At 46.0% G+C, this 61,910-nt stretch overlaps 2 protein-coding genes and 1 long non-coding RNA gene across 6 annotated transcripts in view; 2 read left to right on the top strand and 1 right to left on the bottom strand.

Annotated features, from left to right (window-relative positions):
• The first annotated feature begins 10,731 nt into the window (after positions 1 to 10,731).
• On the top strand, positions 10,732 to 45,318 carry VDAC1 (voltage dependent anion channel 1). 4 transcript variants are annotated; one of them, XM_032157912.2, is made up of 9 exons: positions 10,732 to 10,829; positions 22,667 to 22,739; positions 23,328 to 23,377; positions 24,530 to 24,682; positions 24,777 to 24,829; positions 35,056 to 35,283; positions 41,195 to 41,345; positions 43,379 to 43,436; positions 44,369 to 45,318. In XM_032157912.2, exons 2-9 carry the CDS (start codon positions 22,673 to 22,675, stop codon positions 44,458 to 44,460), a joined length of 852 nt encoding a protein of 283 aa, XP_032013803.1. In that variant the 5' UTR covers positions 10,732 to 10,829; positions 22,667 to 22,672; the 3' UTR covers positions 44,461 to 45,318. The 4 variants fall into 4 exon arrangements, with proteins under 4 accessions (XP_032013803.1, XP_032013804.1, XP_032013802.1 ...); XM_032157913.2 differs by having other exon boundaries at positions 10,733 to 10,829; positions 22,670 to 22,739; XM_032157911.2 differs by lacking the exon at positions 10,732 to 10,829 and adding an exon at positions 10,950 to 11,064 and having other exon boundaries at positions 22,670 to 22,739.
• A 1,669-nt stretch (positions 45,319 to 46,987) lies between these two features.
• LOC131383858 (uncharacterized) lies at positions 46,988 to 48,645 on the bottom strand. The gene is made up of 2 exons (XR_009214252.1): positions 48,399 to 48,645; positions 46,988 to 47,452 (listed from the first exon to the last, which is right to left on the bottom strand). It is a non-coding gene; the product is annotated as an uncharacterized LOC131383858 (long non-coding RNA).
• The window catches only part of CUNH5orf15 (chromosome unknown C5orf15 homolog), a 13,670-nt gene continuing 327 nt past the window's right edge, over positions 48,568 to 61,910 (top strand). Inside the window, exons 1-3 of the mRNA XM_032157908.2 lie at positions 48,568 to 48,745; positions 57,752 to 58,278; positions 60,752 to 61,910. The exon at positions 60,752 to 61,910 is cut by the window's right edge and continues 327 nt beyond it. Of these exons, the coding sequence (XP_032013799.1) occupies positions 48,607 to 48,745; positions 57,752 to 58,278; positions 60,752 to 60,883 (798 nt within the window). The 5' untranslated portion in view covers positions 48,568 to 48,606 and the 3' untranslated portion in view covers positions 60,884 to 61,910. The remainder of the gene's footprint in view (positions 48,746 to 57,751; positions 58,279 to 60,751) is intronic.

Genomic DNA, 61,910 nt, shown 5'->3' with positions numbered 1-61,910 from the left:
GGCACGGTGGCTCACGCCTGTAATCCCAGCACTTTGGGAGGCCGAGGTGTGTGGATCATGAGGTCAGGAGATCGAGACCATCCTGACTAACATGGTGAAACCCCGTCTCTACTAAAAATATAAAAATTAGCCAGGCGTGGTGGCATGCACCTGTAGTCCCAGCTATTCAGGAGGCTGAGGCAGGAGAATCGCTTGAACCCGGGAGGCGGAGGTTGCAATGAGCTGAGATCACGCCATTGCACTCCAGCCTGGGTGACAGAGCGAGACTCCATCTCAAAAAAAAGCGATTCAGAAAAGAAAAAAAAAAAAATCGTTCAAGCGATTCTCCTGCCTCAGCCTCCCGAATAGCTGGGATTACAGGTGCTCCTTACAACCTTGCCATTTGTCTTAGTTCATCCAGGCTGCTATAATAAAATGCCATAGACTGGGTAGCTTATAAATAACAAAGTTATTTCTCACAGTTCTGGAGGCTGGAAGTTCAAGATCAACGTACCAGAAGATTCAGTGTGTGTTGTGGGCTTGCTCTCTGGTTCATAGATGGCACTTTATTTTTCTTTTTTCAATTTTTCTTTTAGATTCAGGGGTTACATGTGCAGATTTGTTACAAGGGTATATTGCATGGTGCTGAGGTTTGGGGTATGATTGAACCTGTCATCCAGGTATCAAGCATAGTACCCAACAGGTAGTTTTTCAACCCTTGCCCCCCTCTCTCCCTCTCTCCCCTCTCTTGTAGTCCACAGTGTCTATTGTTCCCATATTTATGTCCATGTGTATCCAATGTTTAGCTCCCACTTATGAGTGAGAACATGCGGTATTTGGTTTTCTATTCCTGCATTAATTCACTTAGAATAATGGCCTCCAGCTGCATCCATGTTGCTACAAAGGACGTGATTTCATTTTTTTTTATGACTGTGTTGTATTCCGTCATATATATGTACCACATTCTCTTTATTCCATCCACCACTGATGGGCACCTAGGTTGACTCCATGTCTCTGCTATTGTGAATCACGCTGTGACAAACCTACATGTGCATGTGTCTTTTTGGTAGAATGATTTAGTTTCTATTTTTGAGATGAAGTCTCACTCTGTTGCTCAAGCTGGAGTGCAGTGGCATGATCTCGGCTCGCTGCAACCTCCACCTCCCGAGTTCAAGCGATTCTCCTGTCTCAGCCTCCCGAGCAGCTGAGACTACAGGCTTGCACCACCATGCCTGGCTAATTTTTGTATTTTTAGTAGAGACTGGGTTTCACTATGTTGGCTAGGCTGGTCTTGAACTCCTGACCTCGTGATCCGCCTGCCTCAGCCTCCCAAAGTGTTGGGATTAGAGGCGTGAGCCACCACGCCCAGCCATGACTTATTTTCCTTTGGGTGGAATGGTAGTTCTATTTTTAGTTCTTTGAGAAATATCCAAACTGTTCTCCACACTGGCTGAACTAATTTACATTCCCACCAGCAGTGTATAAGCATCCTTTCTCTGCAGTCTCTCCAACATCTATTTTTTAACTTTTTAATAATACCCATTCTGACTGGTGTGAGATGGTACTCATTGTGGTTTTGATTTGCATTTATCTGATGATTAGTGATGATAAACAGTTTTTCATGTTTGTTGACCACTTGTATGTCTTTTTTTTTTTTTTTTTTTTTTTTGAGACGGAATCTCACTCTGTCATCCAGGCTGGAGTGTGGTGGCACGACCTCGACTCACTGCAACCTCCACCCCCCGGATTCAAGTGATGCTCCTGCCTCAGCTTCCTGAGTAGCTGGGATTAAAAGCGCGCGCCACCATGCCCGGCTAATTTTTGTATTTTTAGTAGAGTCGGGTTTCACCATGTTGGCCAGGTTGGTCTCAAACTCCTGACCTTAGGTAATCCGCCCACCTTGGCCTCCCAAAGTGCTGGGATTACAGGCATGAGCCACCATGACTGGCCGTATGTCCTCTTTTGAGAAGTGCGTGTTCATGTCCTCTGCCCACTTTTTTTGGGGGGGTGGGATGGGGGACGGAGTCTCACTTTGTCACCCAGGCTGGAGTGCAGTGGCACGATCTCAGCTCACTGCAACCTCCACCTGCCAGATTCAAGTGATTCTCCTGCCTCAGCCTCCCGAGTAGCTGGGATTACAGGCGTGGGCCACCACGCCCGGCCGTTTGTAAATATTTTCTCCCATTCTGCAGGTGGTCTGTTTACTTTGTTGACAGTTTCTTTTGCTGTGCAGAAGCTCTCAAGTTTAATTAGGTCCCACTTGTCAATTTTTTTTTTTTTTTTGAGACACTGTCTCACTCTGTCACCAAGGCTGGAGTGCAGTGGTGCGATCATAGCTGACTGCAGCCTCGACCTCCTGGACTCAAGTGATCCTCTCACCTCAGTTTCCTGAGTAGCTGAGACTACAGGTGTGCGCCATCATGCCAGGCTAATTTTTGTATTCTTTGTACAGGCGGGTTTTTGCCATGTTGTCCAGGCTGATTTTTGTTTTGCTGTAACTACTTTGGAGGACTTAGTCATTTATAAATTCTTTGCCATGGTTGATGCCCAGGAGGGTATTTCCTAGATTTTCTTCTAGGATTTTAATTGTTTGAAGTCTTACATTTAAGTCTTTAATTCGTCTTGAGTTAATTTTTGTATATGGTGATAGGCAGGGGTCCAGTTTCATTCTTCTGTATATGGATAGCCAGTTATTCCAGTACCATTTATTAAATAGGGAGTCCTTTCCCCATTGCTTATTTTTGTCCAACTTGTTGAAGATTAGTTGGTTGTAGGAGGGTGGCTTTATTTCTGTGTTCTCTGTTCTGTTCCACTGGTCTATGTGTCTGTTTTTGTACCAGTACTATGCTGTTTGGGTTATTGTAGCCTTTTAGTATAGCTGGAAGTCAGGTAATGTGATGCCTCCAATTCTGTTATTTTTGCTTAGGATCCTTTGGTTATTCTGGCTCTTTTTTTTTGTTTAATATAAATTTTATAGTAGTTTTTTTTTCTAATTCTGTGAAAAATGATGTTGTTAGTTTGTTAGGAACAGGATTAAATCTGCAGATTGCTTTTGGCAGTATGGACATTTTAATGATATCGATTCTTCCAATGCATGAGCATGGAGTGTTTTTCCATTTGCTTGTATCACATAGATGATACTTTCTAACTGTGTCTTTACATGGTGGAAAGAGTGAACGAGCTCTCAGGCCTCTGCCCTAATGATAATTACATTTCAAAAGCTCTGCCTCCTAATACCATCATCTTGGGACTTAGGATTTCAACATATCAATTTTGGGAGATAAACATTCATACTATAGACCCATTCTAATAAATCATTTCTAGAACTGTCTTTTAGAGGTTGTATATTAGTTTCCTATTGCTGTTGTAACACTTCCTATTGTGTTGTAACTGTGAACCACAGACTCAGTGGTTTAAACAACTCAGATTTATCATTTTACAGTTCTAGAGGTCAGAAGTCTGAAATCAGTCTCTCTGGGCTAAAATTAAGGGGGCATCAGGGCTACCTCCTTCTGGAGGCCTCGGGAGGAGAATCTGTTTCCTTGTCTTTTTCAGCTTCTATAGGTTGCATGCATTCCTTGGCTCATGGCTCCTTCCTACATCTTCAGAGCTAGCGGTGTAGCATCTCCAATCTCTCTCTCTCTCTCTGTCTCTCTTTCTTTCTTCTTTCTATTTCTTTTCTTTCTCTCTTTCTTTCTTTCTCTCTCTGTCTCTCTCCCCACCCCTGCCCCACTCTGCTTCTGTCATTAAATCACTTTCTCTCACTCTGACCCTCTTGTCTTCCTCTTATAAGAACTGTAGGCCGGGCATGGTGGCTCATGCCTGTAATCCCAGCACTTTGGGAGGCTGAGGTGGGTGGATCATCTGAGGTCAGGAGTTTGAGACCAGCCTGGCCAACATGGTGAAACCTCGTCTCTACTAAAAATACAAAAATTAGCTGGGCCTGGTGGCGGGCACCTGTAGTCCCAGCTACTTGGGAGGCTGAGGCAGGAGAATTGCTGGAACCCGGGAGGCAGGAGTTGCAGTGAGCTGAGATCATGCCACTGCACTCCAGCCAGGGTGACAGAGTGAGACTCTATCTAAAATAAAATAAAAAAAAGGAACTTGTGATGACATTCTTGTGATTACATTGGGTCCACTTGGATGATCTAGGACAATCCCCCCATGTCAAGATCCGTAACATCTGTATGATCTCACTTAAATGTACAATCTAAAATAATCACACTCATAGAAGCAGAGAGTACAATGGTAATTTTCAGGGCTGGAGGGAAGGGAAAATGGAGAGGTGATGATCAGATGGTATAAGGTTTAGTTACGCCAGATAAATAAATTCTGGAGATCTATGCATCTGACAAAAGGTCTAATATCCAGAATCTATAAGGAACTTAAACAGTTCAACAAGCAAAAAAACAAATAACCCCATTAAAAAGAGGGCAGAGGGGGCCGGGCGCAGTGGCTCACACCTGTAATCCCAGCACTTTGGGAGGCTGAGGCAGGCAGATTGCCTGAGCTCAGAAGTTCGAGACCAGCCTGGGCAACATGGCAAAACCCCGTCTCTACTAAAAACAAAGAAAAAAATGTGGACAGAGGACATGAACAGGTGCTTCTCAAAAGAAGACATACAAGTGGCCAAGAAACATATTAAAAAATTCATCATCACTAATCATTATCTACTATACATCACAGTGCCTACAGCTAACAATACTGCACTGTATACTTAGATTTGCCAAGAAGATAGATCTTAAGTGCTCCTACAAAAAAAAAGGGAATGCGGGTGGGGGAGGAAACTTTGGGAGGTGTTGGGTATGTTTATATGCTTTATGGTGATGATGGTTTCATGGAAATATACTTATCTCCAAACTCATCTACATATATATATTAAATATGTACAGCTTTTTATATGCAATCCTATCTCAATGAAGTAGTTTTTGTTTTGTTTTGTTTGTTTGTTTTTTACATTCACAGGTTCCAGTGAGTAGGACGTGGATATCCTCGGAGGGCCATTGTTGTACTTACCACAGTTTGCCTCCACAGTTTTTAATGTTGCGGCTGCAGTAATACTGAACATAGATTGCCTTCCATTAACATTGTAACAGAAATATTTCCCCACACGAAATTTGTTGTTGTTGTTGTTTTTTTGAGACAAAGTCTCGCTCTTGTCCCCCAGGCTGGAGTGCAATGGTGTGATCTCGGCTCACTGCAACCTCTGCCTCTCAGGTTCAAGCCATTGTCCTGCCTCAGCCTCCTAAGTAGCTGGGATTACAGGCGCTACCACTACGCCTGGCTAATTTTTGTATTTTTAGTAGAGACAGGGTTTCATCATGTTGACCAGGCTGGTCTCAAACTCCTGATCTCAGGTGATCTGCCCGCCTCAGCCTCCCAAAGTGCTGGGATTACAGGTGTGAGCCACTGTGACCGGACCCCCACAGGAAGTTTTTGTAACCATATTTCCTCAAGGTTGTGAGTGATTCAATATGCCCAAGCTGGAAACCAGGTTGTGTTCCGTCCTGGGCTGCTGTCCATTTTCCTGCAGCAGGCATTCCCCGTACTTACAATGATGGTCTTAGCGTGGGTTCCCAGCAGCAGGTCAAGGGGGGTGGAATAGGATTATGATTCTGATCGCATATAGCCTAATTGCTTTTCAGAAGGACTGTATCACTTCACACATCTCCTGATGAACCTCATATAATTTTCCTAAAGCTGAAAAAAGTTCGCTCTTTTTATAATCAAGGTATTATGTCCTCATTAAAGCATATTTGGAGGCCGGGCATGGTGGCTCATGCCTGTAATCCCAGAACTTTGGGAGGCCGAGGCAGGTTGATTACTTGAGGTTAGGAGTTTGAGACCAGCCCGGCCAACGTGGCAAAACCACGTCTCTACTAAAAATACAAAAATCAGCCAGACGTGGTGGCACGTACCTGTAGTCACAGCTACTTGGGAGGCTGAGGCACGAGAATAGCTTAACTCGGGAGGTGGAGGTTGCAGTGACCCGAGATGGTGCCACTGAACTCCAGCCTGGGTGACAGAGGGAGACTCTGTCTCAAAAAACAAAACAAAACAAACCAAACAAACAAAAGAATATTTGGGAAATGTAAAAAGAGCCAAAGGAAAAAATCACTTATAGTCTCATAAACAGAAACACAACTTAATAATTGTGTTTCAATTTATAAGAATTGATCAATTCTGGCTGGGTGCGGTGGCTCACACCTGTAATCCCAGCACTTTGGGAGGCTGAGGCCGGCAGATCACAAGGTCAGGAGTTCGAGACCAGCCTGGCCAACATGGTGAAACCCCATCTCTACTAAAAATACAAAAATTAGCTGGGCGTGGTGTCATGTACCTGTAATCCCAGCTACTTGGGAGGCTGAAGCAGGAGAATTGCTTGAACCAGGACCTGGGAGGCGGAGGTTGCAGTGAGCCAAGATCATGCCACTGCACTCCAGCCTGGGCTACAGAGCAAGACTCCATCAAAAAAAAAAAAAAAAAAAAAAAGAATTGATAAATTCCCATAAATACTTCATTAATACTTAATACATTTCTTTCCAATATTTGTCTCTCTGTGTATATATATACAAAGTTCTTAAAAATCATAGCTATGATGTTGAAACTTCTTGGAATTGTTTTAGATTAGATCTAGGACATCTCATGTTTTGGGATATGCAGGAGAACATTATCAATTGTGTTTACCTTGGGATGGTTTCTGTCCTGTTTCCCCAGGAGATTACTGCTGTCACTCAGAACCTGGAGGCCTGGCTGGGTCCTTCCCTGGATGCTGAGTGTCAGGGCACAGTGTGGGGAGTGTGGCCTGAACTCCTTGACCACAAACACGCCATCTTGATTCTTCCTACCCAGACTCTAGTCTGAGGAGTTCACTGGAAAATGGTTGGAAGGTTAGGTTTTATGACAATGCAACTTTATAATCCAATTAATTGATGCTGGTTACAAGCAGAATATTTTTCTCTTTAAAAATTAATTTACATAAGTTACTACCATTTCTGCCTTCATGAACTTCATCTTCAAGCTCTGGTACTTGGCATAGACAATGCTAAGAAACCACATAGAAATCCAGGGACATCTGGCTCTGAAAAGACAAGAGCTGGGAGTGTTTCAACCTATGTTCTTGAAAGGGGGTGGAATAGGTTTATGATTCTGATCATAAATTGGCTGCTTTCCAGTTTGATACACATCTACAGTAGAAGCCCTAAGGCTGTAAGTTAGAGATAAGAAAAAAACCCAAAACTCCCTAAAATGAAATAGTCTTACATTGGTAATCCATTCCAATATTAACAATGAAAGAAAAATCTCATTTTCCCTGGCTGTTTTACATTGTTCTGCTTGAATGGAGGAGAGGAACTGAGTTAGCATCTGGAAGAAAACAATCCAAACTTTACTAGGCAAAACAGGAATCCGTTGGCTCAGGCAGCTGGTAAGTATAGGGTGTAGGCTCCAGCATGGCTAGATTCAGGACCTCATCTCTGCCTTTCTCTTATGGGCTGACTTCATTTTCAGGGAGTCTTTATGTCTGTAGCCCCAGAAATTCTCATCTGGTCTCATTGGTCCATCCCTGCGGGGCGGGGATCGGGGCGGAGGGGGGGGGGGGGGGAGGCGGGGGGGGGGGGGGGGGGGGGCGGGGGCAGGAGAGGTATACAGGGCCCTAATTGGTCAGACTGGGCCATGTGGCCATGTGGCCACTCCCAGGAAGGCTTTGGAGTCAGGGATGGAGTCAGCTCCATGAAAGCTTGCTGACTGAAAGGAGAGGGAAACAGGGTCATTCCCCCAGAGAAAAACTGAAGTTTGGATTGTCCTGTCCCCACAGACCTCCTTTCTCCACCCACCAAGATTTGACTGTCTTCGCCAGGGACTTGCTCTAGCCGGGTCAAGCTCAAGTGGGGTTATTGAAGTGGCACAGGGAAACCCACGCATGGCAAGAACAGGGGGGCACTCAAGGAACAGGGGCCCAGAACCACCCTCTGCAGCGGCTGCTCCATTCTCTCTTCTGTGAAACGCCCTCGTTAGCTTCCCAACGCCGACAGGGATGCCAGACCCAGGTCTACCCAAGGGCCTTGAAAGCTCCCGCATTTTCCCCTCTGCCATACTCATCTCTGGGTTTCTCAGTTCAGATTTGCAAGAGAGGATCTCATTGACCTGGCTTGGGTCAGGGGCCCAACCCCGACCCAATCAGCTGTGGCAGATGGAATGGAGGTGGGGCTCAGGGGGTTTCCCTCTCCCTCAGGGTTGTGGTGGGTCAATGGATTCTAGTGATTATGGGACCTGCAGATCTCAGCTGATTTTCTTTTTAAAAAAATTACTAATACTATTTCTTGAGACAGGAACTTGCTCTGTGGTCCAGGCTAGAGTGGTGGGATGTTAGCTCACTGCAGCCTCGAACTCCTGGCCTCAAGCCATCCTACCTCCTTGGCCTCCCGAACAGTTGGGATTACCCGCATGTGCCTCCGAGCCTGGTCCAGTTACTGAGTGCCTACTCTCTTTTTTTTTTTTTTTTGAGGCGGAGTTTCGCTCTTGTTGCCCAGACTGGAGTGTGATGGTGAGATCTTAGCTCACCGCAACCTCCACCTCCCGGGTTCAAGCAATTCTCCTGCCTTAGCTGCACGAGTAGCTGGGATTACAGGCATGTGCCACCACGCCCAGCTAATTTTTGTATTTTTAGTAGAGACGGGGTTTCTCCATGTTGGTAAGGCTGGTCTCGAACTCCCTACCTCAGGTGATCCGCCCACCTTGGCCTCCCAAAGTGCTGGGATTACAGGAGTGAGCCACCGCACGGGGCCGAGTGCCTACTCTTTATGTGTCTCATTTTAAACTTACACCAACGCTCTGAAGCTGAGGCTCTTAGAGGCCAGCCTTCTTGCCTGGGTCAGGCAACCACTAAGTGAGTGGTTAATCCGAAACTAGCACCTAGGGGAGCTGGCGAAGGGGCCCAGGGTAGCAGAGGCCATGAAGATCTCTTTCCAGGTTGTTCTTGTTTTTTTGTTTTTTTTGGGGGGGGGGGGAGTCTCACTCTGTCACTCAGGTTGGAGTACAGTGGCTCGATCTCAGCTGACTCCAGCCTCCTCCTTCCAAGTTTAAGCGATTCTTGTGCCTCAGCCTCCTGAGTAGCTGGGACTACAGGCGCGCGCCACCACGCCCAGATAATTTTTGTATTTTTAGTAGAGACAGGGTTTTGCCATGTTGCCCGGGCTGGTCTCGAAGTCCTGGCCTCAAGTGATCTGCCTGTCTCGGCCTCTCAAAGTACTAGGATTACAGGCATGAGCCACTGCGCCCGGCCCAGATTGGTTCTTTAAAGCGGAGTTGAGAGGTGGCGCTGGAGGGGAGGAAGCCCTTCGACATTTGCTCCCAGCCTCAAAACTGGGCTGCACTGGCATCTGTTCCTAGCCCTGTGAGGTTCCTGGAGCCCTGCCTTGTCCCGCCCGGCCTCCCTGAGTTCTTGTCCTCTCCCTGCCCACCAGTCTCAGTGTGCGGGGTGGGGACCACCAGGCTGGGAAGCCCAGAGTCCCCAGGCAACTCGTGGGCCTGGGAGGGTCATAGAATCCGTCCTACACTCCCCAGGATCTTGAAGGGGGCTCTTCCTTACATTCCCAGTCACCCCTCCCCCAGCCCCTACATAGCACCCTGTCTGCACCCCACTCCCACTCTGTATCAGCTGCCCTCTTCCTCAGCACCCTATCCCACTGGAGCACCTTTTCTAACTCGAGTCGCCACTTTCACATTTAATCTGCCGCCTCTTTCCAGCAGCCAGTCCTGATTGCCTCTTCCGCAGCCCCAGTTGCCCACTGCTTTAGCTAGTGTGGCAGCTGGCTGTGAGAGGTGTCCTAATTCTGTAACCCGGCACCTCCTCCACAGGGACCTAGACGCCTCAAGCCTTCCAGGACGTTTGTTGATCAAAGGCGAAGGGTGTGCAGAATCTTCGTCCATCTACGAATTAATTCTCGAAACGTGCTTCGAGTGGGCCTCGCGCGGAACACAGGGGACACTCAGTGGTGAACGAGACCACTCGCTTAGGCCTAGCAGCGAGAAGGTGACCGTTCACTCGACACACACTAACTGGGTCCCGCAGGACAGGCCCCGGCTGGTCGCGGAGGTTCCCCGGGGCGCCCTCAGCCGACCGGCCGGCCATAACCGGCGTGATCTCCTCGCGCCGAGAGACCCAGAAGGGACCTCGCAAAACCCAATTCACGTTTTGTTTAATTTTATCTTTTTACCTCTCAAATGCATGGAAATTGGCTGCTAGTAGCTTTGCTACAGGAGAAAATCGCTAATCTGTATCGCAAAATCGGCGCACAGGGGTTTTCTCTGCGATTGTCTAGACGCCGCGCAGGCGGGTCTGAGGCGCCAGACACATTGTATCCGGAGCGCGGAGCTCAGGAGCAACAGTCGCCGCCTCTACTCTGTATCTGCGCCGCCCCAGGAGCCCAGTGTCCGCACTGGGCCTGGGACTGCCCTCGGGGGATGGGGCCCACGCGGGCTTTGATGGGGGGCCGGGGGCCACTTCGTCCACCCAGGCGAGGCTCGGGTCCAGCGCCGGCCACATCAACTCCCGGGGGATCTAGCAGCGCGGAGGCCGAGCAGGAGGCCCAGGAGCCCCGCGCGTCTTCCATTAGCGCAGGGACCCCCGGGCCACAGCTCAGAGAATCGGAAGGCCTCCTCCCCCTTCCTGAGAGCTGCCACTGGGGCCGAGGTTTCCAGCAAGAACCCGCGTGTCCCTGCGCACGCACACACGGTGCACACGTCAGTCCGGCGCCTCCCCGTGCCCCGGCTCACGCAGGTTCTCCCGCTCGCCCGCAACACGCCCGCAGGCTCTTGTGTCTGCTGCCGGGGCCGCCGGGCCCAGAAGGGTAAGAACGCAGCTCGCCAGCGGCCTGGGGACCCCGGCCCGGCCTGGACTCTGTCCCGGGCGGGGCCTGGGGGCGGAGCGCCCCGGGCCGGGCGCGCGGGAGGGGAGGCGGGTCCGCGCCGCCGCCGTCCGCGCCGCCCCGCCCTTGGCCCCGCCGCTCGCTGGGCTCCGCTCCCTGCCTCCGCGTTGCAGCCCCCGCCGTAGCCGCCTCCGAACCCGCCGCCACATCCTCTGAGGTAGGCGCAGCGGAAAAGGACCCCGGCTCCCTTGCGCCCTGGACGGCGGGGGCCAGACCCCTGGGGAGCTGAGAGGGAGGTGCTGAGGCGCGGGCGAGGGGCCCGGGCAGCCCGGCCCCGGGGAGGGATCGCGAGCGGCCGGCGCGGGCCTGGCTGGTCAGCGGGCGGGCAGAGAAGGCCGCGCAGGCGGGCGCCGAACGGGTCCGGGCTGGGGAGCGCGAGGCCGAGGGTCCAGAGACGCCTGCGGCTGGTGGCGAGAGGCGGCCCGGGCTTGCTGGCGGAAGGGCAAGGGCAGCCGCGTGGAGGCCCGGCGGGCCGCGCGTCTAGGTGACCTTCCCCGGCGGCGCCCTCTGGCCCTGGATCCCACCAGCGTGCATCCGGCGGGGACCCACTCGCCGCCCACGCTTGCCGGGCCAGGCCAGCGGGAGGGTGCCGGCCACGCTGCCGCCTCGGGGTGAGCTCACGTGACGACCGTGGCCCCGCGTCCCCAGGCCCACGCGCCCTGGCCGGCCCACGCCCGCAGAAGCTGGCGCCCGGCACCGCCCGCCTGTGCCAGAGCCTTCTAGAGCGGAACGCGCCGGCCGAGAGTCGACTTAGGCGGTAGAGGCCGGAGCTCGGGCCTGGGCTGAAGGTTTGGCCTCGGAAAAGGAGGCCCCACGGGGAGGGATGTGGCCTTCTTGGTCTTAGGAGTGATTACTGGTTTGGTCGTTCATTCATTCGCCAAATGCGGCGGTGCATTCCGGAAACTGTTTCGGAGCCTGACTTTGGATTAGAGGCCCACAGTCCTAGTGGTTTGTACAAGGTCACACAGCTGGGAAGACCCCAAACCTTCGTTTTCGCATCTGTAGGATGGGAGCAATGATACCTCTCCTTCGTTGAGTTTTGGGGAATAATAAAATGAATTAACATGAAACCTTTAGAACAGTGCTGGTATGGAGAAGGGCTAAGTAGAAACCCTGACACCCTTGGGGCTTTTTGGGTGAGTCCAGCCCATCCCCCGCAGACCATTTTGCTACACGTGGCGTTGTGGAAAGGGTTCAATAAATGTAGCTCCTGTTTTTAAATATTCTTGCACTATTATTGACAAGCATTTGTATACCAGGTATGGAGTAACTTTCAGGTTAATTTATGAAAAATCTTGTAAGTTTACAAATGGACATTGTCAAGCTCGAGCAGTAAGTTTGCATGTGGAGATCTTGAATGCAGGAGCAGATCCTGGTTTAGAGGCCCGTTCCGCCTGGGGTCCTTGTCCCCTTGACTAGCCTCCCCTCTCCTGGGGAGATAGGGGAAAGGGCTCCTCTGTTGCCTAAACTCCACTGAGGCAGGAGAAGGCCAGAGCAGACTATCAGGGGCCAGCCTTCATTCTGCCCACCCCAGCTGTGGACCGACTCAGCTCCTAAGGGTCAGACTGAGGCATTGAGGCCCTGTGCTACTTTGTCTTCAGTGCCTGGGGTGGTGCTGCCTGGCACACAGTAGGTGCTTGAGAAGGGTCTGTGGGGGTTAATGCACTCTTGTATCAGAATCCACCCACCTTTATTACAGAGTTTTACTATTCCAGTACATGGCACATGGTAGGTGCTTATTAGATATTTGTGGAATTATTGAAAGGGCATATGAAGGGCTGCAGACCCAGACCACAGTCCTTTGATCCTGGACTTTTTTTTTTTTTTTTGAGACAGTCTTGCTCTGTTGCCAGGTCTGGAGTGCGGTGGCACCATATTGGCTCATGGCAGCTTCTATCTCCTGGGTTCAGGCAATCCTCCCACCTCAGCCTCGCAGAGTATCTGGGATCCCAGGCACACACCACTACGCCTGGCTAATTTTTGTATTTTTAGTAGAGTCAGGGTTTCACCATGTTTGCCAGGCTGATCTCAAACTCCTGGCCTCAAGCAATCCACCCTCCTCAGCCTCCCAAAGTGCTGGGATTACAGGCGTGAGCCACCATGCCCGGTCCTGGACATCCTTTTGAGGGACACAGACATCTCACTTGTGGAAAATAGCCTCACCTAGCAGAGAGTCACAAATATTTAAAGAACTGTAGCAGTATATATAGTCTCTTGAAATAAGTGCTTTAAACACATCGTCTTCATTCTCTGGTTTTCCAAGTCCCAAGGGAAACTTGTTGAACTGGTGTTTCTGGGCTTGCAGGGAGGCTGACATGGGTGACTGGGATTCTACAGAAGGTATTGGGCCTGTTACCCCTTCCCTCATGGTGGGTGGATGGACAGTTTGTGCTGGGGTTGTCCTGAGTAGGGTGCCTGCCTGTGGGTAGTGGAGACTACTCATTGTTGATTATTTAGTTTTATTTCTGCTATTCTAGAGTGGGGCTGTAGGCAGGGGTTATTTGTAGCTCAGAAAGTGGGGGACCATACAGGGATGAGGTGCCTGTGGGCCCCTGGCCTTGCTGAACACTAGGCAGGTGTGGACAGTGAACTCCATGCTGGGGTGGTGAAGGGCATCTACCCTCCACCCTTACCAGGAAGATGCTCCTGAAGCACTGAAGTCCACTTCGCCCTTGATGGAATTTCCCGTGGTGCAGTGTCTTCGGTGGTAGTGACTGGGAGAGACGCATGTGTGGTTGAGGACCAGCCGAAGCCTGGAGGCAGCCCCTCCCGGTGCTCCGAGATTCTGTAGTCTGCGGCTTTGGGTTTTCCATGGAGTCCTGTGGTAGCCGCTGAGAAAAGGTGACCAGTGGGCTCCTCAGCTGGGTCTGGGCACATTTCTCCATTTTACCATGTACTCAGGGGGTTAGGGATGAGTGGGACTTTAAGTTCTTTACTCAGAACTGTGCTGGAAAGAGCACTGGAGAGTAGCTTGGGCCCACAACACAGGTCTGATGAGCCATAGGGTCGGTCTCATACAGGTCAAGTCACTTTCTTGTGCCTCAGTTTCTCTCTCTCTTTTTTTTTTTTTTTTTTTAAGATGGCGTCTCGCTCTGTCACCCAGGCTGGAGTGCAGTGGTGCAATCTCAGCTCCCTGCAATTTCTACCTCTCGGGTTCAAGCAATTCTCTGCCTCACCCTCTCGAGTAGCTGAGATTACAGGCGCCCGCCACCATGCCCGGCTAATTTTTTTGTATTTTTTAGTAGAGATGGGGTTTCACCATCTTGGCCAGGTTGGTCTTGAACTCCTGACCTCATGATCCACCCACCTCGGCCTCCTAAAGTGCAGGGATTACAGGTGTGAGCCACTGAGCCCGGCCCAGTTTCTCTGCTATAAAAGTATGATTGTCCTCATTACAGTGATTGCTGATTGAGGGCTTGCTCAACACCCTTCTAGGGGCTCAACGAATGTTCTGTGATGTTGAGTTCACCACCCTACACCCTGGGAGAGAGGTAGTGTGTTTCCATTTCACAGGTCAGCAGCCTTGAGCACAGAGAGGTGAGGTAACCACTCTGAGGTAACACAGCCTGGCAGGAGTGGAGTTGGAATTCAAGGCCTGGTCTGAATGGTGGTGCTCTCACATTGCAGTTGCACTCCAAGGGACCCTTGCAAGGTGCTAACAGATGTGAATGCCTTTTGGAAAGTCAAAATTGGTGTTCAGATGGGAGACATTATTTTTCCACACCAATCAGAGTGAACTCATGCATGGCTGCGTGTGGGCCAACTGGCAGTGGACAATGGAGTCACCTCTATTTCTTGCAAGGACAGTGGTGCTGAGTGTCTATTATAAGGGTCCGTTTTCCCTGGGATCTGGTGGGAGGCATTCTTCCAGGACGTGGTCAGCTAAACAATGCCTCATTGTGGACATGAAGAACTCTGGACTCTGTGGTTCAGGGTGACCTTTTGAACATGCTCAGCATCCATTACTATAATAAATATACAAAATGAAAACTTGTGGTAAAATACTGTGTGTGTTCCCTGCTTACCAAGCGCCAGCCACTGTACCAAGTGTTGTATGTTAACGAGCTAATTCATTCTTCACAGTGATGCCAATCCAGGCTCTCTTTCTCCGTATTAGAGCTGAAGAAAAAGGAGTAGAGAGGTTGCGACTTGCCCAAAGTCACATACCTAGAAAGTGGTGGGGTGGGTTAGAACTCAGGTCTATTTGATTACCAAGGCTTCCTGCCTAAGCACGGTCTGTCTCAACCCCACCTGGTCAAGCCAAGCAGTGAGGCTCCAGGGAGCTTGAGGTGCCTGAGGTCAGGCAGGAGCCCCAGGTATGCCTGGGATCCAGACCATAGTGTACTGGCTGCCAGCCCAGGCCATCTCCCCTTGATAGGTGGGTGGGCAGGCTGCCCTGAGTCAGCAACCTTCTCTTGAGCCCAGGAGCTCAGCACGGAACTCAGCTGTGCTGGTGGTGGCCCAGCTGCCAGGGTGTTTCAAAATAGAAGCTACCCCTGGAAAGCTCTACTGCCCATTGTGAGACTGTTGTGGAAGGATGGAGGGAGAGAACAGCTGCATTGGGTACACAGACCTGCTACCAGAGCACAGAGCCATCAGCCTTTGCCAGCATCCTGGAGCTCGAACCAGGAACTGTTCCCCTGGGTTGTTTCTTCCTGGCAAGAAAGAGAAAGTGCTGGAGTGTATATGTGTGCATGCGTGCGTGTGTGTGAGCGAGCTGCTGATTGTGTTCGCCCCCATGTTGGCTTTTAGAGCTAGGGTTGCCTTCTGCTGGGGAAGGTGCTTTTCCTGGTCCTCAGGGCTAGGAAGAGGTGCTGTTGCTGTGATCCCTGGCTGGTCTGATAGCCCTCCTATAGGCTGGCCTAGTTCTGCCCTGACAAACCACCTAGAATGGTGTTGGTGAAACAGCGGGGCCAGAGACTTTTCCATAGTACTCTCTTCCTTGGCAGAATCATAAGATGATGGCAATGATGGTGATGATGATTGTGATTGCTCTGTTGATTAGCGTCTTTGCAGGGATCTGGTGCACATGTACACTTGGTAATCCAAGAGAGTTTAATGGAGACATCATTTGCAAAGCTGTGGACAGGGTGTCAGGTCTGGTCTGTTAACACCCTGAGGCCTACAAGAGAGGGCGCTTCTTGGCAAGAGCTGTGGCCTTGGGTAGAGGAAGGTAGTCATTGCCCATCTGAATGACTGAGTCAGTCATTCAGTCTCCCATGGAGGGAGACTTGGGGTGAGTACCCCGACTTCATTCTTCCCTAAACTCCCATCTTCTGCAAGTACCTCACGTTGAAAGGCTAAGCCCAATCATAAGCCCATGGATAGCAGTCCGTAATGATCAGTTCTGGGGGCACAGAGCAGGGTGGAAGGGAGGAGAATGGATCTGGAGGGGCAGACAGAGTATCCAGTGTAGTGGATTATGGTTACTACTGCCATTTGTTGAACACTTACTCCATGCCAGATACTTCTGCCGTTCTGCCTGTTTCATTTATTCCTTATAACAACTTCCTTAGGCCTAAGGCTTTTCCTCCCAGCTGTTTTTAGCTGAGTCTTGGAGACCCATGGCTACCCTGCTCTCTGTATCAACCATCGCGGTAGTTGTTGGCTCTCCAGGGGTGCAAAGCTCGTCTGTCTGAATCCTCCTATTATTACTATTTATTTCTTTTTATTTTTTATTTAAAAGAGACAGGGTCTCACTATATTGCCCAGGCTGGTCTCGAACTCCTGCATTCGGGCGATCCTCCTGCCTCAGCCTCCCAAAGTGCTGGGATTAGAGGCGTGAGCCGCCATGCCTGGCACATGCCTGAATCCTTTTGAGGGAGCCTCTGCAGAGAAAAGAGCATATTTCTACCAGGTGGGGGCCTGGTAGGTGCTTAGTGCAGGGACCGCCCTGAGCTGCTGCTGCTTCTCAGTGGCACCTGGGGGCAGCCCTGCCTGTTAGGCACAGGCTGAGAGGTAGGGCAGGAGGAGTTCCATCTCCTCTGGCAGGCTCTTCCTGAACAAGCGCCTCCGGTGATTCTTGTGCACCCTGAAGTTAGGGAGCTCTGCCCTGCTCATGATTCCTGGCAGGGTGGCCAAGCCACTAGTGGTCACCTGGGAGTGAAATGTGCCCCGACGTACCTTGCCTGATAACTCTTCCATCTCAGTGTAGTTTAAATCTGTTCTCGCAATCTGTATGGACACTCTAGGTATCCTTCTGGCATTGCTACTGCAGCAGCCTTGGAACGTGATTTGGGACACAACACAGCTCAATTTCAGGCACAGTGGTTGGCTTTTAAAGTGCTTTTTTTTTTTGAGGGGGAGTCTCGCTCTGTCACCCAGGCTGGAGTGCAGTGGCACGATCTCGGCTCACTGCAGCCTTTGCCTTCGGGTTCAAGTGATTCTCATGCCTCAGCCTCCTAAGTAACTGAGATTACAGGCACTTACCACCACACCTGGCTAATTTTGGTGTTAAAATTCTTTATCCTTAAACAAATTATCAGTATACACAAACAACTTAAATAATGAAGCAGAACAAAAAATGAAAATTCGATTTGAAGTCCATTCCTTCCCTAAACCTCCTTCTCCAGAAGCATATCTAAGCCAGTCCCAATTTGCAGATTGGCTTGTATCTTTCCACATGCTTTCCCATCCATTCACGAACACAGAAAGATGTGTAGAAAGGTTTTCCTCCGATTACATGGAATTACAAATTTTCTGACTTTTTTCATTTAACTGTATCATAGCTAGCTAGCTTTCTTTCTTTTTTTTTTTTGTTTCGAGACGGAATTTTGCTCTTGTTGCCCAGGCTGGATTGCAGTGGCATGATCTCAGCTCACCGCAACCTCCACCTCCCAGGTTGAAGCAATTCTCCTGCCTCAGCCTTCAGAGTAGCTGGGGTTACAAGGCATGTGCCACCACGCCTGGCTACTTTTTTTTTGTATTTTTAGTAGAGATGGGGTTTTTCCATGTTGGTCAGGCTGGTCTCGAACTCTTGACCTCAGGTGATCCGCCCACCTCAGCCTCCCAAAGTGCTGGGATTACAGGCATGAGCCACTGTGCCTGGCTATCATAGCTTCATAGCTAGCTTTCTATGCCACCACATACATCCGCCTTCTTCTTCTTCTTCTTCTTTTTTTTTTTTTTTTTTGTGAGACAGTCTCGCTCTGTCATCCAGGCTGGAGTGCAGTGGCATGATCTTGGCTCACTGCAACCTCTGCCTCCTGGTTTAAGCTTGTGCCTCAGCCTCTCAAGTAGCTGGCATTACAGGCGTGCACCATCACGCCTGGCTGATTATAGAGACGGGGTTTTGCCATGTTGGCCAGGCTGACTGAAGTCCTGCTCAATGACTGCCCACCACCTCCAAATCTGGATTACAGGATATGGTACTCCTTAGTTTGCAAGTATAGTACCTTAATTTTTATTCATTCATTTTCCTTTTGATGGACTTTTAGGTTGTTTCTGGGTTTTGTGTTACAAATACTGCTGCAGTGAGCATCCTCATGTACACATCTTTGAGTAGTGCCTTGGTTGCTACAGTGGAGCAGGTTCCTAGAAGTGGAATTGCCACTAGGGTTAATGCTGGGTTAATTGCTCTCCATAAAGAGTGTACCCGTAGTACTCCCCCTTGGCGTGAATGAGAGTGACTGTTTTCCACACACTCACTGACACTGGATATTATTTACGTTTTTGCCAGTCTGCTGGTTAAGTGAGCTTCTGAAACACAGATGTGGTAGTCACTCAACAGTGGCTCTTGGTGGCCCTTAGAATAAAATCCATGCATGGTATTGAGGTCAGAAGCAACCAGTGCTTCTGATGGCGCTTGGTCTCCTCAGCCTGAGTTCAGCTCTCCTTAGGCCGAGGTGGGAGCAGGCAGGGAGTGGAGGTCATTGCTAGTTGAGGGTCTCCCCAACTCCCCAACTCTTGGTGATGCTGAAACAGTGACCCTGCAGAGGGAGCTCTTACTTCCTGGTTGCATTGTAATGAGTTCCTATTGTCAGATTCCAAGTTTCTACTTTTTTCCCCACTGCTAAATAATACTTTGATGCTCATTGCTCATTCACTCATCAAACACATTTACATTGAATGCCTATTATGTGCCAGGGCTTAGCATCTTTATATACATAACTTTTTCCATATTTTGGATAAATTTATGCATGACAGGCTCTGGGGTGCTTTGAGTTCAAAGGTGTGATTTGGGGGTAGGTGTATGGGGTAGGGTGGGGTGGGGGCATGGTGAGCACAGCAGCTGTCATTGCCATGCAGCTGATGAGCCAAGAAGGATGTGTACCCCCAAGACAGAGGTTACGTAAGTATTATGCAGACTGTGCTGGGTGATAGATACACTATCCTTCTCCTCTGAGCTTCCAGTATGGGCCGGATTTTCATTCCTCAGCTGGAATGGGGCTTGCATAATTTGTTCAAGGTCAGCCAAGGAAAGATTGGGTAGGTAGACTGGCAGGCTGTGGAGGGGAACCAGGGACTCCTGTATCCTGGTGTGACTTGCTGGTCCTTCTCAAAGTCTTCAGTGACTGCAGGCAGGTCTGCTCAGCCTGGCCCTGCCCATCCCTCTGTTTCCTACCAACCAGTGGGAACAAAGCCCCCAGGCTCTGCCCTGAAGCCATCACTCAGGCAGAGAGGCCTGTGGTTCTGTCTCCCCTAGGACGCCGTCTGACTTCTGTCTGTCCAGGGCTAGCTGCTTTGCCGATGCCAGACTGCCCTGCTTCATGCGCAGCCTCTAGAGGCTCAGCTTGTGAAGGCCCCTTGGGGGTGGATGCTGCAGAGACAGCTGTGTGTCAGCTGTGTGTCAGTAGCTAACTGTACAGACTCCGATTTGGAGCAGATCTGGGTGGAAGGAGTGACTGGGAGGGGTGGGGGCCAGGGTTCAGCCTTCAAGTCAGTGCCCTGGCAGGGTGTTAAGTGAAAGCAGGTTGCTGACTTTTCTTTCCTCCAGTCCTCGCCTTAGAAAACTAATGCAGATTATTATTTCTATCATAAAATTGTCTCTGAAATGGGTTCGAGAGCTGTGTAAAAATGGGCATTTTGAGGGTGCTGTCTGTAGCTGTAAGAAAGCTGAACTTCTCAGGGAGCGGCAGAGCTGTCTTGGGCCTTCCTTAGTTCCGTCAGATCAGTGCAGCAGGGGATGGGCCAAAGTGCACAAAAAGCAGGAGGGGAAGCTACCACTACCTGGCAGTTGGGGGCCTTTAATGAAAGGGTGAGTCATCCTTTTGCTGTCTTCGGTGGTGTCACTTCAGGCCCAGGAGTGGACTTGACTCCATTCAGCCAGTGGTTTCCGTGCGTCTTCCTTGCCAGGTGCTGTGCTGGGGAGAATGCTTACCTGGGGGCCCAGAACGGGGGAGATTATGCTTCATTGTCGGTGTTCAAGGAGATGGGGAAGAGAGCAAGACACAGATGAGAAAGCCAGCATCCAGTATGTTTACAGTGAGGCGTTGGATAAGGATGTTGTGCTGCTGGTACCAACTACATGCTTGTGTTGTGGGACCCCACAGCCCCAAAAGAGCTTGGCCGTGTCGGAGCTCCTAGAGGCCCCAGGAGGAGTCCGGTCTGCTCTTCTGAGCTCTACTGTCTGAGACCCTTGTTCTTGGGTGGTAATCTCCTTAGTGGCCTTGTACTTTAGGCTGATGTTTGCTGTGGGTGGGGTGTTTTTTGACAGGTGGCTGTGCTTGTTGGGTTTTGGGGATTAGCGATGAGAGAGGGCATTTGGGGAACATTTAATGGATGAGTGCTCTGCCTTTATCCTGAGCGGGGACCAGTCCAGATGTGAAGGCTGCTGTGTCTGGGAGGCGTCTCTTCTGTGGGGTCAGGGGAGAGTCGTGGGGAAGGCTCTGGCTCCTAAGGTCCAGGGAGGTCTTAGCTGACCCACAGATATTACCACTGGACTGCTTCTCCTCCTGCCTCCCTAGCCCCCACCCCTGGCTGAGTTTGTGGCCCCCCTGGGAGGGATAGCACTGAAGAGGGGTGCTTGGTTCACTGATGGTTTGTTAACCCTGTCGGGTGGAGAATGTTCTGGGCACTTTACTGTTATGTTCTGTGTCTGCCTGGGGTTACATTGCCTCAGCTTTCAATCCAGAGTTGTTCTCCTAGGAAGGGGTCAGGTAACGGGTATTTCTTGAGGATCTGGTGAGTGGTTTCCTGGTCTATCCTGGAGGGATGCACCTACAGGGTTAGTTTGGGAGGGAGGAACAAGTGGGGAGAGGGGAGCCCCCAGACTTGAAAGAGCCAGTGGCGACAGTGTAAAATGAACCTTCCCCCTCATCTCTCTACCCTGATACTAATGTGGGCTGACCTGTCCGTGGTTTCAGCCTGATCATGTCCAAGAAATAACACAGCAGCGACAAAAATAGGACAGAGTAAACAGCTCGCTGCTCTTCTGTCTGTGTTCTGACACAAAAGTGAGCTGGGATAAAATTAACAAAGCATCTGGAAAAAGTAAAGTAGGACCTGGATCACAACTTCACAATTTAAAATTGTAGAAGTTTATACTGTTTCTTTTACAACATGCTCAATGAGTCTGTGGTCTCCTGCAATGCCTTTGAAGTTAAAGCTTTGGCCAAGAATGCAGCTTCCATTTGTGATATTGTTCCCCTGGGATCACTTGAACCACTTTTTAGTGGGCTCCCTCCCACTCACCAGGAGCATGTCATACATGTGTTTATTTGTGTGAATATATATACATGTAACTTCAGATGGTATATATGCAGATGAATTTTGATAATTTAGGCATACTGTATTTTAAAACGAATGGAATGGTCCTTCTGGTTGAGACTAATTGATTCTGGGGATGGAGAAGGTGCAGGAGATGAGGCTTTCTCATGCATGACCCCCTCTCCTCCTGGGCAGAGCACACCATGTACAGTCCCAGATTAGGATATTAATCCTGTGTACACAGCATATACAGCATGCCAAAGCAAAGCCTTCCAGGAATGCAGTGTGGTCCTTAGGGCAAAGACTATTTGAGTTACTCTCCTTCCTTGAACACCAGGTGCTTAATAAATGTTTGTTGATTGACTTAGTGATATGTAGCAATCCCAAGTAGTCCTCTGATGGTTGGTTTTAAAAATAAAGTTACACTGGAGCTCAATAAATGTTTGTTTAAATTAATGTATTTGGAGGATGTATTTGGGTTTTTTCCATGTGAAGAGCTGCCAAACTGGTTAGGTTTTACTGTATTCTCTATGAGAAATATGAAGTGGGTTCCCATAAAGTCCAAAAGTTTTGTGAAAAGTTGGGCCCATCCTGGCATATAGTAGGTACTCCATAAATATTTGTTGAATGAATGAAATCAGAGCCACATGGAAAATGATGTTCCCATGAAAAGCTCTGATTTCTATTCGGTGCATTTAATGTCCTAGTAGCTGACATTTTGTAAGATGATATGTTTTATTGGCAACAGTCCTATAATTCAGTAAAGTCACTGGCTCATGGGAATGTGTCTTTGACAGTTTATTCATTAAGCAAATATTTCCTGACTCCTACTCTGTTCTGGGCCTGGGCTCAGTCCTGGCGATGCTGAGGAGGAGAGGTCTAAATTGTTGATCCTCTGTCAACAAAGACTCATTGAGTGTCTCAAGCTCTGGCCACAAAATGAAGGACAAGACAGCAAGGGCTTCTTGGCCCATCTGGGAGGATAAGCTAGTTGGAAGTCTTAGTGCTAGGTGATTTTTATTGGTTGCTAATTACATCTAATAATTGTTATTGATGGAAAGCGAATTTCCCTAATTACCAATGCATTTATTCTGGTGATTCTTTTATCATAGCAGAAGATGGCTGTGCCACCCACGTATGCCGATCTTGGCAAATCTGCCAGGGATGTCTTCACCAAGGGCTATGGTGAGTGTTGCAGAGAGGGGGTGCCTTTCAGCTCACAGAATGTGTTGGCATGTTTGAGACTTTACCGATAACTGTTTAGGAGACCCGGGTAGGTCAGCTGTTCTGAACTTTCACGTGAGGGAAAAAAGAAGCTTTCATTTGTGTGGCAATTGAAGCAACTTTGGTTGTGCACCCAGTTGGACAGGCTCCTGCATTGGTGCTGTCAAGTGGGTATTCTTGTTTTCTCTTCCAAGTGTGGAGCAGTCCTGTGGAAGCTGGTGCAGTGGAGCACGGCTTCTATATTTAGCCTGTGCTTAGGCACATGCCCACGAGGCCCAATGACTGTGTCTCTGCCAGCTGTCAGGCGTCTTCTTATCAGACCCTGCTGGGAGTGCAGGTGGGACCCAGGTGGGGGTGCCCCTTCTGTCTGCTGCTGTTCCATGGCAGCTGAGCTCCCCCCACAAGCAGCAGCAGAGACTGGGTGCCCTCAGCCCTTGTGGCAGGAGTGTGCTTCTTTTAAAAAAGCATTTCGAAGCAACCGTGAGGGGGGCAGAGGTGCTGTTCTCTAGTTAGTTATTTAACCTATTGACAGTTGTCTTCTTTCTTTAGGATTTGGCTTAATAAAGCTTGATTTGAAAACAAAATCTGAGAATGGATTGGTAAGTTGTCCAACCCACATGGAACATGAGTATTCATTTATTTTTATTTTATTTTATTTTATTTATTTATTTTTGAGATGGAGTTTCGCTCTTGTCGCCCAGGCTGGAGTGCAATGGCGTGACCTCAGCTCACCGCAACCTCCACCTCCTGGGTTCAAGCGGTTCTCCTGCCTCAGCCTACCGAGTAGCTGGGATTACAGGCGCCTGCCAGCATACTCGGCTAATTTTGTATTTTTAGTAGAGATGGGGTTTCTCCGTGTTGGTCAGGCTGGTCTTGAACTCCTGACTTCAAGTGATCCGCCTACCTTGGCCTCCCAAAGTGCTGGAATTACAGGCATGAGCCACCGCACCTGGCTTATTTTTATTTTTAAAAAAGATTTTAGATTCAGGGTGTACATGTGCAGGTTTGTTACATGGATGTATTGTGTAATGGTGAGGTTTGGGCTTCTAGTGTACCCATTACCCAAATAGTGACCATTATATGGAACGTGGGAATTTGTTGTAGATTAACAAATAACTGTCCTGACCTGGCCGGCAAAGCCAAAAGAAGGTACTTTTTTTTTTTTTTTTTTTATTCTGGCAGTTTGTGGTTTTCACATTCATTCCATTTTCTACATGATGAGTGGTCCAGGGGAACCATGCCAGTAGGCCCCCAGTTCAACAGCGGGTAATACTCAGAGGAGAATGGGGCAGGTCTCAGTTTTAGTTTTCCTTGTGCTTCTTATTTTCAAATTCACCTGCGTTCAACCACATAAGTGTTTTTAAAGTAATCTTAGTAGTCCCTTTTAAATTGTGTGTGCAGTAATTATTGGAAGGAAGAAGTTTTGGGTTTGAATTACTGCTGTGTCAGCTTTAGCTCAGTGCTTTTCTCTGAGCCAGGATGGAAGGGAGATGCTTTCCTGTCCAGACTGAAGAGTTACAGGGAGGAAGGAAGCTGTCTGCTGACAACAAATTCCCCATAAGATTTCTTTACATAGCAGGCTCCTTTACTCCCATCTGTACTTCAAATATCTATTTGAATTATAGAGTTAGCCTTGGCCCTCCCCCATTCAGGGTCTTGCCTCTTGCAGAAAGGCAAGTATAGTGTTTAGGAGTGAAGTGAAGCCAAGTAAGTGCTATGGTGCAGGCTGTGACTCTCTCTCTCCTTTGAAGGAATTTACAAGCTCAGGCTCAGCCAACACTGAGACCACCAAAGTGACGGGCAGTCTGGAAACCAAGTACAGATGGACTGAGTACGGCCTGACGTTTACAGAGAAATGGAACACCGACAATACACTAGGCACCGAGATTACTGTGGAAGATCAGGTAATGGCTGCTGTGAAAAGACGCGGATTTATTAATTCACATCTGCCAGCGTGCCTTGTGACTAAATCTACTGGCAAATTTGTTTTCTGTTCAGCTTGCACGTGGACTGAAGCTGACCTTCGATTCATCCTTCTCACCTAACACTGGGTAAGAGTTTCATCTGTTTTCTCTGCAAGGATGTTCTCTGATGTTGCAGATGGTGGAAGCCCTTTGTGACAAAATGTTTTGGGGGCTGACAGCACCTAAAATATGGTCTCCAAGACCTGGCGATTTAAGTCCTCTGGTTTTGATTTGGTCCCAGGGGTCGTATCCACATCTATGCACTAACAGACTATGCTATAATGAGCACTTCCTAATTCAGGATTGGTGTTTACCCAACAAACGATTTCTAAGTGCCGCCTGTGCTTGGCCCTGTGCCCATCTGGAGATCTAAGGGTGTCCAGGCCATGATTGTTACCTGCCAAGGAGCTCACTTTCTAATAGAGGATTCAGACGAGTGTTTAGCTGTGTTTTGTAATAAGATTCCGCATTTTGTTAGTGTTTTCCTAGTTTCTGCCATGGAGGTTGCAAGATTTCTGTTCAGTAATAGCCATTTCATGTGAGTTAGGCTGCTGGTGATGTAAGTGGCCATGGCTAAATGGGAGTGGGTGACATTTGGAAGCAGGGCCTAACTGGTCACTGTTGCCAGCCTCATTTCTTCAGGCGTGGAAGTCCTTCTCCCAGCTTCCTGCTTAGGGACACTGAGACCCTGTGGGTGTAACTGCAGGGTGGCTCCTGAGGCTGCACTTTCCCCAGGCCTTCTGGCCACAGATGTATTAGGTTTGTTAGTTCTTGACCCATCACTTGGCAAGATAGCATGGTAGTCTGCCTCAATTCCTGGGTGCTTTTCAAAGTGCCTAGAAGGAATTATCCGCTTTTAGAATACACCGTTGTTTTTTTCCACTCATATTGGTGGGTCTTCTAAACCTGGGGAAGATTGTTTTATATACTGATGTTAGGATCAAGGGCATGTACTGAATTTCAGTTTTTAAAAATTGTGGGCCGGGTGTGGTGGCTCATGCCTGTAATCCCAACACTTTGAGAGGCCGAGGCAGGCAGATCATCTGAGGTCGGAAGTTTGAGACCAGCCTGACCAACGTGGAGAAACCCTGTCTCTACTAAACATAAAAATTAGCTGCCCATGGTGGGCGCATGCCTGTAATCCCAGCTACTTGGGAGGCTGAGGCAGGAGAATCGCTTGAACCTGGGAGGCAGAGGTTGTGGTGAGCCGAGGTGGTGCCATTGCACTGAACCCTGGGCAAGAAGAGCGAAACTCCATCTCAAAAAAAAAAAAAAGAGTCGGATGCAGTGACTTATGCCTGTAATCCCAGCACTTTGGGAGGCTGAGATGGGTGGATAGTTTGAGGTCAGGAGTTTGAGACCAGCCTGGGCAACATGGCAAAACCCCATCTCTAATAAAAATATAAAAATTAGCCAGGCATGGTGGTGCGTGCCTGTAGTCCCAGATACTCGGGATGCTGAGGCACGAGAATCGCTTGAACCCAGGAGACAGAGGTTGCAGAGAGCTGAGATTGCACCACTGCACTCCAGCCTGGGCTACAGAGAGAGACTCTGTCTCCAAAAAAAAAAAAAAAAATTGTGGTAAGATATACATATAAAACTTAACATCTTTAAGTGTGTAGTTAAATGGCACTATGAATTTTCCAGTTTTGCCATTTCATTTTTTTTTTTTTCTTCCTTTTTTCCTTTCCAACAGATACTTATTAGAGGGAGGATCTACCAAGTGCAGACCTGTGCTGGGTGTGCAGTGCACACAAGTGATTGGGCACACAGGGTTCCTACCCTCTGGAGATGTCTTCTTATAGCCTGGCTATAGATGATCTGAAGAGACCATTGTTACGGGGCTGATTTACTCTCATTCCTCTTCGCTGCTGTAGTTTCTCCTGCAAGAGCACTGCCTTTTTGCAGTGCTGTGCACTCTCCCCCCAGGAACTCTGCCATGGTATCAGGGAGTGGTTATCCAGAAAGATCCTGGGATAGGATGAGGGGCTGGAGGATGTGCCCACATGCTTGAGTTTGCTGCCTGGGACTTTGCCTGCTGTCCTGGGATAGCACACTTTGGAATTTGTAGGCGATTTCCTTCCCATGACCTTAGGGAGCTTTGCAGAGGTCTCCAGGCCCTGCAGTATAAAACACAAAGGAAAGTTTTTTGTTTTTTTGTTTTTTGGGTTGAGGGGGACGGAGTCTTGCTCTGTCACCCAGGCGGGAGAGCAGTGGTGTGATCTCAGCTCACTGCAACCTCCTCCTCCCGGGTTCAAGTGATTCTTCTGCCTCAGCCTCACAAGTAGCTGGGACTACAGACACGGGCCACCATGCCTGGCTAATTTTTGTATTTTTAGTGGAGACGGGGGTTTCACCATATTGGCCAGGCTGGTCTTGAACTTCTGACCTCGTGATCCGCCTGCCTCGGCCTCCCAAAGTGCTGAGCAGATTCATGTGTTTCTCCTGCCTCAGCCTCCCGAGTAGCTGGGATCACAGGAATGCACCACCATACCCAGCTAATTTTGTATTTTTAATAGAGGCAGGGTCTCTCCATGTTGGTCAGGCTGGTCTTGAACTCCTGACCTCAGGTGATCTGCCCACCTCAGCCTCCTAAAGTGCTGGGTTTACAGGCGTGAGCCACCACACCCGCCCTTTTTTTTTAAATTTACTTTTTATTTCAAAATAATTTTATACTTAGAAAAAAATGTGGTAAAAATAGTATGCAGAGTTCTCCTGTGTTCTTCACCCAGCTCCTAATGTTAATGGCTTACGTAACTATAATGATCAGAATCAGTAAGTTAATGTTGATATCATATAGTTAATCTGTTGTCACAATGACGTCTTTTTTTCTGATCTGTGATCCAGTTCAGTTTCCTAAATTGCATCTAATTGTTAAGTCTTTTCTAATCTGGAATATTTTCTGACTCTGACACTTTTGAAAAAGAGTGGCCAATTATTTTGTTAAGATGTCCCTCCCTCAGTTTGGATTTGTCTGATGCTTCCTTATGATTAAATTTAGGTTATGCATTTTTGGCAACTGTGGAAGTTGTTGTGTTATATTCTTCTCAGCACCTGATGTTAGGAAGAATATATCAGTAGGCCTCATTTTTGGTGATCAGTTTTGAAGTGGTGTCTGCCAACTCTCTTCACTGTAAAGTTACTATTTTTCTCTTTGCAATTAGTAAGTATCTTGTGGGTAGACACTTTGAGATTATGCAGGTATTCTATTTCTCATCATACTTTTGCTCACAAATAGTAACATCCATTGGTGATTCTTGCCTGCAACAGTTACGCTTGGCAAATGGTGACTGGAGTGCAGTGGTGCGATCCTGGCTGACTGCAATCTCTGCCTCCTGGGCTCCAGCAGTGCTCCTTCCTCAGCCTCCCAAGTAGCTGGGACCACAGGTGTGTGCCACCAAGCCCAACTAATTTTTGTATTTTTAGTAGAGATGAGGTTTCACCAGGCTGGCCAGGCTGGTCTAGAACTCCTGAGCTCAAGCGATCCACCCGTCTCAGCCTCCCAAATTGTTGGGATTACAGGCGTGAGCTACCACACCCGGCTACAAATGGTGATTTTCTTTTCTTTTTTGTGTTTTTGAGATGGGGTCTCACTGTCACCCAGGCTGGAGTGCAGTGGTGTGATCTCGGCTCATTGCAACCTCTGCCTCCCCGGCTCAAGGGATCCTCCCTCCTCGGCCTCCCCAGTAGCTGGGACTACAGGTGCCTGCCACCACCCCTGGCTGATTTTTATATTTTTGATAGAGACAGTGTTTCACCATGTTGCTCAGTCTGGTCTCGAACTCCTGAGCTCAAGTGATCTGCCCCCCACCTTGGCCCCCCAAAATTCTGGGATTACAGGTGTGAGCCACCACACCTGGCCTCAAATGGTAATTTTCTATTGCCATCCTTCCTTCACTTGTTAATTGGTATTCTACTGTAAGGAAGAGCTATTCCTTCTTCCCCATGTATTTATTTAATCAATTATTTATTTATATTAGTATAGATGCATGGACATTTACTCTATGGGCTATAATCCACAGTGTCATTTATTTTGTTGCTCAAGTTGTCCCAGATAGGGGCTTTGGGACAATACCTTCTGTGTGCTTTTTGACAAACGTCTGTCGTTTTTCAGAGCATGTCTTTATTTCTGGTTTTAGAAAGTGTACCACGCTCATCTAGTACTTGTTTTTCCCCAGTCCTGCTATCTGCCATTTCTCCAAGGAGCCTTGGTTCTTTATGTTGGAGAATGATATTTAGAAACTAAGATTGTGGGCCTGGCGTGGGGGCTCATGCCTGCAATCTTAGCACTTTGGGATGCCGAGGCAGGTGGATCACGAGGTCAGGTGTTTGAGACCAGCCTGGCGAAAGCTTGTCTTTACTAAAAATACAAAAATTAGCTGGGCGTAGTGGCACGCACCTGTAATCCCAGCTACTCAGGAGGCCGAGGCAGGAGAATCGCTTGAACCCGGGAGGTGGAGGTTGCAGCAAGCCGAGATGGTACCATTGCACTCCAATGAGGGCGACAGAGCAAGACTCCGTCTCAAAAAAAAAAAACAAAAAAAAAAAACACACTAAAATTTTGGGTGCTAGTTGTACATATTGCTACTGGGTATTTGAGGAAAGTTCTGGTGATGCATCATGGAGATTAGAAATGAAAGCTGGCTTTCCAAAGTGACTGAGGGTACAGCCTGGGAAAACACCTGGCTCCCAGGAGGAGTGGAGTGTAGACCACATCTGGATGAGGCCACAGACCTCAATAAGGACCAGCACCCACACTGAGTATCCACCACAAATAAAGCTTGCTTGTTAACCACAAATCAGTCAGGCCTCTCTTGGGTGCTTGTCAAATTAGCACTACTGTTGAAAGAGCTTAAAAATAAATCCCAATAATATCTGAAAGAGGAAGACTCCACAGACATGGTGTGTAGTGTTAGAAAGAGACCTGGAGAGAAGCCTGAGCCACTCCCAAGCACGGCCCTTTCTCTTGGGGATCGTGCGCCCTGGCCAGAATCCAGTGAGACAGTGGGTGGGGGTGCCATGTAAACTGGTGCAGGTGGTGCACACCACTGGTCAGAGGCCCTGCCATAGGCATCATAGTTTGTGAACATCAGCAGCTTTTTATTAAAAATTGAAAAAGGAGGTGGTTAGAAGATGCCTGATTTTATATTTCTTTTTCCCTTTCTAAATGTCAGCCTCTCAATAGCTGTCTAATCATCAGTCATCTCAACCACCCTGGTGCCAATCACATACTTGGCTGAAACCCAGGCTTCTTTCCCCAAAGAGCAGGCAGATGAAGCTAGGTTTCTTTTTCTTTTTTCTTGAGACATCTCGCTCTGTCGCTCAGGCTGGAGTGCAGTGACGTGATTTCAGCTCACTGCAACCTCCACCTCCCGGGTTCAAGCAATTCTCGTGCCTCAGCCTCCTGAATAGCTGGGATTACAGGCACATGCCACCATGTCCTGCTAATTTTTGTATTTTTAGTAGAGACAGGGTTTTTCCATGTTGGCCAGGCTGGTCTCCAACTCCTGACCTCAAGTGATCCACCCTCCTTGGAGTGCTGGGATTACAGATGTGAGCCACTGCACCTGACCAGTTTTGGATTTTTCTTATTGAGAGATAATTTGGTTGTTACTCCTTTCCTTCAAACCTTGCCAAAATGTACAGAAGTAACTTGAACAAAGTTGAGGTTAAGTTTCATTGTCACTTGTTCTGTTGGTGAGCAGGTCTGTGCACACCTACCCCTAACTGCTGAGGGAGCTGAGCGGCCAAAGAAAGAGACTGACAAATCCAGTTTATCAGAAAGAAACATTTAATAGAGACTTACAAATAGAAGCGATGTCTCAAGCAGCCAAGAGACAGTGGATCCCTGCATTCATCCTCCAGAAAGTATTCTTTATATAGCAAGCTTTTAGAGTAAAGACATGTGCATGTCTTAGACCATCTTGCAGAAAACTCTTGCAAACTTGTGACCAAAGGGAGGTTAGATAAGCATCTTTACTTTTTAAATTTTTATTTATTTTTTGAGACGGTCTCACTCTGTCACCCGGGCTGGAATGCAGAGGCATGATCTTGGCTCATTGCAACCTCTGCCATTGAGCCAATCCAGCGATTCTTCTGCCTCAGCCTCCTGAGTGTCTGGGACTACAGGTGTGCGCCACCACACCCAGCTAATTTTTGTATTTTTAGTAGAGATGGAGTTTTGCCATATTGGCCAGGCTGGTCTTGAACTCCTGACCTCAAGTGATCCACCTGCCTTGGCCTCTAAAAGTGTTGGGATTACAGGTGTGAGCCACTGTGCCCGGCTGGCATTGTTTCTTTTATGGGATTGTCTATGATGCATTCCTTGGTTGTCATGGATGTATTAGGCTGTTCTTGCATTGTTCTAAAGAAATACCTGGGCAGGCAAGGTGGCTCACGCCTGTAATCCCAGCATTTTCGGAGGCTGAGGCAGGCAGATTGCTTGAGCCCAGGAGTTGGAGACCAGCCTAGGTAACATGGTGAAACCCCATCTACAAACACGTGTACACACACACACACACACACTGGTAACATGGTGAAACCCCATCTACAAACACATACACACACACACTAGCTGGTCATTGTGGTGAGTGCCTATAGTCTTGTCCTTGCATTGCTCTAAAGAAATACCTGGCCAGGTGAGGTGGCTCACACCTGTAATGCCAGCATTTTGGGAGGCTAAGGCAGGCAGATTGCTTGAGCCCAGGAGTTGGAGACCAGCCTAGGCAACACGGTTAAACCCCGTCTACACACATGTACACACACACTAGCTGGGCCTGGTGGTGTGCACCTATAGTCAGTTCCAGCTACCTGGGAGGCTGAGGTGGGAGGATCACCTGAGCTCAGGAGGTAGGGGCTGTAGTGAGCCATGATCGCACCACTGCACTCTTGCCTGGACAACAGAGTGAGACCTTGTCTCAAAAAAAGAAAAAAATACCTGAGGATAGGTAATTTATGAAGAAAAGAGGTTCAATTGGCTCATGGTTCTGCAGTCTGTACAAGCAGAGCCCAGGCATCTGCTCGGCTTCTGGGAAGGCGTCAGGAAGCTTTTAGTCATGGTGATTGATGAAGCAGGAGCAGGCACATCACATGGCAAGAGCAGGAGCAAGAGAGAGAGAGTGGTGGGGAGGTGCCACACGCAAACAACCAGATCTCATAACTCATTATTGTGAGGACAGCACCAATCCATGAGGGATCCGCCCCCATGATCTAATCAGCACCCAGCAGGTCCAATATTGGGGACTGCATTTCAACATGAGATTTAGAGGGTACAGCATCCAAACAGTATCAGTGGTGGTTTTGCTTCAAGATGGTGTCACTCTTGCCATGGAACAGGCTATTTTCCTACATCACTTGGGAGGGGTGCTGGCCTTATTTTCAACTGTGACCTCTAAAATTCTTGTCTCATTGAGAATTTGGAATGTTTAACCTTTATTTTTTTTAATGAGAAATCTGAAACATACAAAAATATACAGAAAAATATGTTTAACCCTCATTCTATTCCTATTACACAGCTTTGATAGTTACCAACCTGTGGCCAATCATGTTTTATTTATACAGCCATAAATATAACACTCCTCCACACACATATTATTTTAAGTAAATAACAGCACTTAATTTCAGCTGTAAATATTTTGTTATGTATCTTTAAATGGCAAGAATCCATTTTAAAGGAGCATAACCATGATATTATTATTATATTGAAAAAAGTTGATCATTTCTTTTTTTTTTTTTTTTTTAAAGATGGAGTTTCACTCTTGTTGCCCAGGCTGGAGTGCAATGGTGCAATCTCAGCTCACACGACCTCTGCCTCCTGGGTTCAAGTGATTCTCCTGCCTCAGCCTCCTGAGTAGCTGGGATTACAGGCATGGGCCGCCACACCCGGCTAATTTTGTATTTTTAGTAGAGACGGGATTTCTCCGTGTTGGTCAGGATGCTCTCGAACTCCCGACCTCAGGTGATCCGCCTGCCCGGGCCTCCCAAAGTGCTGGGATTACAGGCATGAGCCACTGCACCCAGTGGATCATTTCTTAATATTGTCAAATCTCTAGTCTGTTCAAATTTACATGATTGTTTCATGATTTTTTTTTTTTTTTTTTGAGACTAAGTTTTATTCTTGTTACCCAGGCTGGAGTGCAGTGGCACGATCTTGGCTCACTGCAGCCTCCACCTCCTGGCTTCAAGCGATTCTCCTGCCTCAGCCTCCCGAGTAGATGAGATTACGGGCGTGCGCCACCACGCCCAGCTAATTTTTGCATTTTTAGTAGAGATGGGGTTTTGCCATGTTGGCCAGGCTGGCCTTGAACTCCTAATCTCAGGTGATCCACCCGCCTCAGCCTCCCAAAGTGTTGGGATTATAGGCGTAAGCCACCGCACCTGGCTTTTTGCTGTTTTTAAAATAACAGGTTGGTTCTCTAGTCTCTAAAGATGACAGCTATGTGATTTGAGTGTTGTTATAATAATTTTTTTTTTTTTTTTTTGAGACGGAGTCTCGCTCTGTCACCCAGGCTGGAGTGCAGTGGCGCGATCTCAGCTCACTGCAAGCTCCGCCTCCCAGGTTCACACCATTCTCCTGCCTCAGCCTCTCCGAGTAGCTGGGACTACAGGCACCCGCCACCACGCCCGGCTAATTTTTTTTTGTATTTTTAGTAGAGACCGGGTTTCACCATGGTCTCGATCTCCTGACCTCGTGATCCGCCCGCCTCAGCCTCCCAAAGTGCTGGGATTACAAGCGTGAGCCACCGCGCCCGGCGAGACGGAGTCTTACTCCGTCGCCCAAGCTGGAGTGCAGTGGCGCGATCTCGGCTCACTGCAACCTCTGCCTCCCGGGTTCAAGCATTTCTCCTGCCTCAGCCTCCTGAGTAGCTGGGATTACACATGCCCACCACCACGCCCAGATAATTTTTGTTATTTTTAGTAGAGACGGTGTTTCACCATGTTGGCTACACTGGTCTCGAACTTCTGACCTCGTGATCCACCCGCCTCAGCCTCCCAAAATGCTGGAATTACTGGCATGAGCCACTGCGCCTGGCCCCGAGTGCCATTATAATGCCTAGAATAAACATACTGTTTAATATGTTTCAGCCTATTGCTGATATTTTTCATATTGAGGTTCACATTGCTCCATTGTCGAAGCCCTTGGGAGCCTCTTCAGGTTACCTTGTAAGTCCCTTTGGCTCCACCCCAGTAGTCTTCAGTAGCTTTGATAGATGTTTTAGGTCACTGTGTACATTTCCTGCCTAAGATCTATAGTCGGCTATTTCTCCAAGGAGCACTAGTTCCATTTAGGAGGAAATGGTCTAGGTGCTGAGGATGAAGTGTTAATCTCAATGTGAATAAAGCTAGAAGTGAACAGTGCTGTGTAGTCCTTGAGGCTCTGAGCGGATCCGGTTCCTCCTGTGGTCTCTGCTGAGAATGCAGCTTCCTGTGGGAGATGTCAATCTTGTAACTGAATGATAGAAACAATCAGATAAAAATGGTCCATGTTTTATTTGTTCGATGTGATCTTGTTCTCCAGTGTGTACTTTTGGTAAAAGACATGGTAATAATAGGTCTGCAGGTGACACTATTCACCTGCTTTTCCTAAGAGATGCTGGGTCTTGAGGAACAGGCAGTAGAGACGCTGAACTGCCTATAGACTCACATCTGGTATCATCAGGTTGGACCTGGGGTACTGTCTGGCTAACTAACACTTCCTGGCCCCCATGACTGCAGAGTTCCAGGTTCTACATCAGTACCCGGTTCTCTGAAATATGTACTCATTGGGGTCTCATGAATATGGAATTGAAATCCATTTTACTGTTGTATTCACTTAGAAGGAACATAGCCTTTGTTTCCTTACTTAATCGTGTGAGCCACAGAGTAAGAAGATAACCGTCTCTTTAAAAGCTGCTATTTAGGTAGCTGCCTTCATGACAGATAAATCTTTTCCACAGGTTTGGAAAATATCAAAGATGCATCTGTTTCATAATTACATGGTGGCTTTCTACCTAATGAATGCCTGTGTAGGCTGCTACATTAAGCATACAGAGAGTATAGGAGAAGAAAGTTACTTCGTATTTATTTTTCAGGCTTTTCCTGTCTGTGTTCTCACTTCATTAGTGTGGGGTTTCTGCAGACTGGGTCCCCATGGAAGAGAGGTTGTGTCCTGCTCATTGTGGTACGGCAGTGGCTTAAGGGAGAACTGGAGCCCTGACTTCACCCCCACTCCACTCCCTTTATTTGACCTGGGATTAAAAAAAAAAAAAAAAAAAGACAACTTGCATTTCAAGGTGACTTAGCTTCTGATCTTAATACAACTTCTTTTCCTTCAGGAAAAAAAATGCTAAAATCAAGACAGGGTACAAGCGGGAGCACATTAATCTGGGCTGCGACATGGATTTCGACATTGCTGGGCCTTCCATCCGGGGTGCTCTGGTGCTGGGTTACGAGGGCTGGCTGGCTGGCTACCAGATGAATTTTGAGACTGCAAAATCCCGAGTGACCCAGAGCAACTTTGCAGTTGGCTACAAGACTGATGAATTCCAGCTTCACACTAATGTGTAAGTGTACATGGGGGCAGCAGTGGGAGGGGTTGGGTTGGAGTGTGTGTGGTAAGGGGATTGCTTTTCACTATTTTTTTTTTAAAGAAAGCCCAGTTTTTAACCACTGTAAAGTGAGTTTGCTGGCATTAGATGAGCCACATGGCCTGCTGCTATCTTTTGTTTCCCACCTACTCATTTCCTGGAGTGTCTTAGATCCTTTCCACTCTATGAACAGTAAATATTGCCACAGATACACAAAGTGGCTGATTAATTACAGCAGGGACATGGTGTCAGTCCAGAGCGTGTCCCTTCCTTGCAGTTTTTGTTTTAGTTAACAAAACAGCTCTCTTTGTCTTTTTTTAATTTATTTTTTATTTTTAATTTTTTTTTGCACACAAAACAATAAACATTTTCTAAAAGTACATACAAACAAAAAGATGCATATCAAACATATTAGGAAGGTTGCACATGGGAAGGCAGGGAATAGAAATGGGGGGTGGGAATTAAAGAAAATAAATGAGAGAAGGACTTTGTATGGATCAATGATAATAACTCAATCCTCTATTTGACAAAAAAGAAGGAGAAGGAAGAAGAAGAAAAAGAAAGTGGGATAAAGGATCAGAAAGGGAGGAAAATAGAAAAAGTTAGAGTATGACTCCAGGGTAGACCTGTTTTGTTGTCGCTTCGTTGGTTGGTTGGTTTGTCAGTTGTATTTTTCATATGTTTCGCCATGTTGGCCAGGCAGGTCTCGAACTCCCAGCCTCAAGTGATCAACCCGCCTTGGCCTTCCAGAGTACTGGGACTACAGGCGTGAGCCACCATGCCCAGCCCCCACATTGCTTCTGGCCTCTGGTAGACCTCCCAGCCGGGCAGAGGCGCTCCCCACATCCCAGACGGGGCGGCAGGGCAGAGGCGCTCCTCACTTCCCAGACGGGGAGGCCGGGCGGAGGCGCTCCTCACTTCCCAGAAGGGGCGGCCGGGCAGAGGCCCTCCTCACATCCCAGAAGGGGCGGCCGCGCAGAGGCGCTCCTCACTTCTTCCTAGACAGAGCAGCCGGGCAGAGGTGCTCCTCACTTCCCAGACGGGGTGGCCGGGCAGAGGCTGCAATCCCAGCACCCGGGGAGGCCAAGTGGGAGGCGGAGGCTGCAGCGAGCCAAGACCACGCCACCGCGCTCCAGCCCAGGCAACACCGAGCACCGAGTGCGCGAGCCTCCGTCTGCAGTTCCAGCACCTCGGGAGGCTGAGGCGGGCAGACCACTGGAGGTCAGGAGCTGGAGACTAGGCTGGCCGACGTGGCGAAACCGCGCCTCCAGCCAAAGGAGAAAAAGGAGGGAGGAGCGGTGGCGCGCGCCGGCAATCTCAGGCAGCCCGCAGGCCAGGGCAGGAGCATCACGGGAGCCGGAGGCGGGGAGTCTCCAGTGAGCCGAGTGTACTCCAGCCTGCGCCACAGAGGGAAGAAAAGAAAGAAAGAAAAAGAAGGAAAGAAGGAAAGAGAAAGAAAGGAGAAAGAAAAGGAGGAAGAAAAGGAGGGAAGGAGGGAAGGGAAGGCAGGGAAGGCAGGCAGGCAGGCAGGCACAGCTCTCTTTCTCTGTCTAATGCCTGAGGATTAGTCTGCTGGGCTTGATGACATGTAGACATGGTACACAAATTTAGGAGCTGATTATCTCAGTTACAAAGTATGTTCTCTGTACAATGAAGCATGTAAAAGTAACTATTGGACAGTATGGTGAAGGGAAACAGTGATTATAGGTTAGGAGAGAGCCCCTTGAGAATTGAAGTAGATTGATGATTTAGGTTAAGGGAAACACATTTCATTCATGAATCTTGTTTTATCCGTAAACCTTGTTTTATTTAGTTTCATGAGGAATTAACCTGTGACAGGCACAAGTTGGGTGCAGTTACCATGTTTATTTCTTTCCACTAGAGGTCACTAAAGAAGTAACTTCTTAAATTTAAGACAAATCAATGATATTAATGTGTAAACTAATATTTCCATTAATAAATTTTTTTGAGGAATTTTTATCATTAATTTGGAATCTGTTACAGCTAAAAACTCACAGGAAAACTATAGAAATGGACAATCTAGTTGTTGGCAGGGGGCGGGGAGGGTATGACTACAAAGTGGTGACTGAGGGAGTTTGGGGGAGGGAACTGTTCTATATTCTGACTGTGGTCATGGTTACATTAATCTGTGTACGTGTGTTAAAATTCATAAAAATATATACCAAGAAAATATCCATTTTGGCCGGGCGTCATGGCTCACGCCTGTAATCTCAGCACTTTGGGAGGCCGAGGTGGGTGGATCACGAGGTCAGAAGTTCAAGACCAGCCTGGTCAAGAAGGTGAAACCCCATCTCTACTAAAAATACAAAAAATAGCTGGGCGTGGTGGCGGCGCCCGTACTCCCAGCTACTTGGGAGACTGAGGCAGGAGAATCGCTTGAACCTGGGAGGTGGAGGTTGCAGTGAGCTGAGATCACACCACTGCACTCCAGCCTGGGCAACAGAGCAAGACTCCGTCCCAAAAAGTCCCCCCAAAAAAAAAAAAAAAAAAGAAAATATCAATTTTATTGTACGTTTAATTAAGAAAAGGTGAAACATACAAAAAAGCTATAGGAAACATACCACATGCATAGAAATATTTTTGAATGTAGAATTCTGATTAGCATGGGAAGTGTTTTCCCTGGTTTGAAATTGGGCATTGGCACCAATTCTTCGGCACCAATTCTAGGAGGAACAATGGCTGTTAGCCATTTCCCCCATATATCTGAGCTTCAGCATTTTAAATAAGCAACAAGTGGGTATGATTTATTTTTGGAACCAGCATGAAGGCAGCTGACACAACTCATCTGGGTTGCCCTGGTGCTTGCAGGGGCCCAGATGCATAACAGAAATTCTTTGTGCTTCATATAGATGAATTTGAACAGTTGCACCTGTTTGTTTATTTATTTATTATTTTTTGGTGACAGGGTCTTGCTGTCTCACCCAGGCTGGAATGCAGTGGCATGATCTCTGCAGCCTCCACCTCCTGGGATTAAGTGATACTCCCACCTCAGCCTTGCAAGTAGCTGGGACTACAGGTGCATGCCACCACACCTGGCTAATTTTTGTATTTTTTGTAGAGGCAGGATTTCACCATGTTGCCCAGGATGTTCTTGAACTCATGAGCTCAAGCGATCTGCCCGCCTTGGCCTCCCAAAGTGCTGGGATTACAGGCATGAGCCACTGCATCTGGCTTCTGTTTATGGTTTTGAAAGCTCTGTACAGGAAGGCAGTATTGTGTTTCTGGTTTTAGGATATCCTGAAAAGTCTGGTCTTTTTAAAAACATGTAAGCCCAAGAAACTTCCCCATTTGAATATATTACTAAAGTCTTTCAAAAATCTGTTATTTTTGACAGGTTGCTGTTTTATTGTAGCATACTTGGGCTGTCTACAGAAGACAGGATTCTCTGTGAATCAGGCAGTGCTTGGGTCTCCCTGTACTTTCTGGAAGCATAATGTCTGTCTTGCTGAATTTCTTGGGGAAACGAAAATTTACAATGTGTGGCTCATACATGTAATCCCAGCTACTTGGGAGGCTGAGGCGGGAGGATCACTTGAGGCCAGGAGTTTGGGACCAGCCTGGGCAACATGGAAATACTCTGTCTCTAATAAATTTTTTAAAAATTAGCTGGGCATGGTGGCAACATGCCTGTGATCACTTGAGCCCAGGAGTTTGAGGTTACAGTGAGCTATGATTTTGCCACTGCTCTCCAGCCTGGGAAACAGAGCAAGATCCCATCTTGAGGAAAAAAAAAAAAAGAAAATTTAGAATGTATTCTCTGATTTAGGGAGAGTGTTTTGTGAAGACTAGAGTTTTTGTTCTTAGGTCCTGAAGTCCTTTGCTGGATTCCAAAGTACATGGGCTCTGACTCACAGTTACCAATGCCATTTCCACTGGAAATGCCCACAATGATGAGGCAGAACTCAGACACTGATTTTATGTTAAAGATGTTCGAGAGGGTCTAGGCAGGCTTGAAGACCATCTCATGCAAGGAGGATGGCCATTCCTTTTTAAAAAATTGCAGCATTAAAATTTTTCTCAATTTTTTTAATCAAAGGAGTCTGAACCCATGGTTGTAAAATCAAACAGTACAGATGGGCTTATGAAAAGCAGTGATTCCAGCCTGCCTCAGCCTGCTCATCCCAGCTCCCCGGTGGCAGCCACTTTAACTGTTTTTGTTTTCTGTGGTTCCCTCCGTGGAGAAGGTTGCTTCTGACCAGGCACCAGTATGCACTGTGCGTATAAACAACAATCTGAAAGCAGTAATGAGAGAGTCTATGATCTGTGCAGATCCCAGCCCGACAGAGGACAAAGTGTAGACTCAGTTCTTCGTATGCTTTTTTAGGGGTGGCAGTGACTGCAGAGTTTGTATAGGCTGTTCAGCTGGGTGGCGCAGACGTTCAAATTCTGAGAGCTTAAGCAGGGTCCCAAAAAGAGGAAGAGGAGAATTTGAATGACTGAAGAAGGGAAAGGGATATTCCCAGCAACTGGAGTCATTCAGTGTGTTTGTAAGAGAGGAGGGAGCTTGGCCAGCTGGGGTTTCATTCTGAATGTTTTTGAAAGAGGGAGACATTTTGTGATGTAGCAAAAAGCTCCCTTTCAAATCCTGCCGGGCTTAGATGTTGCAGCGTGGGTGAGGAGTATGTACAGGTGGACGAGATGAATTGTGGATTAAGCTCTTTTGAAGTGCCGCTCCTCCAAGAGGCTGGGTCAGTGCCAGCTGTATCTCCCCAGCAGTGGCTGCAGCAGGTTGTGCCAAGGGCTCTAACTTGCCTTCTGAGGCATATGTGCAGCCCCACCTTTCTTGCCATTTCTGGCTGTGTTCTCTTCTCATTTTCTTCTCTTTCCATACCATTTTTTATTTTTACTTTTATTTTTTGAGCCAGAGTCTCACTCTGTCGCCCAGACTGGAGTGCAGTGGTGAGATCTCAGCTCACTGCAACCTGTGCCTCCTGGGTTCAGACGATTCTCCTGCCTCACCCTCCCAGGTTGCTGGGATTACAGGCACCCGCCACCATGCCCAGCTAATTTTTATGTTTTTAGTAGAGACAGGGTTTCATCATGTTAGCCAGGCTGGTCTCAAACTCCTGACCTCAAATGATCTGCCCGCCTTGGCCTCCCAAAGTGCTGGGATTATAGCATGAGCCACTGCATCCGGACTTCCATGCCATTTTTCTGGTAGAATCATTTATAAAAGTAATAACATCAGTAGCAGTAAAAATAAATCACTCAGAATCTCAGTGCTCTACTTGCTTCTTCTTTTTTTTCCCTTATAGAGACAGGATCTCGCTCTGTTGCCCAGGCTACATCCTGGGCTCAAGCAGTCCTCCTGCCTCGGCCTCCCAAAATGCTAGGATTACAGGCGTGAGTCACCACGTACCCCCTCTCCCCTGGCTTTTTGTTTGAGACAATGTCTTGCTCTGTCGCCCAGGCTGGAGTGCAGTGGCGCGATCTCAGCTCACTGCAACCTCTGCCTCCCAGGTTCAAGTGATTCTCCTGCCTCAGCCTCTTGAGTAGCTGGGATTACAGGCGTGTGGCACCAGCCCGGCCAATTTTTGTATTTTTAGTAGAAACAAGGTTTCACCATGTTAGCCAGGCTGGTCTCAAGCCCCTGACCTCAAGTGATCTGCCCATCTCGGCCTCCCAAAGTGCTGGGATTACAGGTGTGAGCCACTGTGCCTGGCCAGGTGCCTGTTCTATACTTATCAGACTTCCTGTAATTTAGTACCTGTTTTGTGAAATTTGGTGAACTTCTGACTTCTCTTAATACCAGTATTGGTTCAGTCCATTTCTGGCATCCCTGTCGTCTGGGAGACTTGGGTGGATCTGTCTGGGCTGCAGCTCACCTCGCTGGGAAGCTCAGCATCTGTGCTGTGCTTGTTTGCAGGAATGACGGGACAGAGTTTGGCGGCTCCATTTACCAGAAAGTGAACAAGAAGTTGGAGACCGCTGTCAATCTTGCCTGGACAGCAGGAAACAGTAACACACGTTTCGGAATAGCAGCCAAGTATCAGATTGACCCTGACGCCTGCTTCTCGGTGGGTATCTGTGGAATCACGCATCTCACAGGCAGGCCCATCTGCTCTTTATGTTGGAATCCTTCAGGTTTGCTGGAGTGCTGTGCTTCAACTTACTCAAAGTGAGAGATGCTGCTGGGTGCCGTGGCTCATGCCTGTAATCCCTGCACTTGGGAGGCCAAGGCAGGCAGATCACTTGAGGTCAGGAGTCTGAAACCAGCCTCGCCAACATGGTGAAACCCTGTCTCTACTAAAAATACAAAAATTAGCCAGGCGTGGTGGCGTGTGCCTGTAATCCCAGCTACTCGGGAGGCTGAGGCAGGAGAATTGCTTGAACCGGGGAGGCAGAGGTTGCAGTGAGCCGAGATCGTGTCACTGCACTCTAGCCTGGGTGACAGAGTGAGACTGTATCTCAAAAAAAAAAAAAAGACTCCGTCTCAAAAAACAAACAAAATGAGAGATGTTCTCACTTTGAAAAGAGTTCCAAATGAGTACAGTGATCATACTACTAATACTTCTTATGGGTACCAGGCACTGTGCAGAGCCTTTTATGTAGATTACTGTGTTTAATCCCATTTGAAATAGGTGCTCTGTTTTTTTAATCATCTCTGGGTTTTTTTTATTTTTTGTTTTTTGAAACAAGGTCTTGCTTAGTTGCCCAGGTTGGATGCAGTGGTGTAATTACAGCTCACTGCAGCCTCATCCTCCTGTGCTCAAGTAATCCTGCCACCTCAGCCTCCCAAATAGCTGGGACTATAGGCACACCACCATGCCTGGCTAATTAAAAAAAAAAGTTTTTGGTAGAGACAATGACTCGCTCTGTTGCCTGGGCTGGTCTCAAACTCCTGGGCTCAAGCTGTCCTCCCACCTCAACCTCCCAAATGTTGGGATTACAGGCATGAGCCACCATGCCTGGCCAATCATCTCTGTTTTTTTTTTTTTTTTTTTTTGAGACGGAGTCTCCCTCTGTTGCCCAGGCTGGAGTGCAGTGGCACGATCTCAGCTCACTGCACAACCTCCATCCCCCAGGTTCAAGTGATTCTCCTGCCTCACCCTCCCATGTAGCTGGGACCACAGGCGCCCACCACCACACCTGGCTAATTTTTGTATTTTTAGTATAGACGGGGTTTCACCATGTTGGTCAGGCTGGTCTTGAACTCCTGACCTCAGGTGATCTGCCTGCCTCGGCCTCCCAAAATGCTGGAATTACAGGCATGAGCCATGGCGCCCGGCCAGTCATCTCTGTTTTTATAAATGAGGAACTAGAAGCTTAGAGAGGTGAGTAACTTGCTTAAAGGTATACAGCAGGAAAGTGCTGGGAACTGGATTTGAGCCAGCCTGGCTTACTGTTGAGCCTCTTCCATTAATACCAGTTCCTGTTCTATAATGCGGACTGTTAAAAGGGGCACTCTGAAATCTAGGGTTCTAATTGATAATCCCCCCCGCCTCACTTTTCATTCTCCTTTTCAGCTCCTGCATAGCATATTAAGAAATCAATAGTCAGTTGGCATCTTACAGAGTCTCTGGCATTGCTCACAGGCCCTTGAACTACTTCACAGTTTTTGCAGTAAATCCTATTGGGCTCATTTCTGTTGTCACAGGGCACTAGGAGGCTGTATCTCTTTGGGGTGAAATGAGGGAATCTCATGTTGCAGAATGGTGTCTGTACTGGTTTGTGTAATTTATGGACAGCCCTTTTTAAGTCTCCTAAACTAGAACCGAATTTGGCTCCCTTAACAGCAAGCACTTAAAAACAAGAGAAAAGGAGCCTCATTATTTATATGAGCAAAAGGACACTGGCCCCTAAGAGGCCTTCCTTCTCTGCTTTGTTCTTATGAGGGGTGTCAGATCTCAGCACACCATTTGAACAGGAAAGTATGCACCTAAAATTGATGTATTTTATATTGAATTTAATGAATCTCATGAACAAGATGGTCATAAAAAATTTTGATTCTAAAGTCCAAGGTTGGTTGACTAAAAAGCTCTAATTTTGGAGATGGAAGTGCAAAGTATTATACTTAATGTTTTCTCTGTTTTGTCATTTCCTTGATTAGGCTAAAGTGAACAACTCCAGCCTGATAGGTTTAGGATACACTCAGACTCTAAAGCCAGGTATGTGTTGCTTGTGTGTGAAATCGGTTCTTTATCTTAAAAAAAATTGTGGTGCTGGTTTGCTGATTTATGTCATTGCTTATAAAATGTTCATATAATACAGTGGGTATATATAAATGGATATATGTAAAGTATAATTAAATGTTTATAAAGGAGTATGGGGTCGTTATAAAACATTTGGAGAATATGAGATGTAGCAAGCAGGAGGAAAAAGGCTGAGGCTAACATATGCTTAGCTATTTTCTTCCATCCTTTTTTCCAGTGTGCACATAATGCTTGATACTTATTTCTGGCAGATTCTCAAAACTAACTTATAAATCAGCCCCACTGTAAAAAGACAAATAGGAAAAGTGGTTTGCAGGTTTCCTCTGCACAGCTGGCCAGGCCAGTCCACGGTGTATTATAGTTCTAGCGTGTAACCACCTTTGAACCCTGGAAATCTAAGATTACCAGCTACTCCCTGAATCAGGTTATTCCAGGGAATGTCAGTTTGTTGTGTGCATCTGTGGATGTACATGCACACTACACGTGTGTGTACACTATGAACATAAACATGTAAGACCTTAGGTTGGATTCAGGATTGAGGGATTGAGGTTTCATTTAAAGGGATGATTGCCAAAGAAGCTTACTGCATGCTACCAGTGCTAGAGACTAATTGTACCAGGGGAACAGTGAGAGGAAAAAGGAAAGTGGGGTTCCAGAAGTAGATTTGGGTAGGCTGTCTTGGCGGTGGGATAATTATAGTTGTTTTATAAGCCCACTGTAGGATACCTGTTGGGTCAGATGGTGCTAAGTAACAAGGATTGAAGGGCCATGTAGTTTGGACCCTGCTGATAATACCTGGAACAGGTTCTGAATTTGCTGTTCATCTTTCTTGTCATTTCTTTCCACCATTCCTCCTCCTTTCCTATCCCTCATTTTTCTCCCTGCAGGTATCAAACTGACACTGTCAGCTCTTCTGGATGGCAAGAACGTCAATGCTGGTGGCCACAAGCTTGGTCTAGGACTGGAATTTCAAGCATAAATGAATACTGTACAATTGTTTAATTTTAAAATATTTTGCAGCATAGCTACCTTCAGAATTTAGTGTATCTTTTAATGTTGTATGTCTGGGATGCAAGTATTGCTAAATATGTTAGCCCTCCAGGTTAAAGTTGATTCAGCTTTAAGATGTTACCCTTCCAGAGGTACAGAAGAAACCCATTTCCAAAAAAGGTCCTTTCAGTGGTAGACTCGGGGAGAACTTGGTGGCCCCTTTGAGATGCCAGGTTTCTTTTTTATCTAGAAATGGCTGCAAGTGGAAGCTGATAATATGTAGGCACTTTGTAAATTCATATTGAGTAAATGAATGAAATTGTGATTTCCTGAGAATCGAACCTTGGTTTCCTAACCCTAATTGATGAGAGGCTCGCTGCTTGATGGTGTGTACAAACTCACCTGAATGGGACTTTTTTAGACAGATCTTCATGACCTGTTCCCACCCCAGTTCATCATCATCTCTTTTACACCAAAAGGTCTGCAGGGTGTGGTCACTGTTTCTTTTGTGCCATTTTGGGGTGGAGAAGGTGGATGTGATGAAGCCAATAATTCAGGACTTACTCCTTCTTGTGTTGTGTTTTTTTTTTGCCCTTGCACCAGAGTATGAAATAGCTTCCAGGAGCTCCAGCTATAAGCTTGGAAGTGTCTGTGTGATTGTAATCACATGGTGACAACACTCAGAATCTAAATTGGACTTCTGTTGTATTCTCACCACTCAATTTGTTTTTTAGCAGTTTAATGGGTACATTTTAGAGTCTTCCATTTTGTTGGAATTAGATCCTCCCCTTCAAATGCTGTAATTAACAACACTTAAAAAAAACTTGAATAAAATATTGAAACCTCATCCTCCTTCTGTTGTCTTTATTAATAAAATATAAACAGGGCATTTGTTTAGATTTGTTTTCTGTCTTCATGCTCTGTGTATGTATTATATGTTACTCGTTTTCACTTGCTGTACAACAGATTACCACAAATTTAGCAGCTTAAAACAACACTCATTATTTCATAGTTCTGCAGGTCAAAGCGAGGCAGGTGTGCATGCCTGCCTGGGCTCTGCTTAGCTTCTCACAATGCTGGAATTAGGGTGGCGACCGGGCTGTCTTCTCATTTTATCTGGGGGCTTGGCGTCCTCTTCCAGGCTTTCAGGGTTGTGGTGGAATTCAGTTATTTTCAGTTGTAGGATAGAGGTCCCTATTTCTTTGTTGGCTGAGCCACTCTCAGTGCTCAGAGGATGCCAGCATTCCTTGCCATGTGGTCCCCTCCATCGCCAAAGCCAGAAACAGAAAAACTCCCTCATGTGAAGTCCCTCTCACACTTCCAGTCTCCTCCAGGAAGAGCCCCAACCCTTTTAAGGACTCACCTGATTAGGTTAGGCCCACCGAGGGTAAGCTCCCTTTCTTCAAGTTAACTGCCAGGTAAAGTGACCTAATCACTGGTAATATCCTTTCATATTTGTAGGTCCCTCCATATGGGTCATGGGAAGGGGTGATTTTGGAATTCTCCCATATATTTATATGTTTTTAATAACTTGATTGTGGATTTTTTTTTGAGGCGGAGTTTCATTCTTGTTGCCCAGGCTGGAATGCAATGGTGCGCAATGTCTGCTCACTGCAAGCTCCGCCTCCTGGGTTCAAGCGATTCTCCTGCCTCAGCCTCCCAAGTAGCTAGGATTACAGACATGTGCCACCACACCTGGCTAATTTTGTATTTTAAGTAGAGACGGGGTTTCTCCATGTTGGTCAGGCTGGTCTCAAACTCCTGACCTAAGGTGATCTGCTCACCTCGGCCTCCCAAAGTGCTGGGATTACAGGTGTGAGCCACCACGTCCAGCCTATTGTGGAAACACAAATAGTAATAAACTCTATGCATGATCCAGCTTCAACAAATATGAACATTTTTTTCCATTCATGATTTTTCAGCAGAATTCCTTTTTTTTTCTATGTTTGAAAGTGACATTTAAAACAGGAACCATCTATTTTTAGCATTTTATGCAACTGATCACCCAAAAACTGTGGGTCTCAGTATTTGTCATACTGTCTTCAGGGACTTGCAGCTATTTCTAAGTGAATGTTCATAGAATTTATCCAGAGAGTATGGCACATAGTGGTTGCTGGCTACATCTAGTCAGATGTCAGGTACAGTATTAAGATATTTTACTTTTAGAGACAGAGTCTTACTCTGTCACCCAGGCTGAAGTGCACTGTCATCATAGCTCACTGCAGCCTTGAACTCCTGGGCTCCAGTGATCCTCCCATCTCAGCCTCCCGAGTACTTGGGAGTACAGGCATAAACCACCATGCCTGGCCCTAAAATATTTAAAAATGTATAAAGGGTTCTCTTGAGTATGAGGGAATATTTCCCTCACTAGTTACTTATTGTCTGCCTGTTGCATGCAGCATGTTGGAATATCATTGTGCAAAATGCTTTGAGTTCATAATATCTCACCAGTTAAGAGAATTGAGACAATCTGGTATGAGGACACAAATGGACAAAGTGGACAATGAGTCAGGGAAGAGGACTGCAGTGTGTTTATTATAGATGAACTTTAAAGTCAACAAGCAGAAACTAAGATTGAGAAGCTCATTTGTTGAACTGAGTGGTTTTACAGAAAACTTAAGTACAGCTCAGAGAAGGGAAGCTCCTGGGGGACTGGGAGGACTTTGCACCTTGGCTAAGGTGGAGAGTTTGCAATAAGGACACCATTCAGTCTAATATGGGCTTCTGGGGGATTTCGGGAAATGTGCAGATGAATGACTTCTTAGTTTTCTTAACACAGAGTTTGTGTGTTTCTGAGCTGTCACCAGGGTGAGATAAAAGCTTAGGGGAAACCAGATTCAGGAGTAGAACACAGGCCCTTTAGAGAGACAGCTCAGCTGTGTCTCTGGGGGATAACAGCAATCTTCGCAGGGAATCATAGAGACGAGAATGGTGAAGCTGTGGGCACAATAAATGTCTTGCTTAACGTCACATTGATTTTCCTGAAATTGATCAAATGAAACTTTTATGAATTGAAGCCTGTATCTGTTTATTACGGAGACATTCACAGAACGTACACACAGAGCAAAGTATGGCGCCAGGGCCCTAGGTGAACTTGGAAGTTTGTAAGTTTGCATTTTTAGATACTGGGGATTTGAAGTAACAAAATTTAAAAAGAGAAGCTTATTTTAGGAAATCTGGAGGTTATTTTCAATGGCAGCCCCTCACCTCTACTTCCTAGCTACCTTCTTTTCATTTTTTTTTTTTTTTTTTTTTTTGAGACGGAGTCCGTGGCCCAGGCTAGAGTGCAGTGGCATCTCGGCTCCCTGCAGCCTCCACCTCCCGGGTTACAGCGATTCTCCTACCTCAGCCTCCCGAGTAGCTGCGATTACAGGCACGCGCCACCACGCCTGGCTAATTTTTGTATTTTTAGTAGAGACGGGGTTTCTCCATGTTGGCCAGGCTGGTCTCGAACTCCTGACCTCAGGTGATCCGCCCTCCTCGGCCTCCCAAAGTGCTGGGAGCCACTGCACTAGGGCCGGTCCATAATATCTTTATCATCTTGTATAGTGTGTATTTCACACCATAGTCGTCCTCACAAGAAAATAAACTGCCAAGGCGGGGGGGGGGGGGTTCTTTTTGTTCACTGCTGTTATCTTAAATAGGGAGAGGTGCTAAATCTTTGTTGAAAAAAATAAACGACTGTCGGGAAAGATTTTTAAAAATTACTTAGAATCCCATCACCCAAATAGGACTACTTAACATTTGTGTTTCTTTCGCCTTTGAGAGAGAAAAGAGCAGTTACTTCGCTTTCGTGATCAGTCTATTCTACAGCTGGATCTTCCTTTTTAAAATGGCTAAAAACGCTTTTTTTGGCTGTATAGTACCCAATCATGCAGGCGGCAGGGAGGGGCTCGCTTTGGCCCTCTTCAGCACGTCACACCCTACCTTTAACCCGCAGCCAAGTATGTGGTGGTCCCCACTTTCGCCTTGCTGCAACTCCCTCCTCCCTGCAGTCCTTCCTTCTTATTCCGGTTTCCAGAGCACGTCTCCAGGCTTCGACGTCACCACGCTGGGACGTAAGTGCCGAGGGCCGCGGCGTCTGACCTCATGGCGTAGAGCCTAGCAACAGCGCAGGCTCCCAGCCGAGTCCGTTATGGCCGTTGCCGCCCTGAAGAGGATGAGGGGGCCAGCACAAGCGAAACTGCTGCCCGGGTCGGCCATCCAAGCCCTTGTGGGGTTGGCGCGGCCGCTGGTCTTGGCCCTCCTGCTTGTGTCCGCCGCTCTATCCAGTGGTAAAGGGGGCGCGGCGGCAGTGCGGGCTTAGGAAGGCTAGGAGGGCTCGGGCGCAGGGCAGGAGACAGGCCCGGCCAGGGAATGGGCGATTCCAAGTGTCAGGAGCAGACGGCGGTGTCTGGTTGGGGCAGGGTCTCCGCGGGCCTGAGGACGGAGGGTATGGTGTCTGAAGGGGTCCAAGGTGGTAGGGTCTCCAAGGGGCCTGAGAAGTGGGGTCCCTGAGAGATGCAGGAACCCAGGGAGCAGGGAGCAGGGTGTGTAGATGGGCGGGGAGGGAGGAGTGGTGTTGGCGCCTAGAGATCGTTGAAGAATGGGCTGCCACAAGGAATGGCGGTGGTGGGGTCTCCAAAATTTTTTGGATCGGAAAGTTAGGAGGCTCTAGAAGAGAGGGTGGCGACAGGGGCTGAGGAGGTGGCCGGGGCTGGGGGTGTGGTGTCTGGAAAGGGTCCTGAGTTTGGGGGACTCAGGAATCTTGCAGGACCAAGGAAATGTGCGGGTTTTCCAGAATGGGAGAGGTCAGTGGTAAAGACCGAGGCGGGCAGGGGCAGTAATCCAGTGACTGGACTGAGCCAATGGAATATTTCCGAGAGGGAAAGTGAAAGGGAAAGAGTTGTCTTGGTTCTGGTGCATATTTGAAGCCTGGGAGGTTCTGGTGTTTGATAAAGATTCAGAATACTGGGGCATTGAGCCGCTGAAGGCTTGGGAGGCAGAGAGGAGTTTGGAGACAAGGGAGATCATGATTCCTCTTCCCTGTGTTCCGAGTTAACCAGGATAACCCTGCCTCATTTTAATGGATCTGTAGGATTCGATTGGTAAAAGATTTCATTTCTTGCAAATGTTGCATGGTGAAATCAAGAGATTGAAGGCTTTTATTGAGAAATTAGGAAATCTGTAAACCAGTGCCTGATACTTGGTGGGAAAAATCCACTATTAAGAACTTGTAAGGAGGCCGGGCGCGGTGGCTCACGCTTGTAATCCCAGCACTTTGGGAGGCCGAGGCGGGCGGATCACGAGGTCAGGAGATCGAGACCACGGTGAAACCCCGTCTCTACTAAAAAATACAAAAAATTAGCCGGGCGTGGTGGCGGGCGCCTGTAGTCCCAGCTACTCGGAGAGGCTGAGGCAGGAGAATGGCGTGAACCCGGGAGGCGGAGCTTGCAGTGAGCCGAGATTGTGCCACTGCACTCCAGCCTGGGCGACAGAGCGAGACTCCGTCTCAAAAAAAAAAAAAAAAAAGAACTAGTAAGGATTAAACGGTATTTTGTTTAGTAGTCCCATTTTTCTTTCAGGCCAAGACACAATCCTGCGTTTCTCCCTAAATTTGAATTTTCAGCTGCAAAACAGTGTGACCTGGTATAGTGTTTTCCTTCTTGCCAACAGGGCCTGTACAGCCCTACATTGCTCTGCGACAGTACTGTGGGTACATACTTATGTTTCCTCAGCAACATTTCAGGTTGCTAACTGGACGCCCTCCCAGAAGTCTTTGCAGTCTCTGAGGAAGGACTGCTGTCCATTTCCTAAGGCCCTTTCATCATTAGTGAAATGTAATGAGGATTTCCCTGGTTGATGCAGATATACCCGTTCCTAAAGTACTTAAGTAGCTTAATTGTTTTGGCCATTTAATCATCTAAAAAAAAAACACACAAACATTTATATTTCCTGCTGGAATGCTTAAGGGATATATATCTGGCAACTGTAGTTTCAGAAACAGCTTTTTTTCCCCTAAGAGATGGTTGAAAATTGGGCAAGCAGTGAGGCAGAATGTGGAGTGTTGTGTCCTTTAGTCTCTGCTTTTATTTGTTAGATCCCTATAAATATTGTTCTAACTATACTGAGACATTTTAGAGAATCTTTATCTTTTAAATTAAGTCTTTACATACACCAGTTTAAAATGTCATAAATTCAGATTATTCTGTCCTGAAAAGAACCTAAATGAAAATGAACATACATGTCTTTAATAGGCGAGCAGCTCCATTGCACTACAGTGTAGCTTGGGATATAAGTATTTTTTGTAAGCATACCTTATAATTTCAAAGTAGTCACTCCTGTAATAAGAAAATTAGTCTAGAATGTGTTGAGTTCCAAATTTCAAGTGAGTTTACAAAGGTTAGAAGGTTACCACATTAGATTTATTTAAATTTGTTCCATATTAGGTTTTAAAAACTGTCAATGCTTGGTTATATGCTTGTCAGTGTGTAAGAATTTTTGTTTTATGTTTTTGTTTGATCAAGTCTAAAAAAATTAACATAAGCAGTTTGGATCACTGGGTGACTAATTCTTGGTCATGCCATTTCAGAAATGCCTGCTTCTCTATATTTGCCATTATATTGTCCCCAAATGATCACCTAAACTTAATGTATAATGCATTTCATTTTTAAGGCATTGTTTCTCAAACCAGTGTGTGAATGAGTTCTCGGGGTCCTCTGCATTCTTAAGTTTAAGAAATGCTGATATAGTTTTATTTTAGGGCAGTTTTTAAAAAGGGACCAGTAGGAGGGGAGAATTAAATTTATAAAGTTTTTTTTTTTTTTTTTTGAGTCTGTCGCCAGGCTGGAGTGCAGTGGCGCGCTCTCGGCTCATTGCAACCTCCGCCTCCTGGTTTCAAGTGATTCTTCTGCCTCAGCCTCCCGAGCATGCTGGGACTACAGGCGCGCACCACACCCGGCTAGTTTTTGTATTTTTAGTAGAGACGGGGTTTCACCGTGTTAGCCAGGATGGTCTCAATCTCCTGTCCTCGTGATCCGCCCGCCTTGGCCTCCCAAAGTGCTGGGATTACAGGCCTGAGCCACCGTGCCCGGCCTTTTTTGTTTGTTTGTTTGAGACAGGGTTTTGCTCTGTCGCCCGGGCTGGAGTGCAGTAGCACAAACTTGGCCCATTACAACCTCCGCCTCCTGGGCTCAAGCAGTCCTCCCACTTCAGCCCCCTGAATAGCTGGGACCACAGATGCCTGCCACCGTGCTCAGCTAATTTTTGTATTTTTGTAGAGATGGGTTTTGCCATGTTGGCCAGGCTGGTCTTGAATTCCTGTGCTTAAGCGATCTGCCTGCCTTAGCCTCCCAAAGTGCTAGGGTTACAGGCGTGAGCCACCGTGTCCGGCCCAAGCTTTATTTTTAAAATGTTAAGCTTCAACTAGAGAGGTAATATCAATTAGGAAAGGGAAGATTTAGAAGTCTTATTTATATACTCATAGAAGGTCAACAGTTAAATCCGTAAAGTCAGAGTTGTACCTTTGTTCTGAATACTCTTCATATCTGACTTAATCAACTTCTCTGATTTGAAGGAGAGGAGTTTGAGTAAGTTGATAGCCTTTGTATTACATGTTTCAGATCAATTATTTGTTTTTTCTTGTGCTGTATTTGTGTATTACTTCCAAGATTTTACTGTTTGACTAATACATATTCTGCTCCTACTTGGTGCTAGGTATTGGAGTTAAACAATGAATAGGGTGATATTGGGGGTATCCTTAGAAGAATGAGTGGCGTTTTGCTGAGAACCACGGGATGGGCTGTTGAGGGAGTGCAGTAGGTGCATAGATGCTATGTGGGATGTGGTGTGGGATTTGTGGTGAGAGTTGAATCGAGAGCATATTCAGTAGATATTTATTGAGTGCCTGCTATCTATTAAGTAGGTAATGGGGATAGAGCTGTTAGGGAGATTAGTAAGATAATGAGAGTGAGGTAATGGGGGCCAGATCATGTAGGATCTTGAAGGCTATTGTAAAACTTTCACTTTTGTGAGAAATGGATGGCCCTGGAGGGTCTTAAATAGAGGAGTAACATTTGATTTAAGTTTTTACAGAATGACTCTGGCTGCTGTGTTGAGTATAGACAGTAGAAGTTAGGGTAGAAGCAGGCAGATGAATTAGGAAGCTATTGTAATAATCCATGTGAGATAATGGTTACTTGGACCAGGCAGGAGCAGTGGAGGGTGAAAAGCCCTCAAATGCTGCATATGTCAGAATAACAGATTGGATGTGGGATGTTAAAACAATGACAGCTCCAAGGTTTTTAGTTTTAGTAACTAGAAAGATGTAGTTGCCATTAATTGAGATGGAGACTAGGTAGAACAAATTTTTTTGTTTTTTGAGTGGGGCATAGGAATTTATTTAAACTTTTTATTTTGAGATAATTATAGATTCACCTGCAGTTGTAAGAAATACTATAGAGATCCTGCATATCCCCTACCCAGTTTTCCTAATAGTAACGTCTTTCAAAACAATAGTGCAATATCACGACCAGGATATTAACATTGGTACAGTGAAAATACGGGGCATTACTATCACCACAAGGATATCTCATATTGCCCTTATAAAGCCACCCCACTTCCCTCCTACCTCACCCCTCCTGAACTCCTGGCAACCACAAATTATCCATTTGTATAAGTTGGTAATTTTGAGAATCTTACATAAATGGAATCATACAGTATGTAACTTTTGGGATTGACTTTTTTCACTTAGCATAATTCTCTGAAGATTCACCTAGGTTGTTGCATGGTCAATAGTTTGTTCCTTTTTAAATTTTAACTTTTATTTTTTCGAGACAAAGTCTTGCACTCCAGGCTGGAGTGCAATGGCATGATCTCGGCTCACTGCAACCTCCGCCTCCCAGGTTCAAGCAGTTCTCCTGTCTCAGCCTCCAGAGTAGCTGGGATTATAGGTGCACACCACCACACCCGGCTAATTTTTGTATTTTTGGTAGAGACAGGGTTTCACCATTTTGGTCAGGCTGGTCTCGAACTCCTGACCTTGTGATCCACCTGCCTCGGCCTCCCAAAGTGCCCGGATTACAGGTGTGAGCCACCGGTCCTGGTCGTTTGTTCCTTTAAATTGCTGACTAATATTCTATGGTATAGGTAGACTACACTTTATTTATCTGTTGAAGGGTGCCTGATTGTTTCCAGTTTTTGGCTATTATGAATAAAGCTGCTATGAATGTGTTTGTGCAGCACTCCAGCCTGAGTGACAAAGCGAGACACTGTCTCAAATAAAATAAAATAAAATGAGCTTTCTATGGACATCATGTAGTTGAGTCTGCCAATCTCTGTTTTTTAATTGATGTATTTAGGTCATTTACATTTACTGCACTATGGATATGTTAGAGCTGAAGTCTGCCATTTTTATTTTTTGTCTTTAGCCTGGGATATATGAGGTAAAAAGAAAAACCTAAGGAAGTCACCACCATGTTATTTCACATATCCTGAGGTCTCTAACTGTTCTACCCAGTTCTTTCCACCTTTCAGAGTGTTCTTGTGTTATTTTATACATAATATCCAGAGCTTTTAGTTGTTATTAGTGGAAGAAATAGGGAAGAGTGTGTTTGTCTTCCTGAAAGCCAGCCAGAATTCATTTTGAACATATTAATGTGAACGTCAGACATCTAAGAGGAGATGTCAAGTAGGTGGTTGGATTTATGAGTCTAGAATTCTGGTAGTTCTTGGAAGTTCTTTTAATTTTTCTCAGAAAAGTTAGGAAGTGATGTCATCAGTTGAAAATGAGAATAACAGAGAAGACATTTGAAGTTTGTGGGTAGAGGAAAATGTGATTGGTGTCCTAAGAAAGTAGAAGGGTAAATGGACTAGGAAAATATAATTGCCAACAATTTTAATTGCCAACAGCTTTAAACATACACCTGAATCTTTGGCATTGAATTTAAAATGAAATGAAAACAGTAGCATGGTTGTGTATTTTTTCCAGCCATGTTCAGCTGCTGGGTGCAGATGTGAGTAGTCAGAGAGCTTGATTTATTAATAACTAGGGATGAGTGTAGTCTCACCAAGTGAATGGGTCAAAGTGGACAAGGGGGAAGGGAATTGAAGATGGATGTAAGAGAGTGATTATAAAGCAATTATAATAGCTGACACAGAATTGAATCTGGATAAAGACAGAAGAGAGTGTATTAGGCAAGTTTTGATGGTGACCGTAAGGGAATGAAAAGGACTAGAGGGTTGTAGGTGTTGATGGATTGAGAATACCAGGGAATGAACTGGAAGGATAGGAGGTCTTGCCAGCAAGTAGAATGCATGAAATTGACATTATGGAAGAATTGTGATAATAAATAATGACTTTGGGAGTGAGTGGCTGAGGTAAAGAGGAGGGCTAGCTCATGAGAAGAGAGGAGGTCAAAGATTTTGAAATCAAGGCAGGTGTACTTGTCTTAGATTGAGTGAACTCTAGAGCCAGGAGCTAAAGAGCATTAAGAATTAGGGGGCATGACTTTGGAGTTGGTGGATGAAAGTAAGTTAGTGCATTATAGCTTAAGATAAGAGAATCAAAGCTAGAGGCCTTTAGGGAGAAGAACGGGAGAATGGTCAGAAAAGGGCAATGAGGAGAACTGTGCCTCCTCGAGACTCAGTGGTTCAAGGATGTGGGAGAAAAAACAGCTATTACTTAAACGGGCTGAAAGGAAAATGTCCTTAAGGGAGAGTCAGGTTTCAGTAATAAGAAAGCGAAGGGTGAAAGAAGGGATTTGCAGATGACTGTGAATTCTATACTGCGTGGTGGAAATTTCTTTATAATGATTCCCACCCTATCAGCTTGTGTCCTTTAAAGGTACTCACCCATAGAAAAACTGTTCTTTTAAAAGTTAAGTTTAGTTAGTTGGCTCCCACTTATTTCAATTTTCAATTTTATTTTAAAACATGTTTTTTGTACTTTGGGAGGAAAATTTAATGTATCAGAAAATAATAATTTTTATTTTTTATTTTTATTTATTTATTTTTTTTGAGACAGAGTCTCGCTCTGTCGCCCAGGCTGGAGTGCAGTGGCGCAATCTCAGCTCACTGCAAGCTCTGCCTCCCGGGTTCACGCCATTCTCCTGCCTCAGCCTCTCCGAGTAGCTGGGACTACAGGCGCCCGCCACCACGCCCGGCTAATTTTTTGTATTTTTAATAGAGACGGGGTTTCACCGTGGTCTCGATTTCCTGACCTCGTGATCCGCCCGCCTCGGCCTCCCAAAGTGCTGGGATTACAAGCCTGAGCCACCGTGCCTGGCCTAGAAAATAATAATTTTTAAATTCTTGAATTATAACTAAGTTGAAGTGATAAATGCAAAAATTATTTTCAGAAATTCCTGTTAGTAGTTTTCTGAGTAATGTACTCAGTTGTAGGTCCTGTTTATTTCTCTTTTCTTCCAGTAAAAAATTTCAAGGAACTCAGTTATTGACAATGTTTTAAGAGTTTTACTGTAATCCCAGCACTTTGGGAGGCCAAGGTGGGAGGATTTCTTGAGCCCTGGAATATGAGAGCAGCCTGGACAACGTGGCGAGATGCTGTCTCAAAAAAAAAAAAAAATTACATGTGGCATTGGACAAATATATGAAAAATAAAAAAAGCTGGGCAGGGTGGCATGTGCTTGTGGTCCCAGCTACATGGGGGGCTTGAAACCAGGAGGTCGAGGCTACAGTGAGCTATGTTTGTGCAACAGAGCGAGACCCTGTCCAAAAGAGTGAGACACTGTCCAAAAAAAAAAAAAATAAGAAAAAAATTGTTTTACTAATTTTTTTTTTTTTTTTTTTTTGAGATGTAGTCTTGCTCCGTCTACAAGACTGGACAGGCTGGAGTGCAGTGGCGCCATCTCGGCGCACTGCAACCTCCACCTCCCAGGTTCACGCCATTCTCCTGCCTCAGCCTCCCAAGTAGCTGGGACTACAGGTGCCCGCCACCACGCCCGGCTAATTTTTTGTAGTTTTTAGTAGAGACCGGGTTTCATCATGTTAGCCAGGATGGTCTCGAGCTCCTGACCTCGTGTTCCGCCTGCCTCGGCCTCCGAAAGTGCTAGGATTATAGGCGTGAGCCACTGGGTCTGGCCTTTTTTTTTTTTTTTTTTTTTTTACTAACTTACTACATTATTTTTCTGAGATCCTCTGTTCATTCTAATTGACACCAGCTGTTTCTTTTTTCCTACACAAAATGGATGTCAACTGTGGTACACAAACCAGAGTGAATTCACATGAAGAAAGGGTTGTCTGTTAGATTGTTAACTTGTGTGAATGCACATGTTTGTGAAAGCACTAGAATGACTTGGTTTAATCTTACCCCTATAAAATATTTTACTTTAATGGGATAGACTTTAAAATATTGTCTGAATATGTTTAGATCTCACATGACAGGTTTTTTTGTTTGTTTGTTTTTTTAGTGTGGTAGAGGTCCTTGAAGTTCTTCAACAGATACTACATTAGATTATAAATTAGAGACGGTTAAATTTCGGCAGGGATTCCTCTGTTGAATCTTCCTCTATTCATTCTTCTTGGTAAAAGAATAATAAGAATTCTTATGTAAAGAATTTTACCTTTAGTAAACTATGCTGAGTAGGTAGCAGCACAGGGAAACAGATGCCTTCCCCCATCTTCAAAATAGTCTAGTTGTCACTTAGCTCTCAGGTTCCCGTTTCGGATGCTTCTCCTTTAGAAGTTTTTTCTTCTTTGTAAGGATCCTTCTTTTTTTTTTAATTTAGGAGAGGGAGTCCTCTAGTTCAAGTATCACTTAGAATTACTGTCTACAGCACGCTTATAGCTTCCCCTGGATTTGTTATGTTGTGTTGAAAGTATTTAGGTCCAAACTCCATATCTTTTTTGGGACCTACTTGAGTGAGAATCAGCCACTTTTTGTTCTGTTCTAGGAATCAGGTAGAGTCTGGACAAGGTAACTGAAATCCACACCCTTTATGAAATGAAAACAGAGGGGATGGGTGAGGGCTGTATGTGAACTTTGCCATTATGACCTAAAGTCAGACCTTTTTCTTTTCTTTTGGTAGCAGGCTGTATAATGCAGTAGGTCTTTTATGCTGCTTAAGTTGTTAGTATCTAGCAAAGCAGTTATTATCTGAAGAATGACTGACTAAGAAGAAATGTAACTGATTGCTGGCTATTGAGACTTAATAACTAGTTTTCGAGAAAGTTATAGGAATGTAGCAGAGAGGAATGCTTAGTGTAAAATTTGGGTAAATATTCTTTTAGCTTGGTGGAGATAAAGTTGGAGATTTCAGTTTGATATGCTTTGTTTGTTTCAGTTGTATCACGGACTGATTCGCCGAGCCCAACCGTACTCAACTCACATATTTCTACCCCAAATGTGAATGCTTTAGCACATGAAAACCAAACCAAACCTTCTATTTCCCAAATCAGCACCACCCTCCCTCCCACGACGAGTACCGAGAAAAGTGGAGGAGCATCTGTGGCCCCTCATCCCTCGCCTACTCCTCTGTCTCCAGAGGAAGCTGATAACAATGAAGATCCTAGTATAGAGGAGGAGGATCTTCTCATGCTGAACAGTTCTCCATCCACAGCCAAAGACACTCTGGACAATGGCGATTATGGAGAGCCAGACTATGACTGGACCACGGGCCCCAGGGACGACGACGAGTCTGATGACACCTTGGAAGAAAACAGGGGTTACATGGAAATTGAACAGTCAGTGAAATCTTTTAAGATGCCGTCCTCAAATATAGAAGAGGAAGACAGCCATTTCTTTTTTCATCTTATTATTTTTGCTTTTTGCATTGCTGTTGTTTACATTACATATCACAACAAAAGGAAGGTAGGTTTGGGATTTTTTTAGCCCTTTATTATTTCAGTCATAATGCTTTTGATGATTCGTGGTTTTTTTTTTTTTTTTTCAAAAAAAAGTGTAGTGGGTTTTCACTCTGTCACCCAGGCTGGAGTACAGTGGCACAATCACAGCTCACTGGAGCCTCAACCTCCTAGGCTTAAGTGATTCTCTTCCCTCAGCCTCTCGAGTAGGTGGGACTACAGATGTACACTACCACACTGGGCTAATTTTTAAAAATTATTAAATTAAAATTTTAAAAAATTATTATTATTTGTAGAGACGAGGTCTTGCTATGTTGCCCAGGCTGGTCTTGAACTCCCAGGCTCAAGCAGTCCTCCCGCCTCAGCCTCCCAAAGTGTTGGTATTACAGACATGGGCCACCATGCCCAGCCCTCTTTCCTTTTTTTCAGTGACGTTTAAATTCATAGTAAAATATTGAGATGTCTAATCAGCATGTAAATCTATTGCGTATTTTAACACACTGCAGACAGAATGCTTGAATGTATGTACTTCTAAAAAAAGAAATAGTCCTATTTCTTAATGAGTAATACCAAAGCCCAGTGATTTTTTTTTTTAAGAGTTTGTGTCTTAATTTGGCATCATTACTTCAGTAGGAATACTTGTGGAGAAAGTGTTAATTTAATATTTGTCTTTTAACTTATTAACATTGAACTTAATCTTTTGATTTTTTTTCTGGTTATAAAGTGTTACACGTTTATTTTAGGGAGTTCAGAAAACAGAAGAGTTTAGAAAAGAAATTTTAAACTACTTCTCAGCATTAACATTTTGGTGTATTTCTGGTCTATAAATGTGCATATAATTTATATATATTAGGTGTATGTTATGATTTTTAATGAATTTTATCTCACAGAGTTTTTTTTTTTTTTTTTTGAGATAGAGTCTCACTTTGTCTCCCAGGCTGGAGAGCAGTGGTGCGATCTCGGCTCACTGCAACCTCCACCTACCTCCCAGGTTCAAGCAATTTTCATGCCTCAGCCTCTTGAGTAACTGGGGCTACAGGCACAGGCCACCACGCCTGGCTAATTTTTGTATTTTTAGTAGAGACAGGGTTTTGCCATGTTGGCCAGGCTGGTCTCAAACTCCTGGCCTCAAGTGATCCACTCACTTCAGCCTCCCAAAATGCTGGGATTACAGGCGTGAGCCACCGCACCCAGCCTATCTCATAGAGTTTTGTGTCCTGACCAATCATGAGCATTTTCCATATCCTTAATAGTCTTTAAAAACATTATTTTTTTTTGAGACAGGATCTTGCTATGTTGTCCATGCTGGTGAACTCCTGGCCTCAAGTAATCCTTCCACCTCAGCCTCCCAAGTAATTGGGATTATAGGTGTGAGCCACTGTGCCTGGCTAAAAACATAATGGATTCATTGTTTACAATTTTTGGTTCAGAAATAATATTGTGATGAACATTTCTGTGCTGGTACCAGTTTGCCGGATTACATGAGGCACAAGAGACATCTATAGGACAGGATACATCACATTTAGTGTGAGGGTACATGTTGGCACTGTGCAGTCCCAAAGCTGAATAGTTAAGTCTTTTAAAATACTTAAAGGGACATCAAACACACAGTTCCTTTTTAATACTTACTGGTCAGGAAGTCTCAGTTCTTGACTTTATTGTAACTTGCTTTGTAACCCTGAAAACCACCTTCCCCTTCGGGGCCTTGATTTCCTTATCTGACAAATAGTGAAACTGGACCTGATAATTTCAAAATGTCTTCCTGCTTTGAGAATCAGTGACTCTAATAACAGTTCAAAAAAAAGCAAACCAACAACTGTTCTGGTTATTTGTATTTAGTGATATATTGCTAGCTTTGTAAGTGTTTATGGGTAGACAGAACCTTGAGTGCTGCTGATATTATATACCACTGTTTAGTGTTTGGCCATCTCTATTATGAACATCTAAGGGACTTGTTAAACAAGTAGGTTCCTGGGCTCCACCTCAAGTACTAACTCAGTCTCTGAAGATAGAGCCTAGGAATCTGAGTCTTTAACAAACATTCCTATATATACTGAAATTTGAGAAGCACTGTTTAGCCTTGTTTACAAGATGGAAAGCAAAATAGCTTTTTTTTTTGAGACAGGGTCTTGCTTTGTCATCCAGGCTGGAGTGTTGTGGTGTACTGTGATCTCTGCCTCCTGAGCTCAAGTGATCCTCCACCTTAGCCTCCTGAGTAGCTGGGACTACAGGCAAGCGCCTCCATGCCTGGCTAATTTTATATTTTTTGTAGAGATGGTGTTTCACCATGTTGCCCAGGCTGGTCTCGGACTCCTGGGCTCAAGTGATCTGCCTGCCTCGGCCTAAAATAGCTTTTTTTATTGTTGATATTTTGTGTTTTATATTTAGAAACCTAGAAGAAAGATATTTTACTTGTTATACAAATGTTTACCATATTCTCTGTTTTCTCTTTTGCCTATTTAATGACTTTTGTTTTCCAGATTTTTCTTCTGGTTCAAAGCAGGAAATGGCGTGATGGCCTTTGTTCCAAAACAGTGGAATACCATCGCCTAGATCAGAATGTTAATGAGGCAATGCCTTCTTTGAAGATTACCAATGATTATATTTTTTAAAGCACTGTGATTTGAATTTGCTTATGTAATTTTATTTGCTTGACTTTTTATATGATATAGTGCAGATGTTTGCCATAGGCAATTGGTACTTAAATGAGAGGTGAGTCTCTCTTTTGCCTTGGTGCTTTGGAAATTAAATGTCACAAATGAGTATATAATTTTTTATCTGTACTTTTAGAGCTGAGTTTAATCGGGTGTCCAAAATGTGAGTTAAACATTACCTTATATTTACACTGTTAGTTTTTATTGTTGTAGATTTATTATGCTTCTTCTGGAAGTATTAGTGATGCTACTTTTAAAAGATCCCAAACCTGTAACTAAATTCTGACATATCTGTTACTGCTGACTCACATTCATTCTCTGCCATTCAAATACTATTTTTTATCCACATATTTTTTTTTTTGTTCCCAAACTGTAATGTACAAGGATATGTGTGATAATGCTTTGGATTTGAGTAATATTTTTTTTTCTTTCAAGAAAACTGCTTTGGATATTTTTAGATAATTTAAACATAATTTAGGATAATGATATTGCTCAATCTGACCACAATTTTAGTTAAAACATTAAATGTGTCAAGAAATCTTGGCAACAGAGACTCTGCAGCTTGCAGTGGACATAGGTAAAATGTTACAGAGATACTATTTTTTTTGGTTGGAATTACTATATTAAATTTAGAAGCAGAAACTAGTAAAATGTTAAATACATGTACAATTGCTTTTAGTTAGCAATTGATTGTAGCATGGGTTTCTCCAAGGTTTCAAGCAATGAGCAGAGTTTAAAATTATATCAGATTCGTTTACTTCGTTTATTATTTTACAGTAAATTTGAATAAATCTTAGGGGCCATTATCACTTAAATAATACTGTATCTAGGTCTTTCAAATTAAAATTATACCTGAATGAAGTTGTTTGTATACATAAAGGATATTTGTGTACAAGGGCCTTTTTTCCCCCACACTTGTTTTCTTTGTTTTTGTTTTTTGTGGCAACTGGAAAGTATTTACTATGGGATTCATTTATGTCTGTCT

This window comes from Hylobates moloch, unplaced genomic scaffold, assembly GCF_009828535.3.
Source record: "Hylobates moloch isolate HMO894 unplaced genomic scaffold, HMol_V3 SCAFFOLD_6, whole genome shotgun sequence".
Lineage (NCBI taxonomy): Eukaryota > Metazoa > Chordata > Mammalia > Primates > Hylobatidae > Hylobates > Hylobates moloch.
This window is presented reverse-complemented; position numbering and strand designations above follow the sequence as displayed.

Coding starts and splice junctions, on each gene's coding strand:
- VDAC1 (XM_032157912.2), top strand. CDS start 22,673: ATGGCTGTGCCACCCACGTATGCCGATCTTGGCAAATCTGCCAGGGAT. Junction 22,740..23,327: donor TGTCTTCACCAAGGGCTATG/GTGAGTGTTGCA, acceptor TTCTTTCTTTAG/GATTTGGCTTAATAAAGCTT. Junction 35,284..41,194: donor TTCCAGCTTCACACTAATGT/GTAAGTGTACAT, acceptor GCTTGTTTGCAG/GAATGACGGGACAGAGTTTG.